The sequence below is a fragment of the Symphalangus syndactylus genome, chromosome 3, assembly GCF_028878055.3.
Source record: "Symphalangus syndactylus isolate Jambi chromosome 3, NHGRI_mSymSyn1-v2.1_pri, whole genome shotgun sequence".
Classification (NCBI taxonomy): domain Eukaryota; kingdom Metazoa; phylum Chordata; class Mammalia; order Primates; family Hylobatidae; genus Symphalangus; species Symphalangus syndactylus.
The window spans coordinates 70,452,763-70,524,851 of record NC_072425.2 but is presented as its reverse complement, the minus strand read 5'-3'; the positions used below and the strand labels follow the sequence as shown (position 1 = coordinate 70,524,851).

At 35.4% G+C, this 72,089-nt stretch overlaps 1 long non-coding RNA gene across 1 annotated transcript; it reads left to right on the top strand.

Annotated features, from left to right (window-relative positions):
* The first annotated feature begins 15,072 nt into the window (after positions 1–15,072).
* LOC129479317 (uncharacterized) lies at positions 15,073–70,020 on the top strand. The gene is made up of 4 exons (XR_008656641.2): positions 15,073–15,155; positions 27,828–28,003; positions 58,891–59,084; positions 69,954–70,020. It is a non-coding gene; the product is annotated as an uncharacterized lncRNA (long non-coding RNA).
* Positions 70,021–72,089: the final 2,069 nt, after the last annotated feature.

Here is a 72,089-nt window from a genome sequence, read left to right as displayed (position 1 = left end):
GTGCTAGGAGAACTGGCTAGCCCTATATAGAAAGGTGAAACTGGATTCCTTCCTTACACCTTATACAAAAATTAATTCAAGATGGATTAAAGACTTACATGTTAGACCTAAAACCATAAAAACCCTAGAAGAAAACCTAGGCAATACCATTCAGGACATAGGCATGGGCAAGGACTTCATGTCTCAAACACCAAAAGCAATGGCAACAGAAGCCAAAATTGACAAATGGGATCTAATTAAACTAAAGAGCTTCTGCATAGCAAAAGAAACTACCATCAGAGTGAACAGGCAACCTAAAGAATGGGAGAAAATTTTTGCAATGTACTCATCTGACAAAGGGCTAATATCCAGAATCTACAATGAACTCAAACAAATTTACAAGAAAAAAACAAAAAACCACATCAAAAAGTAGGTGAAGGACATGAACAGACACTTCTCAAAAGAAGACATTTATGCAGCCAAAAAACACACGAAAAAATGCTCATCATCACTGGCTATCAGAGAAATGCAAATCAAAACCACAATGAGATACCATCTCACACCAGTTAGAATGGCCATCATTAAAAAGTCAGGAAACAACAGGTGCTGGAGAGGATGTGGAGAAATAGGAACACTTTTACACTGTTGGTGGGACTGTAAACTAGTTCAGCCATTGTGGCAGTCAGTGTGGCGATTCCTCAGGGATCTAGAACTAGAAATACCATTTGACCCAGCCATCCCATTACTGGGTATATACCCAAAGGACTCTAAATCATGCTGCTATAAAGACACATGCACACATATGTTTATTGCAGCACTATTCACAATAGCAAACACTTGGAACCAACCCAAATGTCCAACAATGATAGACTGGATTAAGAAAATGTGGCACATATACACCATGGAATACTATGCAGCCATAAAAATGATGAGTTCATGTCCTTTGTAGGGACATGGATGAAACTGGAAAACATCATTCTCAGTAAACTATCGCAAGGACAAAAAACCAAACACCGCGTGTTCTCACGCATAGGTGGGAATTGAACAATGAGAACTCATGGACACAGGAAGGGGAACATCACACTCCGGGGACTGTTGTGGGGTGGGGGAAGGGGGGAGGGACAGCATTAGGAGATATACCTAATGCTAAATGACGAGTTAATGGGTGCAGCAAACCAACACGGCACATGGATACGTATGTAACAAACCTGCACATTGTGCACATGTACCCTAAAACCTAAAGTATAAAAAAAAAAAAAGAAGACTGTGGTTTTCAAAATCTCAGAAGCCAAGCGGTCTAATAGAAATTAATTAATAGTTTCTGGAAAACCCTAATTCAAAGGTATTCCATTGCTGAACCAGTCTGTTTTATTATTTCTGATGCAGCAGATCTCTTCAAACAAGATTGTTACACAGCACTAAAGTGGAAAGTAATCATCCCCAAAAAACACAAAGTTTTGTCCAGTATAAAAACATAATTCAATAAAATTATTCATAATATTAACAATAAAGGAAGAAATCACTTAAAAGGACTGGTCTCATTAAAATGTTCTTTGTGTTAGTTTACAAATCAACATATAAAGTGAATTATTTTACTTTATTTTGTTCTTTTAGATCATAATTAATATTACTTAATTGTTCTAAATTATCTTTATAATGTTTCTTAAAAAGCATATAAATGAGGGCTCAGTTATTTCTTATAGCAGAGAATTCATCTGTGAGGTCATTTATTTGTCCATTTTAATCCCAATGAGCCTTACATCTCATGAGCTTTGCTTGATATTCTGCCAATGTTTAAATGTATTCTGTAGTCAAATAAGCTTAGGAAATAATTCCCCACAGCAAGAAGCCTGAGGGGTGGTAATAGGCTTTTGGCTACATGTTGGTCACCACAAAACAGCACTGGAGGAATTCAGGTTATAGAATTTTGTTAGTATTAAGTGCTCGATTTTTAAAATATTTTTTAAAAAATCAGACATATTGTTGCACTTACATAACGCAGGCAGGTGGGTGAATAAAGATCAAACCAGGGAATTAATAAATATCAAATTATTTTAATAGTACAAGACTATTCAGGGAATGTAGGCAACAGTAAATTTTTAATTGGAAAGAAAAATAGAATTTGTAGTTGTGATAAATCTAGATCTAGAGAAAAACTAAGATTTACTGAAGGTTAGAAACAGAATATATGTATTTAGTTTCTTTGTAAAAAATATAATTCCGGGCCAGGTACAGTGGTTTACTTAAGCCTGTAATCCCAGCACTTTGGGAGGCCGAGGCAGGTGGATCACCTGAGGTCAGGAGTTTCAGACCATCCTGGCCAACATGGCGAAACCCTGTCTCTACTAAAAATACAAAAAAAAAAAACAAAAAACAGCTAGGCATGATGGCACACACTTGTAGTACCAGCTACTTGGAAGGTTGAGGCAAGAGAATCACTTGAATCCGGGCATTGAAGGTTGCAGTGAGCCAAGATCACGCCACTGCACTCCAGCCTGGGTGACAGAGTGAGACTCCATCTCAAATAATAATAATAACAGTAATCGTTCTGGACCTGTTAATTCTTAGTCACTAGGCCAGTTACCAGGGATTCCGAGATGAGTCTTCACAAAGAAGATGACCTAGGTCAATGGTTCTCAGTGTGTAGTTCCCAGACCAGCAACATCAGCATTGTCTGGGAACCTGTGAGAAATGCAAACTTTTAACACCCCGATTTACTGAATCAGAAATTCTGAGGTTGGTAACCTATAATCTGTGTTGTAATGAACCTTCCAGGTGGCTCTGATGTATGCTAGAGCATGAAAACCTCCAACCGAGCTAATCATTCTGATCTAATAGGTGAGGAAATTCAGACCCAGATTATTTGGGAATAATATGATTTGGGAATATGGATTAAAATTTAGGAATTTTCTAGTCTCCACTGCATCAATAATTCTGCTTAGAACACTTGAGAACACATTAGTTTGCCTACTCAGCATCCATTTGGTTGTTTTTATTTCTATTAGAATAATGGTTCTGTTAAAGGACTTCTTACTCTACATTTTTAGGTTCCAAAGGAAAATGGCCTTATTCTCAGATCATACTTTTCTAAGCAAATCAGAGTGGTAGCAATGTTTGTGTTATTTATTCATATAGGAAAGAGTATGTGACCCAATTATTGCCAGTGAGAAAAAAGGGAAACTTTTGGGAGATATTTTCTCACTTCTGAGAGGAAATTATGAGAAGATGAAATACCTCTTCTTCCTATGACATTGCCATTTTTGGGTAGAATGCCTGGGACTCCTACAGCCCTTTTGTTACTAAATGAGTGGTTCTAAGGGCAAATCCAAACTTCTGAGAACATTACGATATTTACACGTAAAGAAATTATAATACCCATGATATGACTGAGCTACTAAAACAACCTGAAACAGCCAACTATATAAAGTGCCTTTCCTGATATCCATCCTCCCCTGGGATTTTGAATTACTGACATAATAAAGGCCTTTACGGTTTAAGCCAGTATGAGTCAAAGTTTCTGCTACTTATATTTGAAAACATCTTGGACATAGGAATTTTAACACTATCTTATTGGGACTCCTTAATATCTGGTTCACAACTCATATTTATAAATCATAACAGAAATAAATGCACCATGTTAAAAAAGATAAAGAAATAAAATATTTTGCATCCCTCACCCTCCTTCTTCCTCTATTCTTGAAATGTAAACATTTTTAACCCTTTCTGTTTTGTTTAATAGTCTTTATCATAATTATAAATAATATTTCTAACATTTACTGACTAGTAAATTTAAAATATATATTTTTTCTGATATGAAATATAATTATTATCCTTCTTATACAACTTCAATTTCCCTTTCTCTCACCTATCTCCAGATTTTAATTTATTATATTATTATTTTAGTTCTGTTAGCAGTTACCTTTATAATTTTAACTAGGAAAATTTATTCTCTAGTTTTGATCCAACAAAATTAAGTAGTACATGTTGATTACCCAGTACATTAGATGAAGAAATAATAATACTTCTCTGGTACCACTTCTCTCCTTTCTTTCCATATCTGCAAACTCTTTTATCAATGTTCAAAACAGGTACATTATTCTTCTGGAATATTTCTTTTCTTTTCCTTTTTTTTTTTTTTTTTTTTTTTGAGACAGGGTCTTTCTCTGTCACCCAGACTAGAGTGCAGTGGTGTGATCTCGGCTCACTGCAACCTCCAACTCCCGGGTTCCAGCAATTATCCTGCCTCAGCTGCCCGAGTAGCTAGGATTCCAGGTGCCCGCCACCGTGCCCGGCTAATTTTTGTATTTTTAGTAGACATGGGGTTTCACCATCTTGGCTTTTTTCTAAGCAAATCAGAGTAGTGAACTCCTGACCTTGTGGTCTACCCGCCTCGGCTTCCCAAAGTGCTGGGATCACAGGCATGAGCCACCATACCCGGCCTCTTCTGGAATATTTCTAAATTTGAAAACATCAAAAATCATTATTCCTTTACATTTGAATGATCCAAATGTTGTTCCCCAAAGAATTGAATAGGACTGGACTCAGAAACTGAGGTGTAATTCTAGCCCCATAAATCTATGCCACTTAACATGGAATTTCAAGGCATTAAGATCAAATAGATTCCTTTCCATTTCATCACGTCACATCTTAGTTTGTTTCATATTTGAATCATGACGTTCTTGTTTCTCTTTTCCTAGAAGATCCAATCACTTTTTCATTACCTTCTGGAAATAAGAGAACTACAGGTTCATCTTATTATTAAGGCTTCTAACTCTCTCAATTTTTTTCTTCCATAAGTACAAAATGGCATCTTTTAAAAAGCTCTTTTTACTTCTTTGGTCTAAACTGGACAGATAAAAGTCTATGACAGCTACACAGATGTCTTTCCGAGATTGTTTTTCAAATAAAATTGTGGGTTACTTTTACTGCTTGTATCTAATATTTTCTTTTTTGTTGGGTTTCTCTTTTATTGTTTTACTGGATCATGATGTTAAGTAAGTCTTGTAAAGATTTGTATAAAACTAAATATTCTGTCTTCTCATATCTCAAAAATATGCTTCTTTTGCTCTCATATCTGATTTATACTATTCAGATTCAAATTCTGAGTATTTGCTTTGCTTCATTAGTTTCTAGCATTTAATAACACTCTTAAAAGTCTGATACCAAGGTGAAAATTTTGTGTTTCTAGATATTCTCATTTCTTCTCCAGAGAACTGAATTTTCTCTTTATATTTGAAGGTCTGAAATTTCAGAATAACATATCTAATTGTATATTTTTCTTCATATATTCATGTATTCCCTTCTTCATGTATTCTGTAATGGACGCCAGTGTCTATTATATCAGTCAGATTTTCTACTGATTTTTTATGTATTTTGACAATCATATTTTTAATTATCAAGAATTACTTATTTTTGTTCTACATTTTCTCCTTTTTCATAGTAGCCTTGTTTTGTACTATAAATATGATATTCTCTCACCTTTCTCTAAGAATCTTAATTGTAATTGGTAATACATTTCTGTTAGGTTCATTGACTTCCCGTAGTTCCTCCAGTCAATTGTTTTGTTTATTTTTTAGATCTATCATCTCTTCCTACTCTTTACCCAAAATAACTTTCCCTCCAATGGGAGGCATAAGACAGGGCCATGGGACAAGAATGATTTTCACTGAGACCTGGGCTTTCTCTTATGGAGCATGGGGAAGCATGAGAGAAGACAGGACACCAGCCCAGGGCTCACATAATTTCCAAAGTTAAGATGAACTTCACTCCAAGGGGAGCAGTTTTGCTGTACTTTAGCCCTCAGTGGAGCTATGGACCTGCCTTTATTGGTTTACTTTTCTATGCTGAATCCTGCTAGTCCTCTTTCCAAGCCCAATAGCCACATCATATGTCTTCCACGGTCTTTAGCAAGTAGCTTTCTTGTGTCTTAACGCAGGTCAGGCCAAGTGCTGCAGCCAGAGCTCTGTAAACTCGGGTGGTGGAGAGGGAAATTGGGAGGATTTACCTTCTTGGTATTTTCTGTATGATACAGACAGCCCTCTGATTAGCTCTGCTGATGGCTGCCCTCTAGACAACTCCACTGGGAGGATTAGGACCTGCTCACTCTGAACTTAATGCAGTTTCAGAACCTATGGCTCCTATCTCTGCTTACAGCTGTCTCACCTGGAAGTTTAATCTGTGGTTTCCTCTGTCCCATATATCCATTAATAAAATCTTGCCTTTTCTGCCTTTCAAGAATTCTCCAAAATATGTTATCTACTGTGGCACCCACTAGGGTTTTCACGACTGATATGAATTATTTCATTGCAAACAAAAATTTTTATAGTTATATCACTGGTGTATTGAGAGAACCTGTAGATAGATATGTGCTTTCAATACATTATTTTGAGCTGAATGCACACATACACCCACACATATACACATATCGATATGCTCACATATATATCTGATAGAACACATGAAGTAATTTATGCAAAATTTCCTTAGATAATGATAGCATTGGACTGAAATAAGGACAAAATTATTCTGATTGAACAATTACCTCAAGGAAAAAATTTTTAATCCTTGTGAGGCACAGTCACTTATTTTATGTATCACTTTAAACAAGGGAACATGCAAATCAAGGTGATGGGATCAAAGTGATGACAAAATATAAATAAACTATGACAGAAAATAGCATGAAAACAGTAACATTAACAGACATATCCTAAGTAATCCTGTAAAATTTGAGCAAAAAAAAAAAAAAACAAGCTGTAGAAAGATCATGTTATTCCCTACACATAAAGTTCAATCCCCAGAAATATCAAGGTCTTTCTTATATTTTATTTTTCTTGTTTAGCAAGAGAAAACCAGTAGTTACTGATCTGGGTAAGGTTGCACAGAAATTTGCATTCATTTTTTTAGTATCACTGGTTGCTATGCACTTTGTCATAAAAGTTTATTTAATATACTGACTGGGAGCAAATAAGAAATTGCAGGCAGCCAATACCATTCCTTCCTCATCTAAAGACTAAAAGCTAGACTAAGCCATCCAATAAAACTCAGAGATGTTCCTTTAGTTTTCTCATGAGTCCCTTCAGGTGACTTAAATAAATGGATGTATTTGCACATGATGTAAAGTTAGATTGCACATACATTAGGCCAGTTACAGTGGCTCACACCTATCCTCTCAACATTTTGGGAGACCAAGATGGGAAGATTACTTGAGCACAGGAGTTCAAGAGCAGCCTGGGCAACATAGTGAGACCCCACCTCTGCAAAAAATAAAAATTAGCTGGGCATGGTGGCACATGTCTGTAATTTCAGTTACTCCAGAGGCTGAGATGGGAGCATTGCTTGAGCACAGGAGGTCGAGGCTATGGTGAGTTGTATTCCTACCATTGTACTCCAGCAACAGAGCAAGAATCTGTCTCAAAACAAAAAACGAACAAATAGAAAAACCCTACATTAATCAGTACCTATTCTAAAGCAATTTTCAATTTCACATACTGTTATTATATACCTTAAGTTACATTATATTTATTTTGTATTCTTATAAAATGAAATATACTGCCTAAAAATAGACTTAAGTAAAAATATCTAGTAAAATAAAACACAAAATAGTTGGTGGGGCAGTAGTATCCCATAATTTAAACTGGCACATAGAAATAGTTTAGGATTTATTTTTCTAAACTATTTCCTGGCTGGGCACAGTGGCTCACGCCTGTAATCCTAACACTTTGGGAGGCCGAGGCGGGTGGATCACCTGAGCCCAGGAGTTCGAGACCAGCATGACCAATATATGAAACTGTCTCTACTAAAAATACAAAAATTAGCCGAGTGTGGTGACAGGCACCTGTAATCCTGGCTACTTGGGAGGCTGAAACAGGAGAATTGCTTGAACCCAGGAGGTGGAGGTTGCAGTGAACAGAGATCACACCACTGCACTCCAGCCTGGGCAACACAGTGAGACTCCATCTCAAAAAGAAATAAAATAATAAAATAAAATACTGCCTGTTTAATTGTTGTATTATTTAAATTGTATGTGAAGTGGGCACACCAAGAGCTAGGTTTCATAGTACGCCAAAGGCACATTCCTCAGCTCTTCATGATCTTATATAGCCTATTCATTATAGGCAAGATGAGATTTATAAGAACTGGGAGAATCCTATTCCCACATTCATTCCTTGACCTATGAAATAAGAACTTTGCCAATTCTGCCATCGTGTTAGGCAAGTACTGGAGAGGAAGCTTCCGCCATTTTCTCCATCCTACGTACTTACTCCACCCCACAGGAAGATGGGTGACTTTTAGAATTAGCACCCTGGGGCAAAGGCTACAGCTTGCAGGTGATCCACATTCTTGGCTTCAGTTTTCTCTTTTTCACTTTCCTTATCATCAGTGTGCCCACCAGGGATGTGTGTTCACTCTCACCACTCCTGCACTTATGCAGGAAGTCTGCATGAATTAGAATAAGGCAACATTCTCTCAGCCCTGGCTTGCTGAATTCTAGAGTGGATGAAAGGTTATTCTCTATGTGGTTCAACAGGTAAATCTCTGCTCAAACTCCTAATGAGAGGTGACAGCGTGCTGGCAGTCCTCACAGCCCTCGCTCGCTCTCAGAGCCTCCTCTGCCTGGGCTCCCACTTTGGCGGCACTTGAGGAGCCCTTCAGCCCACCGCTGCACTGTGGGAGCACCTTTCTGGGCTGGCCAAGGCGGGTGCCGGCTCCCTCAGCTTGCAGGGAGATGTGGAGGGAGAGGCCCGAGTGGGAACCGGGGCTGTGCGTGGCACTTGCGTGCCAGCTGGACTTCCGGGTGGGCGTGGGCTTGGCAGGCCCCGCACTGGGAGCAGCCGGCCAGCCCTGCCGGTCCCCGGCAATGGGGGACTTAGCACCTGGGCCAGCAGCTGCGGAGGGTGTACTGAGTCCCCCAGCAGTGCCAGCCCACCCACGCTGCGCTGGATTTCTCACCAGACCTTAGCTGCCTTCCCACGGGGCAGGGCTGGGGACCTGCAGCCCGCCATGCCTGAGCCTCCCACCCCCTCCATGGGCTCCTGTGCGGCCCGAGCCTCCCCGACAAGTGCCACACCCTGCTCCACCGCACCCAGTCCCATCGACCACCCAAGGGCTGAGGAGTGTGAGCGCATGGTGTGGGACTGGCAGGTAGCTCCACCTGCAGCCTTGGTGCAGGATCCACTGGGTGAAGCCAGCTGGGCTCCTGAGTCTGGTGGAGATGTGGAGAACCTTTATGTCTAGCTCAGGGATTGTAAATACACCAATCAGCACCCTGTGTCTAGCTCAGGGTCTGTGAATGCACCAATCGACACTCTGTATCTAGCTACTCTGGTGGGGCCTTGGAAAACCTTTATGTCTAGCTCAGGGATTGTAAATACACCAATCGGCACTCTGTATCTAGCTCAAGGTTTGTAAACACACCAATCAGCACCCTGTGTCTAGCACGAGGTTTGTGAGTGCACCAATTGACACTCTGTATCTAGGTGCTCTGGTGGGGCCTTGGAGAACCTTTGTGTCCATACTCTGTATCTAACTGATCTGATGGGGACGTGGAGAACCTTTATGTCTACCTCAGGGATTATAAATGCACCAATCAGCGCCCTGTCAAAACAGACCACTGGGCTCTACCAATCAGCAAGACGTGGGTGGAGCCAGATAAGAGAATAAAAGCAGGCTGCCCCAGCCAGCAGTGGCAACCCGCTGGGGTCCCCTTCCACACTGTGGAAGCTTTGTTCTTTTGCTCTTTGCAATAAATCTTGCTACTGCTCACTCTTTGGATCCACACTGCTTTTATGAGCTGTAACACTCAGCACGAAGGTCTGCAGCTTCACTCCTGAAGCCAGCAAGACCATGAGCCCACGGGGAGGAACGAACAACTCCAGACGCATGGCCTTAAGAGCTGTAACACTCACCACCAAGGTCTGCAGCTTCACTCCTGAGCCAGCGAGACCACGAACCCACCAGAAGGAAGAAACTCCAAACACATCCGAACATCAGAAGGAACAAACTCCAGACACGCCACCTTAAGAGCTGTAACACTCACCGCAAGGGTCCGCGGCTTCATTCTTGAAGTCAGTGAGACCAAGAACCCACCAATTCCGGACACACTAACACTGCTCAACACTCCCAGCAAAAAGGCTCCAAGGTCAAGTTGGGAAAGGTAGATGAAATAGGAAGTCTTACTTTGCTGTCAAAGCCCAAACGTTTTCACCTAATATAATACTAACAATATTTAGAATGTATTTTAACATTTAATATTTAAATTCTTACCTCATTTTTTGTAGTTGTTCTCAATTTGGTTAGAGCTCAGAAGACAGGAGTGGAATAAATATTAGCACTTCACCAATCCTTAATAAAAAATAAGAAAAAACATTTTTAAAAATCTGCTATAACAAAGATATTATGCAAACTCACAAAGGGAATAAAAGTCCTACTCATATAACTAAAAGTGTGTCCTAACTACAAGCCCATACAATTAAAAAAAAATAGTCACACAGCCCCACTGGATTTTAATTTTCAGAATATAGTAAAAAAAATAAAGTTGTTTATGTTTCAAAGCATCATTCTGTGGCAGAATTGTCTCTTACTTGGATTAGTACGAGCAAAACAAGATCGTGATCCTTTTGTAGATTTGTTATAGGCAAAAACTACTTGGTTTAGAAGTACAATTATTTTTCCCCTTTGGCGAATCAAAGACTCTGCCTATAAACACTTTGAGGGTTAAAGCTCCAATGCTCATTTTGCTTTGCAAGCTTCGTCTTTTGCAGACCTTCTGCCCATAGGCCAGTATTTGATAGAAACCTTGTGCTTTAGGGAGTTTTAAATGCGTCCAGTAACTTTCTGCAATTATCCCTTGTTGAATTAGCGGAATCAATAGGGCACCCAAAGAGGCCCTTGTTAATCTCTGCTTGATACCTTGGGTTTTTTTTTTAAGTTTCTTAAACCTTCCAGACTTGCTTAATCCTGCGATTTTAAAGCTAAAATGGCTGTTGTGTGTAATACATTGTTGTACAAAGCTTTCAAGGTCTCTGATAACTAACTTTCCGCAATGTCCTTTGTTTTATTAACCAGACCACTGGGGCTATCCCATATCATGCCTGTATTTGCTGTGCTTTCCCTGTAGGCTCAAAGGCAGCCATTTAAGTCACCCTTAAATGTTTCAATTATATACAAGATCCACTTTAGCTCTGCGATTGTAGAGGATTGTAGAGCCATCAGCCTTTCCAAGAGTTGACGTACCTAGAGACCAACTGGGAAGTTGCAGGAGGTAATAGTCATGGGTCTGCTAATTCAGTGAGAAACAAATGTGCAAAACTGAGAGGTATTTTCATTGTATGCTGCTCACCTTTTCTTACTGCCCTGAATTGTATTTTCCTTCTTACCTAATCATGCTTAGTGTAGTGTCCTACCTCAGTTTTCTAAGCATTAGCTTGTAACTTAGTAAACCCCAGGAACCCAAAAATAATCTTAGACCTAATATTTTCACAAAAATGTTCTTCTAGTTTGTAAGAAAAACTTTGAAGCTTCATTTTAAATGTCCATCCTATTAAACCTGTAGATATTTTTGGCTTTCCAGAAAAGTATAGAAAATTCTGATAATTACAAAGTGTGAAGTAAGACCTGAAGCAGAGGCTAATGAGAGAATACATTAATAGCATACATTTCTTCCTGGTGTATTTTATTTTTTCTGACCCTAAGAAGCTGCACCTATGAGTTGGAGGGGCCAAAGAGGGAAATTATTACTTAGATTTTGCTTTCATAAATGATTTTCTATAGATAAAATACTATGGAAAGCAACTTCCATGATACTTTATACTTATATCTTATGTCAGAAGAGTATATTTGAATCATTATTTGTTAGAAAAAATATATTAAGGAGGAAAAACTATAGTCCCTTTAGCTCTGTGCACCCATGACAATCTACTGCTTTTTCCAAAAATTATTTACAAACTTTATGAAAAGAAATGTTGTAATTATTTATATAATTTACATAAATTTTAACTTGCATATTAGTGTAGAGAAATAAATTCTGGAATACAACTGTCATATTTTATATTTTTCATACCCTTTGAGAACTTTGGGACTCACTGAATCAACGTGTAAAGTATGTGCACATATTCAGAGTAAGACTGAGTAGCTTTGCTATTCTAAGTGATTATGGATGCTTCTGGTTGATATAAATTTGCAATATGTACTAATCTGTTTTCATACTGCTAATAAAGACATACGTGAGACTGGGTAATTTATAAAGGAAAGAGGTTTAATGGACTCAGAGGCCTCATTATCATGGCAGAAGAGAAATGAGGAGCAAAGTCACATCTTACATGGCAGCAGGCAAGAGAGCTTGTGTAGGGGAACTCCCCTTTATAAAACCATCAGATCTCATGAGACTTATTCACTATCATGAAAACAGCATGGGAAAGACCAGCCTCTATGATTCAATTACTTCCACCAGGTCTCTCCCATGACACATGGGAATTATGGAAGCTACAATTCAAGATGAGATTTGGGTGGGGACACAGCCAAACCATATCGGCATCTATGGCATTTTCTTTTTCTTGGTATTACCCCTGACTGATTGTATGTGTGTGTGTGTTGATGTCCTGGTCTGAAGTAAATCTGGCAATAGGACATGAGATCAAGTTTATAATTATCCTAATTATTTTGAAATATTCATAAATAAATTATGGGGGGAAAATATTTTTGGAGCGGAAATGATTTTTAATATAAACTTATGTTTTCTAGGGTAATTTTCTCAGGTTTCTTTGCATAAAATGAGCTAATCACTAGAACCAAATCACCATCTGCAAAGTTTTACAATGTGCAAAATCCCAAGTACTATATTAGTTTCTATGGAATATCTTAAACATGCCCTGGGACCACTATCATAATAATATATATGCCAATTATAAGCAAATCTACCCAGCCAACACAGCAATTTTTCCTACACTTGTTAGCACTTTTTGTTACTTTGCATTATAATTATCTTTTTACATACCTGTCTTCTCCATTAGACTCAGAAGTCAGATGTAAAAAGGTTTAGCACATAACATGCACTCAATGGTTTCTTTGTTTAATGAATAAATAAAATATCAAATGAATGTATCATTTTATTTTTATTGAAATAAAACTTGTATTTATTTTCAAATTGTACTTATTTCATGTTGAAATGTAATTTGTATTTTTTCTCCAGCAACTCATGGAACGAAGGGAAACATAACCTATTTTCAGAGATGATAAGATTATTTGGCAAATCTTTGCCACAGATGTTTCACCCAATCCTTGACTTTTCACTCTTCCCCTAATTCATCTTTATTATTCATCTCGGCATCTGATCACACATTTGCCTTTTGCTCTAAAACTTACTCCACAATTCTAAAGTGGTTTTAGAGAGCCTTTTCTGGTTCATGTATTTCACAAGTAACAACTCAATGATTTACTTGTGAAATACATGAACTCAATGATTACACCTAAAAAAAATCCAAGACAAAAAATCTTTGTCCCATTTCAGCAAATTCTTCCTTGCTTCCTAGGTTTGTATGTATGCCATATAGAGTTTGGATTTAAATTTCAAAACTCACCATTTTTAGTTAAAATATTAATAGTCTTTAGTATCCATTTCTTCAGTAATTTTCCAATACCTCTTTCTAACATCATGAGGAAACCACTAAATTTTTATACAGAATAGTATAACTTTGCTGTCCTAAATGATATATCTGTAACTATGAACATAATCAATGTCTTTAGCACAGAGAAAATAAGACAAATGCATTTCTAAGGACCAGTTTATATACTGTTAATGTTACTTGTTAATATTATATAAATGTTAATTCTTCATAAATATTTTTCTACACTCTCAAGATTAGGAATTTGATGTATTTTCTTTCATAGAAATTTAGAAAAATGTAGATGATAAGCTTCAGTAACTATTTTCTTGATTATTAGTCATTATTTTAAGATGTATTAGAAACAGGAAATGCAAATAAATTATTTTTAATTATATTATCCAGCCTATCATAGATATTAAGCCTCGTATGAAATTTTCCTTGTACAATCACAAGTTTTCATTCTGACAGAAAGCTTTACAGTTCAAACCTGGTTTCAGTTTGTTAATCATCATTAATTGATTTTGAAAATAAATTATAATTTCTTTTAATTGAAATATTATTTTTATTCAATAGTTTAAAAAATCCAGATACTTGTACTGGTGAGATATAGGCACACCTATTTTAGTTTTTAAACAACTAAACAACACAATTACAATAGCAAGTTTGAACTACAGAAATTTTTTCTACAGATGAAGAAGAGCTGCATTCTCGTGTACCTCCCAGTGAAGATTTCAACCTGCGGAAGCAAATAATTATAACCCTCCCCAAACAAACACATATATCAATCACTTATTGGCAATGTAATTTATAAGTTGATTGGGATAATGTATGCCTATAAACACTAAAACAAAAATTGTTTGGGATGTGAACTTTTTATTTTGTAATTTAACTTTCTCTGCTGTTACTTGTTCCTCTATGAAATCCATATTGTAAACAATTTCAGAAAAATATATGCCAAGAAGATGACAAGAATGTTACAGCTCTCTCCTGCATGAGATTATTTAACCTAAACCACCTCAACTGTGAAAACTGGGGATGCAACTTTGAGAAAACATTTTGAATGTGACAGCAAAATTACTTTCTGATGTTTATACATTTTTCATAATGCTGTTCCCAGTAGAACTGATTTCTATATTTCTTACAGCAATAGTATGAAGAATCAGCCTTTTAAAGGGGTTGGGATTTGCTGACACTGCTGATAGAGTGCCTTGTTAGCTGAGAGACAATGATGTGGTTAAATGCAGCAAAGTAATAACTTTGAGAAATTAGGAGGTATCAAGAAAGGGAGTTGTACGGCCCTATGTGTCTGCATTTGTGTGAGAGAAAAAAGAGAGGAAAACAGTGAGATAGACAGAAATGAAATAAGACAGTCAGAGCAGAGGATTCAGACAATGTGCCACTGAGGTCAATAAATCTATACTTATTTTTTACATCCTGCAAGGTCATAGATGACGCTGACATTGGTCTCCTAGCAACCAACTCTACTAACCTACTTTTGTTCCGATCACTGGAGAATGGGTTTGGTACTTTGAGCTGTGTTTCTACATAAAAAAGAAGGAATCAAAGTGATGCTGGGTAACTACTGATGGGTAAAATTTTTAAAAAGGATGCACATATATAGAAACATAAACACTTCTGGTCTCTTTCTTTTCTAAGTTTACAAAGTTCAGAGTGGTCTTTCTACATATTTCTTAGAATTGAGAATAAATGTCCAATTATCACAAAATTTTTGCATTTTTAAATATCTAAAATACATGAGGTAGCACACGTGATACTTTAATACATCTAAATTCAAGATATAAAAAGTAAAATATGCATCAATTTAGCTAGTGACCAGGATCTAATGAGAAAAATAAATTAAGCAAAAGAAACTAAATTCTAATATAGCTGTTACTTTTAAGTTTTATTATGTAAACATAATTGTAAAAGCAAAGTTTTCTAAATATAATTATAAATTCCCAATATATCATGTTTTATCGTCGAGTTCAGAAGCAATATTCTCAGAATTAGTTTTCTGTGACTCTAAATTTTAAGAACTCTGTTAACTCCTAAGTTTTCATTTTTTTCTTTTTTTTAGTTTTATTTATATATAAATTTTTGGTTCTATTATTTCAGGTCTTCATGTCAATTTCTTATCTCTACAATTCTATTGTTATCTTCTCTTGAGGGTCTCCTTAGTCTTTATTCTCATAGAGCAGACAATGAAATTATTGTAACCCATTTTGCCCATATAATTCTTAAGAAGGTAAATAATAATGACACAGATTCATATTTCCTAGTGAGAGGTGATCCAGTACATGGTCTTAACTTCAGGAATCTCTTCTCCAAAGTCATAAAACCCTTGACTATTTGCACATCGGGGGACAGCTTAATTATGTGTGATTCATGTATGGCCTTATGTGTCTGCATTTGTGTGAGAGAAAAAAGAGAGGAAAACAGATTTTTTTGTAGTTACCATTTTAATTACACAAAACATCTTAGTGTTATAGCATTCTATTTTAACTGAATTACGAACAATTTAAATCGCATATAAAAACTCTACTTCTTTATAGTTCCACATCCCCAATTTATATTACTAAGGTCACTAATTACTTTTTTATATATTATATACTCATTAATATAGTTTAATTGTTTATAATTTTTCTTGTCATTTAAATTCCATGCACCAAATTATTATGGTATAATTTATTATATTTGTCTGCGTATTTGCCTTTATTGAAGAGCACTGTATGTTCATATTGCTTTGTGTTGCTACCTATCATCCTTTTCCTTCTATTTTAAAAGGTCCCTTTAGCATTTCTTGTATAGAAGATACAGTGGTGAAGAATATCCACAGTACATTTTTCATATTTATTAGTTATTTTTATTTCAACTTAATATTGTGTATTCGTTATTTTTAAAATATTTTTCATTTGCTCTTTACATAGGAAGTGTATTACATTTTGATGTATGATTTCTGCCTTTAGTATTGGAGTTGTATGATATGGATTCTAGACACCCCAGTTTTCTTTATGCCCTCTTACCTTCAACTCTTAAAAAGTCACTCAAGAGTATTTTCTACAGTATTTCATGGTACACCTTAAAACACAAGTCTCAGAACTGAATGAAATACCCCAAATTGTATACATTATCATCTCCTTGATCAATGCATTACCAATCCACAATCGCCATTATTTCCTTTAGAAATAACCAAACACCATTATAGTAAACAAATATGTGATTGATTTTCCCAGAATTTCACTAATCAGTCACCCCCAATTATATAACACATTAGTGCAAAAATTGAGCAAATATTTTGGGCCTTCAGGGAAATTGTATTATCCCTTATCTTAAACTGATTTTTTTCACATCTTGGATTATAGTTTCAACTTTTTTAGATACGTTTTTAACCTTGATTTAGTCATAGAATCAGTATCTCCTAGTTTTTTCTTTGGTCATGTGAAAATGCTATGTCTGCCATTAAATACTCTTTCAAAAGATTTATAAGCTCTATTAAGATGAACTTTAGTTTCAAGATGGTGTACTGAACACATCTATTAGCCGTCCCTGATTTCCAAAACCTAAGTAACATTTCCAAAATAATATTATTTAGGAAAAAAATCTATATAAATATGTTTAAATAAGGAAGGATATTATTGTTAAGAAAACAATTAAACAAAAGAGGCAAACTGATGGATATCAGGAACTAGTGTTCTTACATTAATGCAACTGCTTCCTGAGTAGAGTGGGAAAGTAAACTACAAACTCATTATTTGGGAAAATAATTTAAAATTGTAATAACTCAGGTGCAATATATACAAAGCGTTTTTTGTTTTGTTTTGTTTTGTTTTTTTGAGACGGAGTTTCACTCTTGTTGCCCAGGCTGAAGTGCAATGGCACGATCTCAGCCCACCGCAACCTCTGCCTCCTGGGTTCCAGTGATTCTCCTGCCTCAGCCTCCTAAATAGCTGGGATTACAGGCATGCACCACCACGCCCAGCTAATTTTGTATTTTTAGTAGAGGCGGGGTTTCTCCATGTTGGCCAGGCTGGTCTCAAACTCTCGACCTCAGTTGATCCACCCACCTTGGCCTTCTAAAGTGCTGGAATTACAGGCGTGAGCCACCACACCAGGCCCTTTTTTTTTTTTTTGACAGAGTCTCGCTCAGTCGGCAGGCTAGAGTGCAGTGGCGTGATCTCGGCTTACTGCAATCTCCTCCTCCCAGGTTCAAGTGATTCCCCTGCCTCAGCCACCGGAGTAGCTGGGACTACAGGCGTGCACCACCACGCCCAGGTAACTTTTTGTATTTTAGTGGAGACGGGGTTTCACCATGTAGGCCAGGATGGTCTGGATCTCCTGACCTCGTGATCTGCTGGTCTTGGCCTCCCAAAGTGCTGGGATTACAGGTGTGAGCCACCATGCCCGGCCTAATATATACAGAGTATTACATCAAAATGTAATACACTTCCTATGTAAAGAGCAAATGAAAAATATTTTAAAAATTAACATTCCACTAGAAGACAGGCAAAAGACATGAATACACAATATTAAATTGAAATAAAAATAACTAATAAATATGAAAAATGTACTGTGGATATTCTTCGCCACTGTATCTTCTATACAAGAAATGCTAAAGGGACTTTTTAAATTAGAAGGAAAAGGATGGTAGGTAGCAACACAAAGCAATATGAACATACAGTGCTCTTCAATAAAGGCAAATATGCAGACAAATATAATAAATTATACCATAATAATTTGGTGCATAGAATTTAAATGACAAGAACAATTATAAACAATTAAACTATATTAATGAGTATATAATATATAAAAAAGTAATTAGTGACCTTAGTAATATAAATTAGGGATGTGGAACTATAAAGTAGTAGAGTTTTTATATGTGATTAAAATTAAGTTTGTAATTCAGTTAAAATAGAATGCTATAACACTAAGATGTTTTGTGTAATTAAAATGGTAACTACAAAAAATCTGTAGAATGTACTCAAAAAGGAATGAGAAGAGAATTAAAGTACATCATGTTAAAAATCAATAAAATGAGAAGGAAGTCAATGAGAAGAAATGAAGAGCAAAAAATATATAATCCATTAGAAAATAATATTCAAAATGGCAATAAAACCTGTACTTTTTATCAGTAATTACTTTAAATATAGATGGATTGAATTCCCAAATTAAAAGTCATAGATTGTCTGAATGGATTAAAAAGGGGAATCCACACCTGAGGTGAGGAGTTTAAGACCAGCCTGGGCAACATGGTGAAACCCTGTCTCTACTAAAAATACAAAAATTAACCAGGCGTGGTGGCACATGCCTGTAATTCCAGCTACTTGGGAGGCTGAGGCAGGAGAATCACTTGAACCTGGGAGGTGGAGGTCATGGTGAGCCAAGGTCTTGCCACTGCACTCCAGCCTGGACAACAAGAGTGAAACTTCGTCCCCAAAAATAAAGAAAGGAGGAGGGATCCATATCTAGATTGTCTACAAGAGCCTCATGATAGATCTAAGGACACACACAGGTGGAAAGCAAAAGACTGAAAATGGCATTTCTTGCAAGTGGTAAAAAAAAAAGAGAGAGAGAGAGACAGACAGCGGGATGGCTATACTCATATAATCCCAGTACTTTGGGAGGCCGAGATGGGCAGATCACCTGAGGTCAGGAGTTCGAGACCAGCCTGGCCAATTTTTAGTACCCTGTCTGTACTAAAAATTAGCCAGGCATGGTGGTATGCTCCTGTAATCTCAGCTACTTGAGAGGCTGAGGCAGGAGAATCACTTTAACCCGGGAGGTGGAGGTTGCAGTGAGCCGTGATCGTACCACTGCACTCCAGCCTGGGCAAGAGAGTGAGACTCTGCCTGAAAAAACAAAAAATGTACTTAATGAAAACCCATTATAAGCACCAAATAAGAGCAATTAATTAATGATAAAATGATCAATTCATTAATAAGATGTAAAAATTACAAATCTTTATTCTCCAATACTTAGAGCTCCTAAAGACAAGAAGTAAACTTTGACAGAATGGAAGTGAGGAACAGACAACACAGTAATAGTAGGAGACTTCAAAACTCCTCTTTTAATAATGAACAAGTAGATAGAAAATCATTACGGCAATAGACAACTTGAACAACACTCTACACCACTTGGACCTAACAGACATATAGAGAATACTTCACTCAACAACAGCAGAATATACATTACTCTGGAGTGTACAAGGAATGTTCTTCAGGATAAAACACACATTAGGACACATAAGTCAACAAATTCAAGAAGATTCAAGTCATACAGATAGTCTTTTTAATCACAATGAAGTGAAACCAGAAATCAATAGCACATAGAAAATTGGAAAATCCACAAATATGTGAAATTAAATGACACATCTTTAAACAATGAATGGTCATAAGAAAAATGAGAATGTATCTGGGGATAAACATAAATAAAAATAAAACATACCAAAATTTATGGCACAGCAATGGTGGTGCTAAGAAAGAAGCTTATAGCTGTAACTACACATATTAAAAAAGAAGAAAGACCTCAAATCAACAGTCTAACTTTACATTTCAAGAAATCAGATAAAAGAATCACAAATTAAACCCAAAGCTAGCAGAAAGAAGGAAATAATAAAAATTAGAGCAGAGATAAATAAGACAGAGACCATAAAAACCATAGAAAAAAATCAAACTAAGAAATGGTTTTCTTGAAACGATTAACAAATTGACAAACCCTTATCTAGATTAACCAATAAATAAGAGGCTACTCAAATAACTAAAATCAGCAATAAATAAGAAGATATTATAAACAACACCATAGAAAATAAAAAAGCATTACAGAAGAATACTATGAACAATTGTAGGTCAAACGATTGCATAGTCTAGAAGAAATGGATACATTACTATAAATACAAAACCTACCAATACTGAATCATAACAAAGAAGAAAATCTGAACAGATCAAATACAAGTAAGAAGATTTAATTGGTAATCAAAAACCTCCAAAGAAAATGGTAGGACTAGATGTATTTTACCAAGCATTTAAAGAATTAACTCCCATCTTCCTGAAACTTTTCTGAAATATTGAAGAGAAGGGAACATTTCTAGGAAACGTCTATGAAGCCAGCATCATCCTGATGCCAAAACCAGGCAAAGACACTCCAAGGTAGCTACAGAACAATATCTCTGAAAAGTATTAATGCAAAAATTCTCAACATAATACTAGAAAACCAAATTCGACATTAAAAGGATCATACACCATGAACAGGAGGAATTTAATCCTGAAATGCAAGGATGGCTTAACATAACAAAATCAATTAATATGATGGATCATATTAACATAATGAGGGCTAAAAACCACCTCAATTAATGCAAATAAAGCATTTGACAAGATGCAACATTATTTTATGGTTAAGGAAAACACTCAGCAAATTAGGAATAGAAGGAAAATAACTCAATATAGTAAAGACCATTTATAAAAATACCCACAGCTGACATTATACTTAATGGTGAAAGGCTGAAGGCTTTTTCTTTAAGATTAGGAACAAGACTAGGATACCCAGTCTTGCCACTTTTATTTTTTTTTTTCTTTTTTTTTTTTTTTTTTTTACTTTTTTTTTTTTTTTTTATTATACTTTAGGGTTTTAGGGTACATGTGCACAATGTGCAGGTTTGTTACATATGTATCCATGTGCCATGTTGATTTCCTGCACCCATTAACTCGTCATTTAGCATTAGGTGTATCTCCTAATGCTGTCCCTCCCCCCTCCCCCCACCCCACAACAGTCCCCAGAGCGTGATGTTCCCCTTCCTGTGTCCATGAGTTCTCATTGTTCAATTCCCACCTATGAGTGATACCATTTGACCCAGCCATCCCATTACTGGGTATATACCCAAAGGACTATAAATCATGCTGCTATAAAGACACATGCACACGTATGTTTATTGCGGCACTATTCACAATAGCAAAGAGTTGGAACCAACCCAAATGTCCAACAACGATAGACTGGATTAAGAAAATGTGGCACATATACACCATGGAATACTATGCAGCCATAAAAAATGATGAGTTTGTGTCCTTTGTAGGGACATGGATGAAACTGGAAAACATCATTCTCAGTAAACTATCGCAAGGACAAAAGCCACTTTTATTTAACATAGTATTGGAAGTGCTAGCAAGAACAATTAGGCAACAGAGAGAAAATAAATTAAAAGTTATCCAGTTTGGAAAGAAAGAAGTAAAATTACCTCTCTTTATAGATGACATGATCTCATATGTAGAAAACCCTAACAATTCTGCACACACAGACAAAAATTGTTAGCATCAATAAACTAATTTAGCAAAGTTGCATGATTCAAAATTGATTTAAAAAATCAGTAGCATTTTTATACACAATGAAACAATAAAAATTCTGAAAGTTAAGAAAACTTTCATTTGCAGTAGCATCAAATAAAATATTTAGGAATAAACCTAACCAAGATGTGAAAGACTTTTATACTGAAAACTACAAAACATTGCTAAATAAATTAAAACACAAATAAATGAAAAGATACCTCATGTTCATGGATTGAAAGTGTTAATATTATTAATATGTACATACTACCCAAAGTGATCTACAAATTCAACAAAGTCCCTATCAAAATCCCAATGGTATTTTTTGCAGACATAGAAAAATTCATCTTAAGATTCACATGGAATCTCAAAAGATGCCAAACAGCCAAAACAATCCAGGGAAAGATATGAAAAAAGCTGTAGAATCACCTTTCTAATTTCAAAACATATCACAAAGCTGTGGTAACTAAAACACAGTGGTTCCTGTGTAAAGACAGACTAACAGGTCAATGTAATAAAAGACAATCCGAAGATAAACCTTTAAGTCTATGGCCAAATGATCATATAAAAAAGTGCCAAGACCACTCCCTCAATGTAGAAAGGACAGTCTCTTCAACAAAGAGTTCTGGGAAATCTTGAGACCTATATGCAAAAGAATAAAGTTCGACCAGTACCATATATCATATATAAAAATTAACTAAAAAGAAAGACCTAAACATAATACCTAAAACTATAATACTTCTAGAAGAAAATATAGGGGAAATGCTTTATGGCATTGAACTAGACAATGATTTCTTGGATGTCATACCAGAAAAAAATACTGTGTGATATCACTTATGTGAGATATCTAAATTAGTCAAGTTCATAGAAACAGAAGCAGAATAGTGGTTACCAGGGGCTGGAGGCAAGGGTAAAGGATAATTGTTTTTTAATGGGTACAGGGTTTCATATGTGCAAGATGAAACATTTCTGGAGATCTCTTTCACAGCAATGTAAATATGTTTAACACTGAAAAACTGTACACTTAAAAATGGATAAAAAGGTAAAAAAAAGAGATGAAATCTACATTTGATATTGTTACTCTGAAGCCCATATTTAAGATAAAGCAAAGTGAGACATGATTGTGTTGACGTCTTTGAAGACTGCATTTAAAGCTTTCAATTTTGACTTTATGTTTTCAGTCCTCTATCAACAAACATCTTTACCCTGACACTGTCATCGCCCCTTATTTTTCAGTACAATTCATCCTCCAGCTTTCCATCCTCTTCTCCTCTTAATGAAGAAAGAATTGTTAATCCATTCATCTGCAACTTATTTGTATTACATACTAACCTACCTTCCATGTGTACTTTAAGCCTTGTTTCTCTGATAAAGATAATTTATTTCCTCTTAAATTAATAAATCGCATGTCTTAGGGAACCTATAGAAAATGCTTACTCATTGATGATAACTTTCATCTTCCACCTAAAAATCACAGTTCTGATTTTTTTCCTTTTTTTAATTGTACTGTAAGTTTTAGGGTACATGTGCACAGCGTGCAGGTTTGTTACATATGTATACATGTGCCATGTTGGTGTGCTGCACCCATTAACTCATCATTTAACATTAGGTGTACCTGGTTTTCTATAAGCAAAACCATTTGATACATAGTAGCTCATTGCTTTGATACTTGTTTAAAAAATAAATACCTTGCAGTTGTGATATATTTTTGCCCTCCTCTAGTTTAAACTTTTCTTTATTTGTTTTTATTTATTCAAATGTATGTGTTGAATGACAGCCATTGGCCTTAAAAGCACCCAGGTTTCAGAGGTTAACACTCATTCTCAAGCTCTCTTCTTGCTCTTTCTCTTTGCATCCTCACTGGTCATGACTTGAGTATTTCTAGCATCTGCCCAAAACTGAACATAGTAATTATTCTGCTATTACCATGGGGAGTCTATATTCTCATTAAACAGAGTTTCTAGGCTATGACCAATATTGATTTACTTACAGATTATAATAAGAGGCAAAAACTAATGTTCAAATATTCTGTAGGAAAATATGCGCTTGTTTTCACCTGAGGGGTTTGAACTAGAGACATGGAAGAGACCAACTGAAGGAAGACCACACAGATGGTCAGTGGAAATGATAGAGCAGAGAAATGGAAGTATGGATATAAAAATTTAAAAGTTAGTGCAAAGTAATAGCAATGTTGGCAGGCAAAGTCAGAATCTCCGACTTGTTTTTTTTGTTGTTGTTGTTTTGTTTTGCTTTTTTTTGAGATGGAGTCTCACTCTGTTGCCAAGCTAAAGTGCAGTGGCACACTCTCTGATCACTGCAACCCCAACCTCCTGGGTTCAAGATTCTCCCACCTCAGCCTCCAGAGTAGCTTGGATTACAGGTGCCTGCCACCATGCCTGACTAATTTTTGTATTTTTAGTAGAGATGGGGTTTTGCCATGTTGGCCAGGCTGGTCTTGAACTCCTGACCTCAGGTAATCCACCTGCCTGGGCCTCCCACAGTGCTGGGATTACAGGAATGAGCTACTGTGCCCAGCCTAGAATCTCTGACTTCTAACGTAATGTCAGTATGGGTCTGTGATGGTGACAATGGTGCTGTTTCTGCTGCTGCTGAGGACAATCATAATGATGATGATAAAAGAGTCAATAATATTAAAAGAAACATTCCATGGTAATATCAGCTTGTGTCTATAGACCTGATCAGTGGAGAAATAAAAACAAATGAGTCATGTAAAGGTCATTATAATAATATAGTCATTAATATTTCAGCTTTATAGTTGGTCAGATGGATTTGCATTCTATTCCATCCCTTACTAGTTGTATAAATTTAGCAAATTACTTAATTTTGCTAAACCAAATTTTTTTCACCTATAAAACAGATATATATTAAACAGACATTGATGAAAGAAACGGAAGATTAACTATGGACACAGGAAGGGGAACATCACGCTCCGGGGACTGTTGTGGGGTGGGGGGAGGGGGGAGGGACAGCATTAGGAGATACACCTAATGCTAAATGACGAATTAATGGGTGCAGGAAATCAACATGGCACATGGATACATATGTAACAAACCTGCACATTGTGCACATGTACCCTAAAACCCTAAAGTATAATAAAAAAAAAAAAACTAAAAAAAAAAAAAGGGGAAAAATATACTATATTCATGGATTAAAATAATTAATATTGTTAAAATGTCCATAGTGCCCAAAGCAATCTATAGATTTCAATGCAAATTCTATCAAAATTACATGAAATGTTTAAAATTACATGAAGTTTATTTTTAAATCCTAAAATTTGTGTGGAACCACGGAAGTCCTTGAATAGTCAAAGAAATCTTGAACAAAAAGAAAAAAGCATTGGATGTATCATACTACCTGATTTCAAAATTCATTGCAAAGCTATGGTAATCAAAACAACAAGCTACTGGCATAAAAACAGACACTTGTACCAATGGGATGGAATAGAAACCTCAGAAATAAACCTACATATTTATGGCCAATTAATTTTTCAAAAAGTTGCCAAAAACACACAACGGGGAAATGAGAGGTTCTATAATAAAAAGTGTTGGGAAAACTGGATATCCACTTGTAGTAGAACAAAATTGAACCCTTATCTCACATCATATGGAAAAATGAACTCAAAATGGATTAAAAACTTAAATTTGATACCTGAAATTGTAAGCGTACTAGAAGAAAACATAAGGGGAAACTCCATTACATTGGTTTGGTCAATGATTTTTCTGTATAAACAAAAAAAGATGAATGTGATTGTATCAAATTTAAAACTTTTTGCACAGCAAAGGAAACAATGAACAGAGTGAACAGACAATCAACAGATTGGGAGAAAATATTTGCAAACCACACATATGATAAGGGGCTAGTATCTAAAATATATTTTAAAAAATTGGCAACTTAATAGAAGGAAACAACCCAATTTTAAAAATGGGCAAAGGACCTGACTACATATTTCTTAAAAAAAGACAAACAGCCAGTAGATATATGAAAAAATGCTCAACATTAATTAAGGAAATGCAAATTAAAACCACAATGAAATATCATCTCACACTTGTTAAAATTGGTATTTCAGAAAGATAAAATATAACAAACGTTGGGGAGGATGTGGAGAAAAGGGAACCCTTACACACTGTTGGTGGCAATTTAAATTAGTCATTATGAAAAACAGTATGTAAGGTCCTCAAAAAGTAAAAATAGAATTACCACGATCCAGCAATTCCACTTCTGGGTATAAAAGGAGACTAATTTTTCTCTCTATCCATTCAAGAACAAGGTTGAGAAATCTCTTAATTATCCAAAAAAAAAAAAAAAAAAAAGGGCGGGGGGTGGGCATTGCAGGCCAAGCATGGGGGAATTGTGATGGTTCCTGCCTGTAAATCCCAGCACTTTGCAAGGCTAAGGTGGGAGGATGGCTTGAGCCCAGGAGTAAGGCTGGGCTTAATGGAATTAAAATCAGTATGTCAAGGAAATATCTGCACTGCCCTGTTTACTGTAGTAATATTAACAATAGCCAAGACAGGAAAGCAATGTGAGTGTTCATCAGTAGACAAATGGATAAAGAAAATATTGGGTGTGTGTTGCATATATGGAATGCAATGGTACACTATTCAGCTTTTAAAAAGGAGGAAATCATACCATCTGTGACAACATGGATGAATCTGAAGAACACTGTGCTAAGTGAAATAAGCCAGGCACAGAAAGATCAATACTATATGATCTCACTTATATGTAGAATCTAAAAAAAGTCAAATTCATAGGAGCAGAGAGTACAGTGGTGATTTTCAGGGGCTGTAGGGTTTGGAGGAGGAAAAAGATGTTGATAAAAAGGCACGAAGTTTTAATCAGACAGGAGAAATAGGTTTTAGTGATATATTACATAGCATCGTTACTATAAATAGTAATCATATATTGAATATATCAATACTGCTACAAGATTAGATTTAAATGTTCACATCTTTAAAAAATAAGTAGGTGATGTCATGAATGTTAATTAGCTTGATTTACTCTTTCCACAATGTATACATATAACAAAGCATCATATTGTAATCCACAAATATATATAATTATTATGTTTCTATTAAAAATAAAATAATACATAAACAGATGTTATAAATTTACCTAGCTGACAGTGTTATGAGACTTACACAGAAGATATTTGGAGCAGATTAAATGTTTAATAAGAATTAGTTATTGTTGTTAACTAATAAATCACAAACAAATGCTTGACCATTTAGGGTGTTTACTTAATGTTCTGTTGTTATATTCTATTATAAATATAAAAGAATGAGATGAAACATGTGAAGTTGCTTTGTAAAATATAATTGTGCCCCAACATTTTTGTGTGTGTGTGACAGAGTATTGCTCTGTCATCCAGACTGGAGTGTAGTGGCGTGATCACAGCTGACTGCTGCCTCAATGTCCCAGGCTCCAGTGATCCTCCCACCTCAGCCCAGTGAGTGATCCCAGATCTCTCATGCTTAAGAGACCTTCTACCTTAGCCTTCTGAGTAGTTGGGACTACAGGTGCAGGTGCATGCCACCACTCTCTGCTATCTTTTTATTTTTGAAAAATGTGGTTTCACCATGTTGCCAAGGCTGATCTTGAATTCTTGGACTCAAGCAATCCTACTTTGGCTTCTCAAAGTTCTGGGCTTTACAGGCGTGCACCACCAGGCCCCACAGCCTGTAATGCCATTTTTTATTGCACTTTCTATTGGCTAATTAAGAGATTTCCCAACCTGGTCCTTGAATGGATGGAGAGAAAAATTAGCCTCCTTTGCAACTACCGAAGAGTTCGTGAGCTTACAAGATGCTATGGAAATCTACTTATGGCTTCTGAAAAAGTTTTTTCTTTTTTCTACCTCTCCCCCAATATAACACAAAAATAAAGTTCTTTCTGCCTTTCTCTCCCTTGCTCTCTGTAGTGTGACAATATAACATTTGAAGCTGCTCCAAACAACTTTGACTGTAAGAAAAAGGCCAAAAGAATACAAGAGGCTCTGACCAAGGACTCTGACTTCACTAAGCCACTGAAACACTCCTGGGACTACCTACCTCCTGCCTTTTCATTATGGGAGGAAATCCTATTGGTTAGGTCACTGTGAGTATTAATGGCCACTATTAATGGCAACCAAAACCCTTCCTAACAGATATAACATTTTAATTATGAATATAATTGCCTTCATAGCTTACAATTTATATAGGTGTTCTTGGAAATTAATTATGCATTGTTTTAACATTGTAATTATTATTACTCTGGATTATTCTCTACTGGTTCCGGCAGTAAAACATGTCACCTCTGAGAAAATGGGAAGAGATCAGATGATATTAGAAAGAGAATTATTTAGTAACCATACAGATTTAAAATGTAAACCCAATCTGCTATTGATTGGTTCTGTGATAGTCTGCCATATTACCTAAGCTTCATTTTCCCAGTAACAATGTAGGCAACATAATATATATCTTACAGGGTAGTAGCTAGAATTAAATGAGATAATTATAAAGCTGTTTGACAAAGTACATAGGACAAAGTAAACGCCCTAGAAGTTCATTGCTTTCTGGACTGATAATGGCCCTTAGGAACTCATGTAGCAGTGTCCACCCCTTTGCTGTCTGGAAATATAGCTAGTTGGTGAATTATTTGCTCTCTTACCTTATGTATATCTGGTAGCAAGAGACGTAAATGTGACATTATCATCATTTACAACGTGTGGCTGAAATTCTAGTAGTTTTACTGTATAGGGTTTTACTATCATCATTTACAACATGTGGCTGAAATTCTAGTAGTTTTACTGTATAATATTGATTTTGAATAAAATGATTGGCAGGTATTAATGTTTTTTATATGAGCTATATTAGACTTTCTCATATTCTATAAAATGATTATAATAATACCCACCTTAGGTAAAGATTAAATTAGAGGAGGTAAATAGAATATTCCTCATGGTACTTTGAACCCTTATTATTGTTAATTTTACTATAGTTAGTCATGCATCTATATCATCTACCTGAATAGACTATAATGCAGTGTTTCCCAACCTCAGTGATACTGATGTTTTGGACTAGATAAATTCTTGTTGGAGAAGGGGGGTGTCCTGCACTTTCTAATATGTAGTAATATCCCATGTTATGCCCACTAGATGCCATTAGCACTTCCATTCCCAGTTGTAACAACCAAAAAAATCTCTAGACATTGCCAAATGTACCCTTGAGGATGAAATTGTTCCCCTAGATGAGAACCACTGCTGGTGAGAAACACAATACCTTGCATAGATACTTAGTGTCTATGAGGATTATAGGAAAAAAAAATTTAGTTGAATTGATTTGAATATGTGTACCGATAAGCAATTACATCTATATTAGTGATTCCATTAACACTATTTTCTTTTTTGGCACCTTTAGCAAGTTCTTATTGATTCATAGATCTCAGAATTGAATAATGAAGTTTTGAACATAAAAATATAATTAGACATTAAAATGATAAGCACATACAGGAATGTTTAATTGACATTGAAAGCTGAAGATGTAATTTTTTTTTTTTTGAGACGGAGTCTTGCTCTTTCTCCCAGGCCAGAGAAGATGTAATATTTAAGTAGCGTAACTAAAATAGAATAGAACTATCTTAGAAATGATTGTATACTATTCTATAATATGGAGTAAGCAGCTATAGGACAATTTTATGTAAGCTCTATATCTAGTATCTGATTTTGGGGTAGCCGAAAATTTTAAATATCCTTGTAAGTGGGAACACCCACTGCATAATTTGAAAAATTTTAATTTAGCCTTTATTTAGCCTGAAAGCAAAAATAGAAGATCTCTGATAAAAGAGTGTGCAGTTTTACTGAATTGATGTAGATCCATGTCAGAAGTCACATGTGAACATTCTAAAATGAGATGGCTATTGAACATACCTCTAAATGAGACAAATGTGCAATTGATTTAAGCATAGTTTAATTGCTGCATCTAGAAAATATCTTTTTATATTCTCATATAAAGAAGTTATTCTTTTTCTTTCTGATGTGCTATTTTTATCTGTATAGGGTTTAAAACACGTCCTTTAAAATTGCAGAGGAAGAAAAGGTTTGGAGGTGATAAGGGAATAAATAAGTTTATTCCCTGGATTATGGTGATGGTTTCATAGGCATATGCATATGTCCAAACTCATCAACTTGTATACATCAAATATGTGCAGTTTACTGTATATCCACCTTATCTTAATAAAACTGTTTAAATAATAATAAAATAACATTACAAAGGGAAAAATCTACTTTGGTAACTTTTTCAAATAAACACATTTATCTTTCTCTGGCCTGGCCAGACACATTACACATTTAGATGATCTCCTATTTGTAAATAAATATATATTTGTATGGAGCGTGTGTGTTTGCTTGTGTGTGTGTGTGTGTGTGTGTGTGTGTGTGTGTGTGTTCCCTTTTATGTCCAATCGGTAATTTAGCCTCTTTGAGTCAGTAATTCCATTTTATGACTTAAGAACTAAAAATCTCGTTAAAATAAAAAACTTCTCTTCTAAAAGATATAAACTTCCATATGTGTGGTAAGGAACACAGTGTTCTGCACCAAAAAATAAATTAAGTTAATCTTTTTTTTTCTCTAATGTGGGAAAAGTTGACAAACATAAAAAAAGAGTTTTTTGAGGAATTAGACATATTGGGAATAGAAAGCTTGGGCAAATCAACTAATGACAGATTTTTTAACCAAATGTTTGAAGTCCTATAGAAGAAAAACAAAAGTAACAGGGTGCTCTTGAAAACCTATTCTTGTACAGTGATGTGTTGCTTAAACATGGGTTTGTCCTAAGAAATGCATTATTAGGCAATTTCCTCATGACGCAAATATCGCAGAGTGTACTTACACAAACCTAGATGGTATAGCCAATGACAAACCTAGGCTATATGGGACAGCCTATTTCCCCTAAGCATCAGACCTGTATAGTATGTTGCTGTACTGAATACTGTAGGCAATTTTAACACAATGGTAAGTATCTGTGTATCTAAATGTATCTAAGTATAAAAAGGTACAGTAAAAATACACTGTTAAAGATTAAAATAATGCTCCACCTGTGCAGGGCAGGAACCATGAATGGAGCTTCAGGACTGGAAGTTACTTGGGGTGAGTCACTGAATGAGTGGGGAGTGAATGTAAAGGCCTAGGACATTACTGTACGGTATTGTAGACATTATAAACACTATGTGCTTAGGCTACGCTAAATTTATAAAACATATTTTAACTTTAATAATAAATTAACTTTAGTTTGCTGAATGACCGCCTTCATATATGCAGTCCATCACTGACCGAAATGCCACTATGTGGTACCTGACTGTAATTCCTAATTTAGCTAAAGGAAGAAGAAAATGAAACAACATTTAATGAATGTCTAACATGAATGAATTATGCAGTGTAAACCTTCCTGCAACCTAGTTGTTGATAAACTTTTTGATTCTACAACTAAGGAAACCATAATTTCAATTTCAGATAATTTGAGCAAGGTCATAAACTATCCTATTTATACCATAGCATGGCAGTTAAGAATCCTCTGTAAAGACCTCAACGTAGCTCTTTTGGGATGGTGGAAGATTTTCTAAAATGTATTCATAAACTTTTATTTTAGTTGTGGATTTGTTGCTAGATAAATGTGTAGCATTTTTCATCATAATAATAATGTTCAGAACTCTGAGAATTTGCCTAATTAAGTTGTTCAATAATGTATTAATTTATTAATTAAATAAAAATCACAAAAATACTGGTTAGGTAAGCCCTCTTTGACTCTAATTTGCTTATGAATCACTGAAGATGGTGTATTACTATTAACTTTGGGACCAAATAATAGTTGTTTTTGTAAGCAAAATGTCTGATAATTTACAGTGTGTTTTCACTTATACCTGCTCATTTACATCTTATTTACGTATAACACCTATAAGAGTAAATCAAACATACTTGTTAATGTAATGATTGATAATATGTCATAATTCCAAAAAGTATTTAGAGGGACTTATAAAAATATATATGATATAACATGGAGACCAGGATTATTTCAAGCATAAAGTCAAGGGAATAATAAAGAAACTATATACTAATAACAGGTAAATTTAATAACTGAAATCCATATCAGAAAGCACAAAACACCTAGTAAAAATTAGGCACAAATTTTAGAAAAAATTTTTTTTAAATAAAGAGGAGGTAAACACAATTAATATATGATTAAGAGAATATAAGAGAAAATAGCAAACCAATTATTCAAGATAAATTCATTAGTTTTGAAAACAAAAAAGAAAAAAATATTCTCCATACCTTCTCAAATAGGAGATCAAGTAAAGAAGTAAACAACAATCTCAAAAGATACAATTCATTAGATCCAAATTGGGTTTCTTAGAGCTATTTCTCATAATGCTCCTCCATGTAAGAAGATTCTGTATCCCTAGTGTATATTTTAGAGGAATCAAGTGCTATAGATGGCAAAAGTCAACTTTAATGTTGTCAATATTTAAATTTGGCTAAAGCTAGACAGACAGTAAGTGGCAATATACAGAAATCAAACTTTATTTTTTAACCCAATTACAAAATATTTCTATATATGCTACCCTGTCTCTGTTTAGAATGAATATATTATCAATGATAGTGCAATAGCATTTATATCACTCACTCGCATATGCTGAGCACCCACTGAGTGCTGTACCCTGGAGATACGGAGAATATTTTACCCATTACTAAGGATCTCATCATCAGTGAGGCAAAACAAACACAGTGGTATAAAAAATGAATCTGGCTGGGCATGGTGGCTCACACCTGTAATCCCAGCACTTTGGGAAGCCGAGGCGGGCAGATCACGAGGTCAGGAGATTGAGACCATCCTGGCTAACACAGTGAAACCCTGTCTCTACTAAAAATACAAAAAAATTAGCCGGGTGTGGTGGTGGGCGCCTGTAGTCCCAGCTGCTCAGGAGGCTGAGGCAGGAGAATGGCGTGAACCCGAGAGGTGGAGCTTGCAGTGAGCCGAGACGGTGCCACTGCACTCCAGCCTGGGTGACACAGTAAGACTCCATCTCAAAAAAAAAAAAAAAAATCTGAGTGTATGAAGGAAGAGGGAAGACTATCATTTATTTTTCTTATAGAGGGAAACAGATAAGCCTTCACAAAAATGAAAATATTTGGGTAGAATTTTGAAGGTTGAAAAGAATATATCTAATTTTCAACAGAAGGGCCTCATAGACAGAGGAAACATTAAGAAAAGCAATTGTTGAAAAAATATACCATATTTGTGGAGTCTAAAATGTTCTGAGGCGATCCAGATTCAGGTTATATAGAAAAGTGAAAGTAAATGATGTTGAACAGATAGACTGGACACAGTTGATGAAAGAAATTGAATGTCATGCGGAAGAGCTTGAATTTTATTCTGCAAGAAATGAAAGGCAATATAGATTTTAATTAGTGATTGCAATCATATGCAAGATATCATCTACTGATGAAAGACCAGTTAAAAATTAAAAAAAAAAATAGATGATATTTTGAGCTTTTGCAACTTGTACATGACTTGTACAACTTGTACATAACTGGTTATGTTTGCAAGTCTATTAAAAACTGTGATCCACAAAAAATAGACTCCCAAATTGATCATACTCTTGGTAACATTGCTGTTGTTACCACACCTCCCAAACCAACAAACAAATAAGAATACCCCAGTCGTCATATGTGGAGTGAGGGGATATGGTTAGCCAGAAATACAGATATTTGTGAATTTAAGTCAAAATAGGAATATCAGGGACAAAAATTCAAATGCGTCTCCAGGTGTTAGAGCTTCATTGTTGGAAGCCAGTTTCTAATCAAGTAGAAGCCAGAGGGGCAGTAAATATGACCGGATCAGCAAGCAGATAATGAGGGAGCTATGAGCTACTTTGGCCCAGACTTGCGACACATTGACCTTTAAATGGTCAAAAGAGAATTCAATAATTTGAAGGACTGAAATGACCTGGGGATAGTCACCATATCCCAGGGGCAAAAGCAGTCTAATTCCCTTTTCAAAATTTCCCCGAGTTAGGCCACAAAACTGCTGCTGATTAAAATCATGCATAAACACACACACAAACACACGCACATACACAGCATCACCAACATGAGGAGAAGGCAACTAGCAGAAGTCAAAATAGACTAACAGGATACTGTTCAAACCTCTAAAGATTTTCCAACATTGTTATTATCAGATACAGAAAACATAAATGTATGAAATGTTAAAATAATGAAAGAAACATAAAGATGGTGAGAATATTAACGATCAAAATATTTTAAAAACTTGAAAACATGCATTTTTATAATTACAAATATAATTGTTGAAATAAAAAAAAAATCCCAGTTGGTTAGTTAAGGAGAGAATTAGTGACCTGGCAGATAAAGCCAAACAATTTAACAAGAAAGAAGTAAAAACATTGAAAAAAAAATTGGTAAGTTAAAAGAAATGGAACATAAAATAAGGCTTATTACCCACTTTTTGGAATACATAAATAACTTATGGGTCCAAGAAGAAATACAGAGAAGTTTAAAATATTTTAAACTGAATGAACATAAAAACATGACACAAATTTTTTGAATGCAGATAAAGCAACGCTTAGAAATTTACGATATTAAATCTTCACATCAGATAAGAAAGGTCTCAAATAAATTATGTAAGCTTTCATCTCAAGAATCTGTAAATAAGAGCAAATTAAACACAATTAAAGTAGAACAAAGGAAATAATAAAGGCAAACAGAAGTCAAGGAAATTATAAGGCCAAAAAACAATAAAGTGGATTAAACCAAAAGCTATTTCTCTGAAAGAATCAATATAATTGATTAATCTCAAAACAGACTAACAAAAAAAGAAAATTCAAATTACTAATACCAAGAATTAAAAAGGAGAAAATAATTTTGAATTCTATAGACTTTCCAAAGACTAAATGGAGCATATAAAGAAAATATATGCCTAGTAATTCAAAACGTACATGAAATAAATTATTTTTTAAAAAAATACAAACTACCAAACTCACTCAACATAAAATAGAAAACCTGAATAGTACTATAGGTGTTAAAGAAATTGCATTTAAAGTTGCTGGGTTTGAGTTTCCTGTATTTCTACATATTTTGGAATAAAGCGCTATTTACACTCTTTTCTGCATAATTTCTGAAGGATGTTTGCACAGCAAATAGCTTTGAAAGATAGAGACAGAGACTGTATCTCTCTCCAGACCACTATAAGAATTTGTTTTTAAACTCAGAATTTTTCTCCTGTATTCTCAGAACTGGTTTTTTCTAGATCTCTTTGTGTCACTCTGTGGAAACTAGGGCTCAAGAAACTGAAGTGAAAATGTTGATAATCTAGCTACTGCTATTGCTATGAGAAATAAAGAATGCCATCCATGAGCCAACATTCTCAAGTATTCTACCAGCATCTACGAAACTGGCAGCATAATTTACTAACCTGCAAGTGGGGTAAAATTTGATACTTTTCACAAGTCTTGTAACTCAAAATCTAGATAACTTCACTCTTGAATTTGCAAAATATTTAAGGAATAATACTGTCAATTCTACACAAAGTTGTACTACAAATAGAAAAGGAGAGATCACTACTGATGTTATTTTCTGAGGCCAGCATTATCCTGATGTCAAAATCAGTACTAGTAAGGAAAACTACAGACAAATATTCTTCATAAATATAGACACAAAAGTTACCAGCAAAATATAAACAAACAAAATTCAGCAATATATAAAACATCCAGACCAAGAAAAAATCATCTTTGGAATGCAATGCTAGTTTGACATTCAGAAATAATACTATTCTCCATTAACGGACAGATTAAAGGAAACCAAATATATTATCTCAATAGCTGCAATAACATCCTTTGACAAAATTCAGTATTCATTCAGGATAAACAGTTTAGAAAACTAGAAGTAAATTCCTCAATCTGATAAAAAAACTATAAAAAACCCATCAGCTAACATTATGCCCAATGGCAAAAGACTGAATGTTTTTCTTCTAAGGTGGATAATAAGGTCATAATATTTACTCATTGTACTTTGTATTTGAGGACTTATTCAGTACAATAACCAAGAAAAAGAAATAAAAGCCATATATATGCTGAAAAGAAAGAAATATAACTTTCATTACTTGCAGATGACTCATCATTTATGTAAGGAATCTACAAAAAAACTACTGGATCTAATTTAGCAAAAAGATAAAAGTTTCATATATAAAAACTATATATATTAACAATAAGTAATTAAAAATGTAAATAAAAATACATACCATTCATAATAACACCGTTAGTTATAAATCTAGCAAAATACATGTACGATCTATATTCTGAAAAGTTTAAAACACTAATGCAACAAAATACATACATAAATTTAAAAATATACTATGTTCATTGATTCAAAGAATCAACATTATTAATATTGTCCCCAATTTGATTTATAAATTCAATGAAATTCTATGCAAAATCCCAGCAGAATTTTGTATATGTGTACAAATAGATATACTAACTGTAGAATTTATATGGAAAGTCAGAAGAACCAGAATAGTCAGATCAACTTTAAAAAGAAAAAAATTATAAGACACACTACCTGACAAGACTTGCTACAGAAGTATAATAATCAAGACAGTGTTGTATTCACAAAATATAGAGATGTGAGTAAATGGAATAGAATAGAGGAACCTGGAATCAATTCACTATTACAAAGGCAATTCAAAGAAAAAAATGATATAATCATTCAAAAATGGTGTTGAAAGAATTATAAATCCATACATAAAGAAAAAAACTAAAATAATTACTCATGGCATGTAAAATTACCTCTAAATGGATGAGAAACCTACATGCAAAGCCAGAAACTATAAAAATTCTAAAAAAAAACTAAGAGAAAATCTATGTGAACTTATAATAGACAAGAATTTCTTAATAGACACCAAAACATGATACATTTTTTAAAATTAACAATTTGGAATCCATCTAAACTAACCACTCTTTGAAAAACACTGAAAGGAGAAAAAAGGTAAGAGGACTTACGGTTTCAGTTGTGACATGTAAAGAGCTTGGAAGTTATCATTCTCATGTTTAAAACAAACAAACAAAAAAGGTTGAACAAACTGATAAACCATGACTTTTTTTAGATTCATCAGGTAATCAAGGATAAAGTTACCCCCAAACTGCAGAGATAGGGAAATGCAAAGAAACACAACTGAGATTAGCTTACCAGATGCAGAAGCAGCTGAAGTCACTGATTAAAAGAAGCCCTTAAATGGTAATTGATAAATTGCTTAAAGCTGAAGGCGTATCAGCATGAAAGTTAAAAACACCTGGGTAGTGGCAGTCCTAGGGGAATCCCTATACTCTTGAAGGTTTTACCTCCGTATAATTCATCAGCTTCTCAGGGTGAGGGCTGGAGAAAAATCCCCTTTTGTATCAGGCAGGGAGAGAGAAAAAGAAATCATTTTTAAACAAGCCCAGATGAAAGTAATCGTAACAATGTTCTGCCTTCCATGGTAAATTATTATGTTACATGAATTTATCTTACTAGGGACTTATTTGACCTGGGGGGAAAGGCAATTAGAAAAGTTCATTCCACTCTAGCCTTTATGCTCTCGTGTAAGGAGAAAAAAAAAAAAAGTAAAGTCACAGCCTTAAGACTCAACCATTAAAACAAAGTGATATTTAATCATAAGATTATAGAATGCATTCTTTCTCCAACACCTTACAGCACATAAACAGAGTCCTATTATTGTTACAGTGGATTACAACTGAGAGGGCTGCAGTGCACAAACTCTTATTTAAGAAGGAGTATTTAGGGAAACACAAAACAGCGTGGGAGGAAATAAAATAAAAAAGGAAACTAGAGAAAACAGAAGCCTCTTTGACCTATAGCAACAGGAAACATTAAATATGAAAGAAAGTTCCTAATCAGATTAATATAAAACCTTTCACTAAAAGCCTGATTATCTTAGGCCTTATTACCAACTCTATCATAACAACAACAAGAAAAAAATTACAAGGCATACTAAAAGCCAAGAAAAACATAGTCTAAGGAGACTTAGGGCTGGGCGTGGTGGCTCACGCCTATAATCCCAGCACTTTGGGAGGCCAAGGCAGATGGATCACCTGAGGTCAGGAGTTCGAGACCAGCCTAGCCAACATGGTGATCTCTCATCTCTACTAAAAATACAAACATTAGCCAGGCATGAAGGTGGGCACCCGTAATCTCAGCTACTTGGGATGCTGAGGCAGGAGAATTGCTAGAACCTGGGAGGCGGAGGTTACAGTTTTCTTTTTCCTTTTTTTTTTTTTTTTTTTTTTTTTTTGAGACAGAGTTTTGCTCTTGTCACCGGGGCTGAAGTGCAATGGTGTGATCTCGGCTCACCGCAACCTCTGCCTCCCAGGTTCAAGTGATTCTCTCACCTCAGCCTCCCAAGTAGCTGGGACTACAGATGTGTGCCACCACGCCCAGCTAATTTTGTATTTTTGTTTTAGTAGAGACAGGGTTTCTCCATGTTGGTCAGGCTGGTCTCAAACTCCCAGTCTTAGGTGATCTGCCCATCTCCGACTCCCAAAGTGCTGGCATTACAGGCATGAGCCACCGCGCCCGGCCGAGGGTAAATTAATTCTTTAAGAAGGCACAACAATGTGTAATGTGTATTACTTAACAACTGACATTAAATTACATGAGGTAAAATGAATAGAATTATAAGAAGAAACAGATGCATCTAGCATTTTAGCTGGAAACTTCAGCACACATCTATCAGTAATTGACAGATCCAGCAGGCAGAAATTCAGTAGAGATATAGTAGATTGGAATAACACCATCAATCAACTTTATCTAATGTACATTTATATATTTTTATACGTCAGAAGAATACACATTCTTCACTGAATTACATGGAACGTTCGCCAAAATAAACAACATTCTGAGCCAGTAAACACACTTTAACAAATTTAAAGCAATAGAAATCATTCAAAATATGTTCTCAGACTAATAGAATTAAAGTAGAAGTCAATAAGAGAAAGATGACTGAGAAATCCAAACTTTGTACATTAAACAACATGTTTTAAAATATTGCATGGGTCAAAAGAAGACTCTCAAGAAAAAATTTTAAAAATTTTGAACTCATCTGACAAAGGGCTAATATCCAGAATCTACAATGAACTCAAACAAATTTACAAGAAAAAAACAAACAACCCCATCAAAAAGTGGGCAGAGGACATGAACAGACACTTCTCAAAAGAAGACATTTATGCAGCCAAAAAACACATGAAGAAATGCTCCTCATCACTGGCCATCAGAGAAATGCAAATCAAAACCACAGTGAGATACCATCTCACACCAGTTAGAATGGCCATCATTAAAAAATCAGGAAACAACAGGTGCTGGAGAGGATGTGGAGAAATAGGAACACTTTTACACTGTTGGTGGGACTGTAAACTAGTTCAACCGTTGTGGAAGTCAGTGTGGCGATTCCTCAGGGATTTAGAACTAGAAATACCATTTCACCCAGCCATCCCATTACTGGGTATATACCCAAAGGACTATAAATCATGCTGCTATAAAGACACATGCACACGTATGTTTATTGCGGCACTATTCACAATAGCAAAGACTTGGAACCAACCCAAATGTCCAACAACGATAGACTGGATTAAGAAAATGTGGCACATATACACCATGGAATACTATGCAGCCATAAAAAATGATGAGTTCGTGTCCTTTGTAGGGACATGGATGAAACTGGAAAACATCATTCTCAGTAAACTATCGCAAGGACAAAAAACCAAACACCGCATGTTCTCACTCATAGGTGGGAATTGAACAAGGAGAACTCATGGACACAGGAAGGGGAACATCACGCTCAGGGGACTGTTGTGGGGTGGGGGAAGGGGGGAGGGACAGCATTAGGAGATACACCTAATGCTAAATGACGAGTTAATGGGTGCAGGAAATCAACATGGCACATGGATACATATGTAACAAACCTGCACATTGTGCACATGTACCCTAAAACCCTAAAGTATAATAAAAAAAATAAATAAATAAATAAATAAAAATAATAAAATAAAATGAGAAAATGAAAAAAAAAATTTTGAACTAAAATCACATTAAAATAGAAATCAAAACTTTTGTAATGCAATGAAAGTTCTTAAAGGGAGATTTGTGGCATTTAATGAATATGTCAGAAGATAAGAAAAATCTAAACTCAATAACCTAAGCTTCTACCTTAGGAAACTAGAGAATAAAAGAGCAATTTGAAACCAAACCAAACAGAATGAAAGAAATAATAAAATTAGCATGTAAATAAATGAAATTGAAAACAAAATCAATTTAAAAACCAATGAAGCAAAAAAGTTTGCTTCCTGAAGGGGTCAATAAAAGTTTTAAACCTCTAGCATGGCTAAAGAAAAGAAAAAGAGAGAAGATACAAATTACTGATGTCAGAAACGAAAGCATATTCATGACTACTGTTTCCACGTATATCAAAATGGTAATAATGGAATATCATGAATGATTATATGCACAGAAATTTGATAATTTAGATAAAGTAAAACAATTTCATTAGCAATCTCTAATGATCACATAACTGAATAATAATTATGTAACTAATGAAATAATTAGTTCTAAATCCAACAAAATATATGAAAGAGCTGTATAAGGAAAAATACCATTTTCTGATTATAGATATCAAAAAAATATATAGACAGAGAAATGTTCCATGTTCCTGGATAGAAAGACTCAATATTGTTAAGATATCAGTTCCCCCCATCTTGATCCGTAGATTAAAAGAAATCCTGTCAAAATCCCACAAATTTTGTGGTTATCAACACACTTATTCTAAAATTTATATGGCATGATAAAATCTCAGAACAGTGAATTAAATACTAGAAAAGAACAAAATTAGATAACTAACAGTAGCCAACTTCAAGACTTGCTTGCTATAAAGCTCTAGTAATCAAGATAGCATGGTATTGGTTAAAAAATAGAAAAATAGATCAGTGAAACAGGATAGACAGACAGAAGCAGACCCATAGAAATATAACCAACTGATTTTTGACAAAGAAGCAGAGTCTACTCTATGAACATAGGATAGCCTTTTCTCACAAAATTCTGTATGTGAATATGTATATCAGCTTTATTCAAAATAAAGGTTTGCTGAACAAACACCCAACTATGAGCAACACGTTGTAGTTTATAAAAAGAGCCAGAAGGCAGTGGGGCATGAGGTTGGGCATCTTCCAACTCCCATTACCCACAGCCTTAGATATTGATTTTGCTTTTCAGAACAGTTAAAGAATTGGAGGAGTAGGAATGAGCACCATTCTCAGTCAATAATTTGGGAGAAAAGTGGTGTGGTAGATGGATAGATTACCTTACACGTAAGGTATTAATGCTACACTAGATTCTCACCATTCACCACCTCCTTTTTCTGTTTTAGTCTTATTCAGAACACATTTCAATACCTGATATTATATTAATTATCAATCTCACAAATAATGAACATTCAAATATAGGGTGATTGGATCCCCTCTATGAGGAGGAGAAGGCTTAAGTCTTAGCCTTTCTGAAAGACAGAATATAACTAGAATCAGACTTCCTTATTTGGTACTTTCTTACTTCCAGGTACAGCACACATTTTGTTTGTAATTATCTATTGTTTTAAAAAGTGAAAACACAAGCATTTATTTTTTGGTTGAAATGGCCCATTCAACAAATATTCCCAAAAGAACAAATTCAACAAATATCCCCAAAAAGAAATTTTAATGGACACATGTTCCTAAAATTTTGTAACAACATAACTTCTACTTTCCACTTCAATTAAGTGGGCATCAAAAATGTGCAAGCTGTTAACAGATAATTTTCCACAAAAGAGATAAAATCATAACTGTCATACAGTGCAGTGGAGGTAAGTACATTCATACTGTTGAGCAAACATCACCATTATTTATCTCTAGAATTCTTTTCAACTTACAAAACTGAAACTTTATATTCACTAAACAATAACTCCCCAATGCCCCTTCCTTCTAGTCACTGGCAACCATCACTTTACTTTCTGTCTCTATGATTTAATAATTAGTCTATTCTATATCATTAAAATAAGCAAAGACTTTTCACTTTTAATTAGCATTTTGTTCAATTATTTATTTATTTTCAATTTTTTAATTTTAGATTTGGAGGTACATGTGCAGGTTTGTTACACAAGTGTACTGCGTGATGCTGATGTTTGGGAAATAATAGATTCCCTCACCCAGTTAGTGAGCAGAGTACAAAATAATTTTTCCAACCTCGCTCCCCTCACTATCTTCCCCTTGTAGTAGACTCACTCTCTATTGTTGTCCTCTTTATATTCGTGAGTACCCAGTGATTAGTTCCCACTTATAGGTGAGAACATTCAATATTTGGTTTTCTATTCCTGCATTAACTGCATTCCCGTTTCTCTGCAGCCTTACCAGCACCTGTTGTTTTTTAATAGCCGTTCTGACTGGTGTGAGATGGTATCTCATTGTGGTTTAGGTTTTCATTTCTCTGATGATTAGTGATGTGGAACTTTTTTTATGTTTGTCAGTAACCTGTATGTCCTGTTTTGAGAAATGTATGTTCATGTCCTTTGCCCATTTATTAATGGAGTTATTTGGTTTTTGTTTGTTCAATTGTTTAAGTTCCTATAGAATCTAGATATTAGACCTTTGTGGAATGTGTAGTTTGTGAATATTTTCTCCCATTCGGTAGGTTGTGTGTTTACCCTATTGATAGTTTCTTTTGCTCTGAAGTAGCTCCTTAGTTTAAGTAAATCCCATTTGTCAGTTTTTATTTTTGTGGCAATTGCTTTTGAGAACTTAATCATAAATTGTTTCTCCAGGTTGATATCTAGAATGGTGTTTCTTAGGTTTTCTTCTAGGATTCTTACAGTTTGAGGTCTTATACTTAAATCTTTAATCCATCTTGAGTTATTGTTTGCATATGGTAAAATGCAGGAGTCAAGTTTTATTCTTCTGCATATGGCTAGCCAGCTATCTCAGCTCCATTTACTGAGGAGGGAATCCTTTCCCCATTGCTTATTTTTGTTGACTTTGTTGAAGATCAGATGGCTGTAGTTGTGTGACTTTGCTTCTGGGTTCTCTTTTTGTTTCATTGGTCTATGCGTTTGCTTTTGTACCAGTACCAAGCTGTTTTGGTTAGCATAACCTAGCGTAACCTTAACGTAAAGTTAGATATTGGGTAGTGTAATGCCTCCAGTTTTGTTCTTACTGCTTAGAATTGCTTTGGCTATTTGGACTCTTTGGGTTCCACATAAATTTTAGAATATTTTTTGCTAATTCTGTGAAAAATGATGTTGGTAGTTTGATAAGCATAACACTGATTCTGTAGATTTCTTTAGGCAGCATGGCAATTTTAATGATATTGATTCTTCTAATCTATGAGCATGGACTGTATTACAGGGAAAGAAAGAAATAAAAATAAAAAATCCTACCACATGAAAATAGTTACAAAAATTAGAAGTGCCAGCATATCCAGCTGAAAAGGAACCAGTGCAATAATTGTGGCACCATGAAAAATCTGAATGTTGTGATACTACCAGGGGATTACACTAGCTCTTCAGCAATGGCCCTTAACCAAAATGAAAGCTCCAAAATGACAGATAAAAAATTCAAAGTATAGATTGCAAAGAACCTCAATGAGATCCAAGACAAGGTTGAAAATGAACAGAGAAACTTTTAAAGCAATCCAGAAAATGAAGGAAAAAGAAAGACATATTAAAAGAAAATCAAGGCTGGGTGTGGTGGCTCATGCCTGTAATCCCAGCACTTTAGGAGACCAAGACAGGAGGATCACTTGAGGTCAGGAGTTCGAGAACACCCTGACCAACATGGTGAAACCTCATCTCTCCTAAAAATACAAAAATTAGCCAGGCATGGTGGCACACGCCTGTAATCCCAGCTACTTGGGAGGCTGAGACAAGAGAATCACTTGAATCCGGGAGGCGGAGGTTGCAGTGAGCCAAGATCACACCACTGCATTCCAGCCTGAGCAACAAGAGTGAGACTCTGTCTCAAAGAAAAAAAAAATAAATAAATAAAATCAATAAGAGCTTCTGGATTTGGAAAAAACTCATTTAATAAATTTCAAAATATAATTGAAAGCTTTATCAATAGACTGGACCAAACAGAAAAAAGAATTTCCAAGTTTGAGGACTAATATTTTGAATTAACCTAGACAAAAATAAAGAAAAAAATACTTAAAAAATAAAGTCTTCAATAAATATGGAATCATGTAAAATGACCAAACTTATGAAATACTAGCATTCCTGAGAGAGAAGGAGAAAAAAGAAATAACCTGGAAAACATATTTGAGGGAATAATTCAAGAAAATTTCCCTAATCTTGGTAGAGAGGTAGACATCCAGATACAAGAAATCCAGAGAAGACCTGTGAGGTACTATACATAAAATGAACAGAACCAAGGCATGTTGTCACAAGGCTGTCCAATATCACTGCTAAGGAAAAAATTCTTAAAGGCAACTGGAGAAAGGGGTCAGATCATGTACAGAGGAAACTTCATCAAGCTAACAGTAGACTTCTCAAAATAATCCTTACAAGCAAGGAGAGAGTGGGCACCAATTTTCAACATCCTTAAAGAAAAGAAATTCCAACCAAGAATTTCATATTCTGCCAAACTAAGCTTCAGAAACAAAGGAGAAATTAAGTTATTTCCAGACAGCCAATAACTAATGAAATTTATTATCACTAGACCAACTTTATAAGAGATCCTTAAGGCAGTTCCTTACATGGAAACATAAGAACATATCTGCTACCACAGAAACATACTTACATACATTATCTCTAGACCCTATATAGCAACCGCATCATAGAAACTATAAAGCAACCAGTTAACAACTTTATGATAGCATAAAAACTTTACATACCAATATTAAACTTTAAACAGTCTAAACTACCCATTTAAATGGCACACAGTTGCTAGTTGGATTAAATAAAAGACCCATAATTATGCTGTGTTCAAAAGACCCATCTCATATGTAATGACACCCCTAGTCTCAAAGTAAAGGGTTAGAGAAAGAGCTGTCATGCAAATAAAAAGTAAGAAAGAGCAGAGGTTGCTATTCTTATATCATATAAAACACTTTAAACCAACAACAGTAAAAAATGACAAAGGAAGACATTACATAGTGATGAAAGGTTCAATTCAACAAGGAGACTTAACTATCATAAATATTTACACACTGTATTAGCCCATTCTCATGCTGCTATAAAGAACTGCCTGAGACTGGGTAATTTATAAAGGAAAGAGGTTTAATTGACTGACAGTCCAGCATGGCTGGGGAGACCTCAGGGAACTTAGAATCATGGTGGAAGGCATCTCTTCCCAGGACAGCAAGAGAGGGAATGAGAGAGTTGATTGAAGGGGAAAGCCCCTTATAAAACCATGTTATCTCGTGAGAACTTACTATCACAAGAACAGCATGTGAGAAGCTGCTTCCGTGATGCAGTTATCTCCCACTGAGTACCTCCCACTTAGTCCCTCCCACCACATGTGGGGATTATAAAAACTACAATTTAAGATGAGATTTGGGTGGAGACACAGCCAAACCATATCACACACCCAACACTGGAGCATCCAAATTCATAAAAAAAGTACTTCTAGACCTAGGAAAAGACTTACATAGGCACACGATAATAGTGGTGGACACCAACACCCCACTAACAACATGAGACAGATCATTGAAGCAGAAAACTAAGAAAGAAATTCTGGACTTAAATTCAACACCTGACCAACTGAACCAATTATAATAGCTACAGAATACTCCACCCATCACCCATGGGATATACATTCTTATCATCTGCAGCAGAACATGCTTTAAGATTTACCACAAGCTTGGCAATACAGCAAGTCTCAATAAATTCAACAGCATAGAAAACATAACAATCATGCTCTTGGACCACAATGGAACGAAAACAGAAATCAATACCAAAAAGATCTCTCAAAACCACAAAATTACATGAAAATTTAGAAACTTGCTCCTGAATGACTTTTGGGTAAAGAGCAAAATTGAGGCAAAAATCAAAATATTCTTTGAAATAAATAACAGAGACATATCAAAATCTCTGGGATGCACCACAAGCAGTATTAAGAGGAAGGTTTTTAGTGCTAAAACTGACCTCAAAAAGTTAAAAAGATCTTAATTTAACAATCTAACATCCTACCTAGAGGAACTAGAAAAACAAGAACAAACTAACCCCAAAGCTAGCAGAAGAAAAGAGATTACTAAAATCAGAGCAGAACTGAACATAATTGAGACCCCAAAACTCATAAACGGAATCAACACAACCAAAAAGTTGGTTGTTTGAAAGGATAGACAAGATCGATAGACCAATAGGTAGATTAAGAAATAAAAAGAGAGAAAAGTCAAATACGCACAATCAGAAATGACAAAGCTGACATTACATCCTACCCCACAGAAATCCAAAAGATCCTCAAAGACTATTATGAACACCTTTATGCATACAAACTAGAATGTCTAGAGGAAATGGATACATTCCTGGAATCAGACAACCTCCCAAGACTGAATGAGGAAGAAATTGAAATCCTGAACAGATCAATGTTGAGTTATGAAATTGAATTAGTAATAGAAGACCTACCAACCAAGAAAAACCCAAGACCCAATGGATTCACACCAAATCCTACCAGACATACAAAGAAAAGCTTCTAACAATTCTACTGAAAGTATTCCAAAAAATTGAGGGGGAGGGACTCCTCCTTAAATCGTTCTATAAAGCCAGCATCACCCTGATACCAAAACCTGACAAAGACACAACAAAAAAAGAAAACTACAGGGCAATATCCCTGATGAACATAGACACAGAAATTCTCAACAAAATACTAGCAAACTGATTCCAGCAGCACATCAAAAAGTTAATTTACCACAATCAAGTGGGCTTCATTCCTGAGATGCAAGGTTATTTCTACATATGCAAATCAATATATGTGATCCACCACATAAACACAATTAAAGGCAAAAACTAGATGAACATCTTTAAAGGTGCAACAAAAAATAGCCTTCAAGAAAATCCAATATCCTTCATGATAAAAACCCTCAACAAATGAGGCATCAAGGAACATGCATCAAAATAGTAAGAATCATCTACAACAAACTCACAGCCAACATCATACTGAACAGGCAAAAGCTGAAAGCATTCCCCTTGAGAACTGGAACAAGACAAGGATGTCCACTGATACCACTCCTATTGAACACAGTACTGGAAGTTCTACCAAGAGCAATCAAGGAGAAGAAATAAATAAAAGGCATCTAAACAGGAAAGAAGCCAATCTTTCTCCCTTTGCTGTAAGATTCTATACCTAGAAAACCCTAAATACACTCACAGAAAGTTCCGGGAACTGATAAACGACCTTGGTAAACTTCAGTATACAAAATCAATGTACAAAAATCAGTAGCATTTCTGTACAACAGTAATGTTCAAGCTTAGATCCAAATCAAGAATACAATCCCATTTCCAACAGCCACAAAAACAATAAAGCACTTAAGGAATACAACTAACCAAGGAGGTGAAAGATCTCTCCAAGAAGAACTACAAAACACTGCTGAGAGAAATCAGACGTCATGTTCTTTAATTTTCTATAGAATAACTGGAGTAAGAACAAAATAAAAGTATTTTTCCTACACCTTGTAATATGATAGTACTGTAATTTATGTAATTGAGTATTTTTGATGCTTACTGCATCATGGTTTGGTTTTAATGTCTACCATGTGTTTGCTTGTTTGGCTTTCTCCTCACTGGTGTGTAAGCTTCATGGAAAAAGACTTTTCTTTGACATGCTTATTCCTAGCACCTGAAAAATGTCTTAAGAAATATTTGCTAAATGAATGAGTGAATGAATGGGACGTTTTTCAATATCAAATTTTGGCTGACACATTTTTAGTGAGGAGAGCTTATTTCTGTGCATTGAAGCTTTTGTATAATACAGGTGTCCAGGACTCCCTGCATATACCAAAATCTGCACATAGTCAAGTCTCACAGTTGGCCCTGAGGAGCCTGTGGATATGAGAAGTTGACCCTCTGTATATGTGAGTTTCATATACCAAGGATACCATGTTTTCCATCTATATTTGGTTGAAGAAAAGTCCACGTATACAGGGACTCATGCTGATCAAAGTCAAATTCATGCTGATCAAGGGACAATGATAATTCTTTAATACTTGTTTTCTGTAAGACAGCCATTATAAGAATTGTATCTCCCTTTCCTTAATTGTCATCTCTGCCTCGTTATACAAGACATGATGTTGCATACAGATTTTTTTGGGGGGGGTTACACAATGTCATAAAAGCTTCTTGATAGATGGGAGACATTTAAAATTCAGAATATGTTACCTGAAAATGCAGATTACCAACTTCTGTTGAACAATCTGATATTCGACACAGGACCTACAATCGTGCATGAGAGCCATCAGCTATATCTGATGATCTTCTCTTCCTATAGAATGGGTATATAATTCTAGCTTGCTTATCTCACGTATGTCACCTGCTTGTCCCTTGTAGCCAATTGACTTTTTGACCCCTTCTGTACATCATTTTTGGAAGTTGTAGCTTTCGTTTTTATCTGAGTTGCATTTTTATCAAAATGCATGCAGAAATAAGAAGAAATAAGTATTCCCATGTGGAAATACGTATGAATAACAAGCAATCAGGGTCGTGTGACTACTGATTGAAAACGCAAATGAGTCCCTGTTAGTGCATTCCTATTAAGTCCAAGGGATCTCTGGGAAGGCACTTAGCATAAATTTAAGTTAATATTATGTAAAGTCATATCATAGCCCTTCCACCTTGGAAAAACTTGAATCTTCATTTTTACCTACAGTATTGGAGTCATAATGATAAGAGGTGAATAGAAATAAGATATTTTTAAATGTATGTATTATGGTATGGAATGAGACTCCTGAATCATCTGCATTTTTATGCTTTACATTTGAAGGATGCATCCATTTTGCATCACATGTGTGTGAAAGTTCTGAAACATATTTCAATTACAGATTTGCTGTATTTTTTAATTCAGTTAATTTAGTGGTAAGAGCTGTTATATAGACCTCATCAATAATTACACAGAAGGGTCTGTTAGACTAACAGATGCTTTAACAGTATAAACAAAATGTTTTGTTTAGAGTTCTGTTTAACTTTACATATTTGATTTTAATAATATTTTAGCTGAGTTGTAGTTTATAGCACTGTAAATTTAGTTTTAAACACACACAGCATGAAATTTTTATAGTTATAAAATGTATAAGATTTTAGGGCACAGTTATCCATGAATTGATTAGCTGGGGGACAAAAAAATTCCTACAGTTGGAGCACAATCTAAAATATCAGATAAATATAAAGGCAAATTAGATGTTGAATGATCTAATTTTATAAAGCTGTATCTATATCAGTGAGACAAAATTGTTAGAACCCAAATCATCGTGACAATGCATTTTATTTTAAAGGAACTTTCTTTCCAAATTGTAAAGCTTACTGTTTCAAAATAATAATAATTTCTTTTATTTGTGTAGCTATTTAAAGTTTTCAAGCCACTTACATCTGGGTTACTGCCTTCTATCAGCATTAAAGAAAAGGTCATTCTCTCAACCCAGTTACATCTCAGATTTGTTTTTTAGTACTCTATGCCATTCTGCATGAAAAACCCATACCATCTTTGGACACTAATTAGAACTAATAGGCCATTTGCTTGAAAATTCTCTGAAGCAAAGTTTACAAACTATGTCCTGTGGGCTATATTTAGTCCTAAACATTTTATCTTTCATTAACACATTATTTTAAAATTTATTTGAAACATTTGTTGATACTTTAAGATTTAGAGATTTCTCAACTTTTTGGATTTCTGTCTTCTTTCAAAATAATGTGAAGATCACTACAAGGTCTGCCTACCCCCACAGAAATAATCAGCCAGAACAAAGAATGGTTCCTTACCCCCAGGAGTACTCTACAGTTAGCTTCACTCTTACAGAGCAGTTCTGTCACTTACATTCCCTGGGTTAGACCTTCTTGTGTTGTCCTTTTGAGTAGCTTTTAAACTTGGTGCACGTGATAAACATGTGAGGTTAAAAAGTGTTGATTCCCTTTATACATCATGACCAATTAAGTCATATACTCTGAGGAAGCAGCCTGGGGATAGGTCTTATGCTTCCCAGGTGATTCTAATGTGCATCCAGCTTCGAGAACCACAATTCTAAAGGTTTCTTTCCATATTTTAATTCACTGGTACTCAAAGTGTGGTTGCTCTCAGCATCTGTACCTCTTAGGATATTGTTAAAAATGCAAATCCCATGGCCCATTCCAGATCTACAGAATCAAACTCTCTGGATGGGAGGCCTAGGAAACTGTTTAAAAACCTTTCTAGGGAAATACTTCTCTAATTCACTACAGCCAATGCATAATTAAGGAAGAATTGCATGTAAAAGAATCTCATCTCTGACCTTTCCTCTGCTCTTCACAATCTTTCCTCAGTGACATTTGCTGCTCTGTGATGTTCTGCTATCTCTCAACGTAAGGCTAAGCTTGTTTTCTACTCTAGTTCTGTATGGTCCCATTTAACCTTTACCACTTCTGACCTTAGGCCATTGAAGTGCCACTTCCTACAAAGTTGTCATAGGAAGAAAGCAGTCTGATATTAATTTCATGATTATGATTCCCACCTAGGTTATACTTGCAGAGGGTTTGAATCTTCAAAGAGGAGTTGTTAATATAGCTAAATCTCAAATTTCAGGAATTTCAGCTATTTTAGCAAAAGTTTGTTGGGGTTAGGCAGGAGGTACAACTCATTTTCCCTTCAAGACTAATTGTCTAGTACCTTACTTAACTCTATATTATAAATTTGCACTCAAATACAACTGAAATTCCCTGGACATCAAGACTTCCTAGTCCTGATTCTCTATGCTTTGGGGCCATATTTTTCTTCTTCTTGGGCCATTTTCTCTGAGCCTCATTTTACATATCTATAAAATAAGAAGATTAGGCAGAAAGTATGTTTCTTTCCCTTTTTTAAGGAAAGACTTGTCTTTTTAAAAATCACATATGAAATTTCATTAAACAAAACATCTGAAAGAAATATTAAGAAACCTAATATGAGGACACAGAGCACCATTAGTTCACTGGTATCGCTCCTTCTACCAAACAGGTAGGGGAAAAAAGAAAAAGGAAAAAAAAAGATTATTTTCAGAGAATAGACCCCTTGAATTATCTTCTACATATATATAGAATTGATAAAATTTAACTGTGTGTTTATTTTCATAAACCCTTTGTGTTTTAGCAGCTAGAGCAATTAGATTAATAGTATAGGATGAACAATTTGTGTAATTGAAACAGGTATAATTTTTTTCTAACATATTAAAATATAACATTTACTGAAACCATAGGATTGCAGGAACAGTGCTACATGCTTAAAGTGGATTGTTAAAAATTATAAAAACACTGCAATGTAGTTATTACTACCTGAATTACATAATTTTCCTGAGGTCATACGACTTCCAAAAGGCAAAGCCAGTCTCCCAACCGATGTTCATCCTGGTGCAAAGATTATGTTTCATCTATTGCTCCATGATATTGCTCATCAGTAAACACAAAATGCTTCTGGCAAACATTTCAAGATTATTTTGTGTGGTGTTTCTAGTTCAGGGAGGAATTTGGAGTGTGTCTTACTGCTATTGGGATATAGTATACTAAAATAGGCAAGACTCCTCATTGGAGTCAGACCACTATCTGTACTTCCATTTTTTCACTTGCAAAACAGGGGTACAATCCCATACTTACATCATTGTTTGAAGAAGAAAATACATTTGTAAGTAAAAAGAATACATGGCATACTTAAAAATGTGTTTAAGTATATTCGTTCTTAAAGATGTAAGTCTGTATATTTTCCACTGGCCTGGTACCTTAAGAATATGTAACAATTAAGCATTTTATTGGAATTTCAAAGTTTTTAAATGTGGAGAGGTTTAATACAAATATTATATGCCTAATAGAATTACAGAAGCCTTGTTAACTTCACAAAATTATTTCCAGAACTGACACAGATATAACCTAAAATAAGAAGAGGGTGTTTCTTTGTTTTAAGTTATTTGTTGGGTAGTCCATATGATTTAAATGAGAAATAATTTATAAAATATAATGAAATACTTGTCAAATATAAAAAGATTAATTAATACTGATGTTACTTAATGGTACATCTCTATGAATAAATTTACCCTAAAAGTGGAGCTCAGTGTTTGTGTCTCTGTGTTTTTCAGTTTTCATATTAATTCTTCCCACAGACTGAGCATGCAAGCTCAAAAATGTAGCTTTCCGTGTGTTTAAAGAAAACAGGACTAAATATAAACAAGTATATTAGTATTTGAATAACAAATACTCTATGAAAACTTTTTAAAAGTCTTTATTATTCTTAATTGAATTCATAATTTTTCAGAGAGATTATGGTGGTTGTACAATATTATATGTTCCCTATGTGGCTATAATATACTTGAAAATATCTGTGTTCTACTCTCAAAGCACACGATTGAGTGTTACTCTTCAAAGGATTACTTCTTCAAATATAAATGTGAAGGAATATTTTCCAAATACAAAAAACAAACAGCATCATTTAAAAATGTAATAGTGATGGACTTGACATTTACCTAATTTAATATTTGTTCATGCAAAACAAAACAAATTAAATTTATTTATTAAAATAAATCATTAGCATATTCATAATAAAATTCTATGTAACTTAAAATCATAAGGTTTTAAAGCTTACAGATTGACGATGATATCCTAATTTCAAATTTTCCCTTTCTACTGAAAATTTTACAATAGGAAGCCCTTTTATTAAAAGAATTTTCCTGGCACCTGTTGGGCTCCTATACACATTAAAGCTATTGCTAACCACATAATCAAGCAGATTAGCATATTTGTTAGAGATGCTGTGTGAAAAAATGTACATTGACAACACCAAATGCTGGCAAGGATGCAGAACAACAGTAACTTTTATTTTTTGCTGTTGCATATGCAAAATATTACCACCAAGTATTAGTCAGTGTTCTCCAGAGAAGCAGCAGAACTATTTTATATATACATATAATATTTATATATATATATAATAGTTATATATACATATAATATTTATATATATATAATAGTTATATATACATATAATATTTATATATATAATAGTTATATATACATATAATATTTATATATAATAGTTATATATATATAATAGTTATATATATAATAGTTATATATATAATAGTTATATATATATAATAGTTATATATATAATAGTTATATATATAATAGTTATATATATATATATAATAGTTATATATATAATAGTTTTATATATATATATATATATATATATATAATAGTTATCACGGGACCTCTCAGTTTTTATAATTGCATGTACCAATTCCTAATAATCTCTTTCTGTGTGTGTGTAAACATTTTGTAACATTTTGCACAGCACCTCTTACAAATATGCTAATCTGCTTGATTATGTGGTTAGCAATAGCTTTAATATTTATAGGAGCCCAACAAGAGCCAGGAAAATTCTTGCAATAAGAGGGCTTCCTATTGCAAAATTCTCAGTAGAAAGGGAAAATTTGAATTTAGGATATCATTATCAATCTATAGTATAAAATGTTATAGATTGATGATTATATCCTATGTATTATATATACACATAATGTATATATATATATGCACATTTTGTGTGTGTGTATATATACATTTTGTTTATGTTCACACACAGAGATAGAGAAAGAGTGAGACAGAGAGGACAGAAAGAGAGAGAGACAGAGAGGATAGAGAGATTATGAGGAATTGGCTCATGCAATTATAAAATCTGAGAAGTCCCATGATCTGCCATCTGCCATCTGGAGCCCCAAGAAAGCCAGTGGTGTAACTGAGTTCATGTCTGAAAGTCTGAGAACCAGAGGAGCTGATGGTGCAACTCCCATCATGAGATGAGATGTCCCAGCTCAAGTAGGCAGGAAAGAATCAAAAAGGGCAAATTATTCTTTCTTCTGCCTTTTGTTCTATCCAGGCTCTCAATCGATTGAAAGGCATTCCTCTCCCCACCATATTAGGGAGGACAATCTACTTTACTATGTCGACTAACTTAAACATTTATCTCATCAAAACACACCCTCACAGACACTCAGAGATAATGTTTAATCTGGGCACCTCATGGCCAGTCAAGTTGACACATAAAATTAACCTATCACAGTCATTTTGGCTGTTTCTCACAAAACTAAACATAATTTTTCCACATGACCCAACAATCATGCTTCTTTGTATTTACCCAATGGACATGAAAATTTATGTTCACACAAAATCTTACACATAAATGTTTACAGAAACTTTATTCATAATTGCCAAAATTGGGAAGCAGCCAAGATGTCCTTTAGTGGGTGACTGGATAAATAAGTGTAGTACATAAAGAAAATAGAATATTTTTCAGTGCTAAAAGGAAATGAGGTATCAAGCCATGAAAGGTCATAAAGGAAACGTACAGACATATTACAAGGTGAAAGAAACCAATCTGAAAGGCTACATGCTGTATAATTCAGCTACGGTATATGACTTTCTGGAAAGCAAAACTATGGAGATAGTAAAATGATCAGTGGTTGCCAGGGGCCAAAGGGGAAGGAGAGATGAACAGGAAGAACATAGAAAATCTTTAGAAAACTGAAACTCTTCTGTATGATACCACAATGGTAGATGTATGTCATTATGTAGTTGCCAAAACCACAAAATGTGCAATACTCTAATTTACAATAGTTTACAGGAGTGAACCCTAATGTAAACTATGGTCTTTGGGTGATGATGATGTGTCAATGTGGGCTCACAGATTATAACAAATGTACCACTCTGATATGTGGTGTTGATCTTGGGGGAGGACATGTACGTGTGAGGTGGGGTGGACAATGGCTAATTTTGTGTGTCAATTTGACTGGGCTAAATAATGCCCATATAGCTGGTAAACATTATTTCTGAGTGTGTCTGTGACGCTGGGTTTCCAGAAGAAATTAACATTTGATTGGTAGACTGAGTGAAGAAGAGTGCTCTCACCCATTCAGTTGGGCATCGTCCAATCCATTTAGGCCCTAAATAGAACAAAAAGGCAGAGGAAGAGCAAATTTGCTCTTTTCTTGAACTAAGGAATTCATTTTCTCCTGCTCTTGGTCATTGGTGTACCTGATTCTTGGACCTCTGAAATCAGACTGGGACTCACACCACCAGCTCCCCAGGTTCTCAGGCCTTCAGGTCTGGACTGGAACTTCACTACTGGCTTTCCTGGGCCTCCAGCTTGCAAATGGAAATTGTGGGACTTCTCAGACTCCATAATCACATGAGTCAATCTTTTATATTAAATCTCTTTATATGTATATATTTATACACACACACACACATATACACACTATTGGCTCTAGAGAAACTTGACTAGTATAGGTTTTGGTACTGAAAGTGGTTGTAGAGAAGCAGAATTTTAAGTATGAAATTTCTGTTGATTCTGAGGTTTCTGGAATTGGCTCTGTAATCTCATTAGATTTAAAGATGCTAATGGCTGTTTCCAGTAGTAAGGAAAGCACATACCTTTCACTAATACTGTGAAACATAAATTTGTGAAGGGATCTCCAGCATTCTTGAAGAGCTCTGTGATTGCTCTTCTCTGTAGGCCAGACCCCGTACTGAAAACAGCAGTCACTGAATTGGGAAATCTAAATGCAATGGGAGAAATCGGATTCTAGGGTGCCAAGGACCACGGGGCAGCATTCACCCACTAATGGCAAGACAGGTACGGCTGCCTTTGTGGACAGCAAAGTCAAAGCTGATATCAGGACAGCATGACTCACAAAGACCTATGGTGCTGGCTGGTTAACCCTAATGTTCCTAAAAGTGAAATAGATAGGAAGCCTATTGAATTCTTATTTGATATGTGTAAGCAGATAAGTTTTGGGTCCAGTTAACAAAAGCCTAACTCAGATTATAAAACCAGCCATTTATGGCCCCTCAGTCAATCCCCAGATCTGAGCCAGTTTGCAAACCAGAACCCCTCAAATCGAAAAGAGGCTGGGTTCTCCTGAGGAAACACGCTGGTACACTGCCACAAATTTACACTGTTAATCTTTCTTCCGGCCTTATGCCAAAGACATCTTTTTACCAGAGTGACTGTCTGTACACTGAGGAGAGGAAATCATCAGACCTTTCAGGGACTACTTGACACTATCTCTGAACTGACACTAATTTCAGTAGACCAAAAACATCACTGTAGCCAGTCAGAGAAAGGACGTACAGAGATCATGTGATCAATGGAGTTTTACTTCAAATCCATTTCCCAGTGGGTCCTGTGGGTCTCTGAACCGATCCTGTGGTTATTTCCCCAGTACCAGATGCAAAATTAGAATAAACATAGCAGCTGGCAGAATCTCCACATTGGAGCCCTGATTTGTGAAGTGAAGGCCATTGTGGTGGGAAAAGCCAAGTGGAAGCCATTAGAACTTCCATGACTTAGGAAAATAGTAAATCAAAAGCAATACCACATTCCTGGAGAGATTATAGAGATAAGGCCATCATCAAAGACTTGAAAGATGCACAGGTAGTTATTCCTACCACATCCCCAATAAATTTTCCTTTTAAAAAAGGCATACTGCAGAAAATTTATGGATCCTGGAAAATGACAGTGGATTATCATAGGCTTTACTAGGTGGTGACTCCAATTCCAACTGCTGTACCAGATGGGATTTCATTGCTTGGGCAAATTAAAACATCCCTTGGTGCCTGGTTTACAGCTATTAATCTGGCAAATGCTTTTTTCTCCATCCCTGCACCTAAGACCTACCAGAAGCAGTTTGTTTTCAGCTGGCAAGGCTGGTAATATACATTCACTGTCATACCCCAGGGGTATATCAACTTTCCAGCCTTATGTCATAATTTAGTATTCAAGCATCTTGATTGCCTTTCCCTTCCACAAGACATCACACTGGTCCATTATATTGATGGCACTGTGCTGACTGGACCTTGTGAGTAAGATGTAGCAACTACTCCAGAATTACTGGTAATATACATGCATATCAGAGGGTGGGAAATGAATTTGACTAAAACTCACAGGTCTAGAAAGTAAATTTCTAGGGTTCGAGTGGGGGATATGTCAAGATATCTTTTCTAAAGTGAAGAATAAGTTGTTACAGCTGCCCCTCCTGCAAGAAAGAGGCCCAATGCCTAGCAGGCCTCTTTGGATTTTAGAGGCAACATATATTTCAGTAGGGTGTGTTACTTCAGCACATTTACCAAGTGGCTTAAAACCTGCTAGTTTTGAGTGGGGCTCAGAACAAGAGAAGGCTCTGTAGCAGGTTTAGGCTTTTGTTCAAGCTTCTTTGTCCCTTGGGTCATATGATCCAGCAGACTCGATGGTGCTTAAAGTGTCAGTAGCAGATAAGGATGCTATTCGGAGTCTTTGGTAGGCACCTATAGGTGAAGCATAGCCCATTTGGATTTTGAAGAAAGGCTCTGCCCTCATCTGCAGATAACTACTCCCTTTTTGAGAAAGAGTTCATGGCTTGATAATGGGATTTAGCAGAGACTGAGTGCTTGACCATGAACCACCAACCTACTGTGCAACGTGAGCTTCCCATCATAAACTGAGGGGTATCTGGCTCTAAAGCTCTAAATTTGGGCACACACAACAACAGTCCATCAGCAATTGTAAGTGGTATATACATGATCATGCCTGAGCTGGTCTTGAACACCCAAGTAAGTTACACAAAGAAGTAGACCCAAATGCCCACTTCTTTAAGGAAAGGAATGAGTCCTATTGCTGTTGAAGTGCCTTCTCTCTCCCAGACTGTATCTATGGCTTCATGGGGAGTTCCTTATAATCAGTTGACACAGGAAGAAGAGATGCAGGCCTAGTTTGCAGAGACTACAGTCAATAGTGTGGCTGGATGATCAGTGTTTTGGAAGAAGCAAATCATGATTGGCAAATTAGTGACAAAGAAATTTGGGAAAGAGGCATGTAGATAGACCTCTCTGAATACTCAAAAAGCCATAAAGATATCTGTGTCCTATGTGAATGTTTACCAAAGAGTGACTGTAGCAGAGGAAGATTTTAATAATCAAGCAGAGAGAATGATTTGTTCTCTGAATACCAGACAGTCTCTTTCTCCAGCAACCCCTGTCGTTGCCCAATAGGATCATGAGCAAAATGGCCCTGGTGACCAGGCAGAGGTTATGCATGGGCTCAGCAACATGAATTTCCACCCATCAAGATTGACTTGGATATAGTCATTACTGACTTCCCAGAGACCAGTACTGCGCTCCCCATTTGGCACTATCATCTAGGGTGATCAGCCAGCTAATATAGTGGCAGTTTGATTGCGTTGTATCACTTCTATCATGAAGGGGGCAGAGTTTTTCCTTACTAGAATAGACACTTACTCTGGATACAGAATTGCATACAATATTTCTACCAAAACCACCCTGCACAGAATGCCTTATCCATCATTATGGTTGTCTACATACCATTGCTTCTGATCAAGGAATTCATTTCACAGCAAAAGAAGTACAATAATGGGCCCATATTTATGGAATTCATTGATCTTGCTACGTTTCTCACTATTCTGAAGCAACTGGCTTGATAGAATAGTGAAATAGCCTTTTGAAGTCTCATCTACAGCACCAGCTAGGTGACAATACTTTGCAAGACTCAGGCAAGGTTTTCCAGAAGACTGTATATGGATTGAAGCAGCATTGAACATATGGTGTTTTTTCTTCCAGAGCTAAGATTTACAGATCTATAAATCAAGGGCTGGGAAATGAAAGTGGTACCACTAAATATTACCCCTGGTGACCTAATAGCAAAATTTTTGTTTCTTGTTCCCAAGACCTTCCCTTCTGCTGGCTTACAGGTCTAGTTTTATAAGGAGGAATGTTTCCACCAGGAGATACAATGATGCTATTGAAACGGAAGTGAAGACTGCCATTCATCTACTTTGGACCCTTTATGTCAATGAATCATGCAGCAATGAAGGGAGCTACAGTGTTGGCTGGGATAATTGGTGTTTAATACCAAGGGAAAATGGTCTATTACTACACAATGGAGGTAAGGACAAATATATCTGAAACACATGTAATGCTTTAGTGTCTCTTAGCATGAGCCTTGATTAAGGTCCAGTGATTAAGGTCAATGAAAAACCACAACCAAATCCACACAGTAGCATGAACGACCCAGATCCTTTAGGAATAGGAGTTTGGATCACTCTACCAGGAAAAGAAATACAACTAGATGAGGTTATTGCTAAGGCAAAGGGAATATATAATGCGTAATAAAATAATATCAACTATGACTATGTTACCAGTTACAGAGACAAGGTTTGTAATTATGAGTAGTTCCTTTTTATTTTGTTGTGAATACATGTGTGTGTATACATATGTATTAAACAAATATCTTTGCTCTCTTTCGTCTTTTTTCTCTTATGTACATAACATATATTGACTTTATGTCATTATCTAAATATTACTGATTTTACATAAAAGTACTTAAAAGATATGAGAAGAGTAAACAGCACTCAAGGACTTTACCATTTCTTCTTAGAAAGGGACTAGTTCAATTTTAGCTGCACGTGGGATACAGTTGTATCATGTTAGGTGGACTTGTGACCTTGTTATTGTCTTTACTGAGGATCAAGTATGGTTTAAGGAGATATATGTCTGGGTGCCAAGTTGACAAGTTGGTTGACAAGTTGACAAGTTGTGGAATTGGAATGGTTAATTTTATGTCAACTTGATTGGGCTAAGGAATGCCCAGATAGCTGTTCAACATTGTTTCTGTAGTGGTACGTTTCCAGAAGAGACTCACATTTGATTGGTAGACTGAGTAAGAAGGTTACTCTCACCAATGCAGGTGGTATCATTATTGATATGGTTTGGATTTGTGTCCCCACCCAAATCTCATGTTGAGTTAGAGGAGGGGTCTGGTGGAAGATAATTGGATCATGAGGACAGTTTTCCTCCTTGCTGTTCTCATGATATCTCATGGTTTAAAAGTGTGTGACACTTCCCCCTTCACTCTCTCTCTCTCTCCTACCATCATGTGAAGAAGGTGTCTGCTTCCTCTTCATTTTCTACCATGATTGTAAGTTTCCTGAGGCCTCTAAGTCATGCTTCCTGTTAAGCCTGTGGAACTGTGAGTCAATTAAACCTCTTTTCTTCATAAATTACTCAATCTCAGGTAGTTTTTTGTAGCTGTGTGAGAATGGACTAATACAGAAAATTGGTATCAAGAGTGGGGTACTGCTATAAAGATACCTGAAAATGTGGAAGTGACTTTGCAACTGGATAACTCTCTGAGGTTAGAAAAGTTTGGAGGGCTCAGAAGAAGACAGGAAGATGTGGGAGTTTTGAACTTCTTAGACGCTTGTTGAATAGTTTTGACCAAAATGCTGAGAGAGATATGTAGAATGAAGTCCAGACTGAGGTGATCTCAGATGGGGATGACAAACTTATTGGGAACTGGAGTAAAGGTCACTCTTGCTATACCTTAGCAAAAAGACTGGCAGATTTTTGCCCCTAGCCCAGAGATCTCTGAAACTTTGAGCTTGAGAGAGATGATTTAGGGTATCTGGCTGAACAAATTTCTAAGCGGCAAAGCATTCAAGATTTGACTTTGCTGTTTCTCAAAGCGTACACTCATTTGCAAGAACAAAGAGATTATCTGAAAATGAAACATATTTATAAGGGAAGCAGAGCATAAAAGTTAGGAAAATTTGCATCCCAGCCATGCAATAGAAAAGAAAAACCCATTTTCTGGGAGAAATTCAAGCCTACTGCAGAAATCTGCATAAGTAAAAAATAAAAGTGGAATGTTAATAGACAAGACAATGGGAAAAATGTCTCCAGAGCATTTCAGAGAACTTTCCGCCAGCTCCTCAAACCACAGGCCCAGAGACCTAGGAGAAAAAAATGATTTTGTGGGCCAGATCCAGGGCCCCCTGCTCTATTCAGTCTTGGGACATGGCAGCTTGCATCCCAGCTGCTCCAGCTCCACCTGTGGCTAGAAGGGGCCAAGGTACAACTTGGGCCATGGCTTCAGAGGGTTTAAGCCCCAAGCTTTAGCAGCTTCCATGTGTTTATGGGTCTGCCGCTGTGCAGAAGGCAAGGATTGAGGTTTTTAAGCCTCTGCCTAAATTTCAGAGGATGCATGGAAATGTCTTGGTGTCCAGGCAAAAGTCTGCTACAGGGGAGGAGCCCTCACAGAGAACCCTTACTAGGGCAGTGCAAAGGGAAAATGTGGTGTTGGAACCCCCACAGAGTTCCAAATGGGGCAGTGCCTAGTGGAGCTGTGAGAAGTGGGCCACCATCCTCCAGACCCCAGAATGGTAGATTCATTGACAGCTTGCCATGGTGCAGCTGGGTAAGCCACAGGCACTCAACACCAGCTTGTGAAAGCAGCCGTGGGAGCTGTACCCTGCAGAGCCACAGGGGATGAAGCTGTCCAAGGCCTTTGAAGCCCACCTGTTGCATCAGCATGCCCTAGATTTGAGACATAGAGTCAAAGGAGATTTTTTTGGAGCTTTAGGCTGCAATGTCTGCCCTGCTGGATTCTGGACTTGCATGGGACCTGTAGGACCTTTGTTTAGGCTAATTTTTCCCTTTTGGAATGGGAGCATTTACCTAACCCCTGTACTTCCATTGCACTTTGGAATTAACTAACTTGTTTTTGATTTCACAGGTTCATGGGTGGAAGGCACTTACCTTGTCTCAGATATGACTTCGGAATGTGGACTTTTAAGTTAATGCTGAAATCAGTTAAAACTGGGGAACTGTTGAGAAAAGTCAATTGTATTTTTCAATGTGAGAAAGACAAAGGATTTGGGAGGAGCCAGGGACAGGATGATATCATTTGGATTTGTGTCCCTGCTCAAATCTTACGTCAAATTGAAGGAGGGGCCTGATGAGAAGTGATTGGATTATGGGTGCAGTTTTCCCCCTTGCTATTCTCATAATAGTGAATAAGTTCTCATGAGATATGATGGTTTAAAAGTGTGTGGTACTTATCCATGATTTTAAGTTTCCTGAGGCCTCCCAGTCATGCTTCCTATTAAGCTTGCAGAACTGTGGGTCAGTTAAACCTCTTTTTTTCATAAATCTTCTAGTCTAAGGTAGTTGTGTTTTTGTTTTTGTTTTTTTTTTTTGAGATGGAGTCTTGCGCTGTCTCTCAGGCTAGAGTGCAATGGCACAATCTCTACTCATTGTAACCTCCGCCTCCCAGGTTCAAGTGATTCTCTTGCCTCAGCCTCCTGAGTAGCTGGGATTACAGGCATGTACCACCATGCCCCACTAATTTTTGTATTTTTAGTAGAGATGGGGTTTCACCATGTTGGCCAGGCTGGTCATAAAATGCCTGACCTTGGATGATCCACCCTCCTTGGCCTCCCAAAGTTCCGGGATTACAGGCGTGAGCCACCACACCCAGTCTAAGGTAGATCTTTATAGCTGTGTGAGAATGGACTAATACAATCATCCGATTTGTTAAGGCCCTGAGTAGAATGAAAAGAAAGAGGAAAAATAAATTTACTCTTTTCTAAAGCTGCAACATTCATTTCCTCCTGCCTTTGGAAATTGGTATTTATTGTTTTGTGCCTTAAGACTCAGACTGAAACTCCATTCGTTAGCTTCCTGGTTCTTGGGCCTTCAGGTTTGGTTTGGAACTACACCACTCGTTTACTGGGCTTTCAGCTTGCAGACAGCAATTGTGAATCTTCTCAGCCTCCACAGTCACATAAGCCAATCCCTCACTATATACAAATATGTGTGTGTGTATGTATACACATATATATGTATATACTATATATATATAGTGTACATGTACATACACACATACACAAATGCTCCTTGACTTACAATGAGGTTATGTTTTGATAAACTCATCATAAGATAAAAAACATGTCAGTCTAAAATGCATTTAATACCCCCAATAAATCCATTGTAATATCAAAAAATTGTAAATTGAACCATCATAAGTTGAGGACTGTCTGTTTGCATGGATGTATGCAAGTGTGTGCATGTGTGTGTGTGTGTGTGTGTGGTATTGCTTCTCTTTCTTTGGAGAGCCTTAGTAATACAGGGGACAGAAAATATATGAGAGCTGCTTGTACCTTCTACTCGATTTTGATGTGAACCTAAAACTGTTCTGAAAAATAAAATTTATTAATTTAAAAAAATGCTGTTTGCAAAATTTTCCCAGCCACCTATCTCCATTGTTTGGTAGGAATGAAAGACTAAAGGAACTAACACAGAAATCCAGGTGCTAAAACACAGAAATCCAGGTGCTTAAAAAAATAATGCCAGTTAGTATTGAATTTGGCCCTAGGCTCTTCCTTACTACACAAATATCCTTTCCGATGGCTGGTTTAGGAAAATTCATTTATTTTCAGAAAGAATTAAAGGAAGAGTAAAGGACAGGAGGAGAAGGAGGAAGAGATATTAAAAGTAATTTCCTAGTAAAGAACTCTCACAGGCAAATATCGTCACGAAGTAGAGGAAACTTACTACAAATTAAAATAATAATAATAACCTCTAGGGAGCAACAGCAGAAAGAACATATGTAACAGTCAAAATAACTTAGGAAACAGATTGAAGACTGTGTAATGATATAAACTTTAGGAGATGGAGATCTTGGGAAATGATTTTTAATACTGAAATTTCATAGTTGTAGGTTAAATTAAGGAAAGCAAAAAGATAGTGCTAATAACCCAATGAATGACCCAGAAAACAATTTAAAAAAAGACTTGGAACCAACCCAAATGTCCAACAACGATAGACTGGATTAAGAAAATGTGGCACATATACACCATGGAATACTACGCAGCCATAAAAAAGGATGAGTTCATGTCCTTTGTAGGGACATGGACGAAACTGGAAAACATCATTCTCAGTAAACTATCGCAAGGACAAAAAACCAAACACCGCATGTTCTCACTCATAGGTGGGAACTGAACAAGGAGAACTCATGGACACAGGAAGGGGAACATCACACTCCGGGGACTGTTGTGGGGTGGGGGCAGGGGGGAGGGACAGCATTAGGAGATATACCTAATGCTAAATGACGAGTTAATGGGTGCAGCAAACCAACATGGCACATGGATACATATGTAACAAACCTGCACATTGTGCTCATGTACCCTAAAACCTAAAGTATCATAATAAAAAATAAATAAAAATAAAAATGAAATGAAAATAGAGTTTAGAAATGAAAGAACATGAGTAGGTATGGAAGATGCCAAAGGAGATTTCCAAATGTATAATTAGAATCCATGCTGAAAAAATGGAAACCACAGAAAAGAACAAATATTTAAAATGTAATTCAAGAAAACTGTCTTTAAAAGAAGAATTGATTATATAATGAAAGATTAATCACCATGACCCTGGAAAGATTTATCCAGAATGACCACATGAATATATAGCATAATAAATTTGCCATACTTCAAAATAATCTTTTATATTTTAAAGATTTTAAATATAATAACGCCAAAGCAGTTATAAGAGAAAAAATAGCCTGACCTCTTACTTTTCCACAGCGACATTAAAATCAAGAAGTCAGTGAAGCAATATATGCAATTTTAAAGAACAAAAAACTCATTTCTGCTTGGCCAAATCCTCATTAAAATACAAAAGCAACAAACACACTTGAGAGAAGAGAGAACTTGCTGGAACTGAGGAAACGATATTCCCATGAACTATTCTTAAGAGAGAGAATAGAGCCAACCACGAAGTAACTCAAAACATGGAGTAAATGTTAGTGAACATCTGTTTACATGTAGGACTAACAAAAAGATAAATTATAGTAAGGAATATTAAAATTAAGAAATTTTGGAGCTAAAGGAAGAGAAAACATAGAAGTGGTGACAATATGCTGGCAAAAGTCAAAATAGAATCCACAAACCTAAGAATTAATTAATAAAAGTATAATTTTATATAATAACGTGAAGTTAAACATTACAACACTGTGAAAGAAACTACCTAACAAGAAATGAATGGTAGAGGAGAAAAAGAAGGTAAGAAGGAAGAAATACACAAACTTTACATTGTTTCTAGTGGAAAAATAAAAGCACAAAATTATATACATATATATGTATACATATGTTGTACATAAAATATCTATATAATATTTATACATACGTATGGTGTGTGTGTGTATTCTTAAGGATATAATATAAAGTTAACCATTAGAAGAAAATAAAAACCTTCTAAGTATCAGGAAAAAACAAAATAAAACATAGTGACCACACGTTGAACAATATTTAAAATTTATTTACAAAAACAAGTCTTTTAACTCTGTAGGTCATTTTTTAAATATGCTCTAAACTCCCTAAACTCTATGCTTTATGGAAGAAAAATATGTAAATCCCAGGGCCTAGAAATGAAAGATGGCCAAAGAATACTAGGATATAAAAGCAAAAAAAAAAAAAAAAAAACATGATTTGTTAGAATCCTAATTGAGTTTAAAATTATGCAAGTAACCATTGAGTGAGACAAAAAAAAGATATAAAATACTGATGCTACAATTAATTATGAAGATACAGCAGTTATTAAGACTTATATGCCAGATAATTTAGCATCAACCTTTGCAAAATAAAAACTATGAGATTCAAATAGAAACCGTCAGAAATACACATCCGTCGACAAAGACTCAAGCCCACCAGCACGTGACAAATCAAGTGAGCAAAAATCAGTATGATTACGAAAAATAATTCAATCAATATTGCCTTGGTTTCACTACAATACCAGCTTTCTCAATCCCACTGACTTAAAACAGTAGCTATTTATTCTTGTGTTCACCACATGTTCGTCAAGAGTTGGAAGGGGCCCCTACTCAGCGTAATCACTCAGGGACCCAGAATGGCAGATCAGCCATGCTCTCTAACATTGCCAGTCACTTCTAACTAATAGGAAAAAAAGCACCCTGGAGAAACTCATATAAGCAATTAAATAACACACATCATTTTGGCTTACAATTCATTACACTGCACCCTCCCAATCACAAAGTGAGGACAGAAAGATGCAATTCTACCCTAGGTCCAGAGGTGGGGCAAGCCAGAACTATTTTGTAAACCAAAATAAAAATTATAATATAATTAGTAAGATGTTTTCATTTGAGTAATAGACACAGATACGCTGTACATATAAATTGATCTTGATTGGGCCATAAAATAAGTACTAAAAATTACTAATGACATTATGTGAACACAATCCAGACATTAGAAAATTTAAAAGACTAGAAAATTTTTTGACTCTACTATCAAAAATTTTTTTAAAAAAAATTTAAACTACTTATGTAAAAAATAGCTATGATTAGCCAAGCACGGTGGATCATGCCTGTAATCCTAGCACTTTGGGAGGCCGAGGTGGGCGGATCACAAGGTCAAGAGATGGAGACCATCCTGACTAACACGGTGAAACCCCGTCTCTACTAAAAATACAAAAAAATTAGCCGGGCATGGTGGCGGGTGCCTGTGGTCCCAGCTACTCGGGAAGCTGAGGCAGGAGAATGGCATGAACCTGGGAAGCGGAGCTTGCAGTGAGCCAAGATCGCACCACTGCACTCAGCCTGGGCGACAGAGCAAGACTCTGTCTCAAAAAAAAAAAAAAAAAAACAACTATGATTAAAACTCATGGACTGGACATAAGGCAGTGCTGAGTTAAAATTCAGTGTTAAACATCTGCTATTAATTATTAAAAATAAGAGTAAGTTGTATAAACATTTAACTTGAAAAGAAAAAAATGCAGAGAGACAATTTAATAACAAAAAACTACTGAAATGGCAAAAAAAAATGTTGAAGTAACAATCTAAAAGATGATTCTTTAAAAATTGTTTTTCAATTATACTTGACCTTATTAAGTAACCAATCAGAGAGTGAGGGGTGGTGAGAGGGAGAAAGAACTAATAAGAAATACTAAAACAGGAAATAACTATAGAAACTGAGAAAATTAAAATAGTCTAGAAGGAAATTATTAACTCTATACATATAAATTTGAAAATCTATATAAAATTACTTTCTTTCTTGCAATTCAAAATGCACCAAACAGATTCTAGAAATAGTGAAAGATCTAAACAAGCCAATTAACCTAAGAAGTGGCAGTGGTAAAGAGGAAATAGTTTTTAAATAATAAATCACAAATCAACAGCTCCAGATAGTTTCACCACATAATTTTACTAAATCATCAAATAAAAGGTAATCACAATGTTTTAAACTGTTTCAGATAATAGAAACTGGAGACTTTCTCCTAAAAGATTCTTATGTATTAAATGCAATATATTACTGAAGGTCAGAAAAAATTACAAAAATCAGATATGCTAACTAATATCACTCATGGAAATCAATAAAAATTTAAACAAAATGAAATATTGGCAAAGAGATTTCAGAGCACATATTAATAATTAACTGTAATTCATTGAATTATATTTTGTAAGTTAGATCTAGTCACACTTTAATTTATATTAACTGTATGTAGAATAGATCTAACTTACAAAAAATTAATTTGTAAGTTAGATCTATTCACACTTTAATTTATATTAACTGTAATTCAAGGAATTGTGATTCAAAGAATAAACTTTAATTCAATGAATTACAGTTAATATAAATTAAAGTGTGAATAGATCTAACTTACAAAATATATCCATTGTTGTTAAATAATTATTTGATGAAAAGATTTTCCACACCTTTTTTATTAAACAATAGGTTCTTAAAAAAACAGAAATGGGTGGATAGTTCTTTTTAATCTGTTAAACTTCTAAGACCAGGATCATTCTTTAAATGAAATGGGAAAATACTAGAATTATATCCATTTTGGCATTTTTGTTTTTTTGTTTTTGTTTTTGTTTGTGTTTTTTTGTTTTTTGACAGAGTCTTGCTCTGTCACCCAGACTGGAGTACAGTGGCATGATCTCAGCTCACTGCAACCTCCACCTCCCAGGTTCAAGCAATTCTCTTGCTTTAGCCTCCCAAGTAGCTGGGATTACAGCCATGCACCACCATGCTTGGATAATTTCTATATTCTTAGTAGAGATGGGGTTTCGCCACGTTTGCCAGGCAGGTCTTGAACTCCTGGCCTCATGTGATCTGCCTGCCTGGGCCTCCCAAAGGGCTGGGATTACAGGCATGAGCCACTATGCCTGACCCAAATTATATCTATTAAATGTAAGAATAATGCAAAATCACTAAAATCACTACTGTTTAATGTTGCTCCAAATGTTCTAACCAATGCAATTAGAGAAGGCAAAAATATAGTAAGTAAACTCAGTTGCAAAGAAAGAGAAAAATTAGTTGCTTGCAAATAACCTTTCTGCTACCTAGGAAACTCAAGAAAGCTAGCTTAAAAATTATCGTAAACAAAAAGGTAACTCAATAGAGTTTGCTGCATACAAAATTATTGCACAGAAAATAATAAACTTCCTATATACACAATTGGTGATAGTAATAATAACATTAGTAGTGACCTCATTTATAAGACAAAAACAATTATAAATAAAATTCTTAAGAATAAATTTTAAGAAAACTACGTAAGTAGAAAGAGGAAGGAAGGAAGGAAGGAAGGAAGGAAGGAAGGAAGGAAGGAAGGAAGGAAAAGATTCTAAGAGATAAAAGAAACCTTGAAGAAACTGAAAGTCATATCATGTTCCTAAACATAAAACCAAAAAATCATAAAGATGTCAATTCTCCATACTTAAATCAATACATTCAACATGATCCTAATAAAATAATCTATGACAATTGTTTTAAAACTGCAAAAGATAATTATTCAGATAATGCAAAAATAGCCAGAAGAATGGGAGGGAGGGAGAGATGAGAGAATTTCACCTATTTATCAAAATATATTTTAAAGCTCCAATAGTTAAAGTGTCTAAAGTTTAATTGCCTTAAATACTGTGATTGTTATGCTTATGATGAAGGTAATGTCAATGCAGTGGGGGAAAAAATTTTCAATTACTGGTACGTGGAAAAATAAATAGCTCTATGGGTAAGGAAATTTAATTCATAGTTCATACTTACATCAAGAAGAATTCTACATGTTAAATATTTGAATATCACAAAGGAAAATAAAAGAAACCATAATGGTACTAAAAGAATATCTACAGGAATTTAAAAATTAATCTTGGCATGTAGAAAGCCTTTCTTACTATGGCATAAATCCCGAAGTTTTTTTTTAAAAAAAAGATTGACTAATTTTACTACAATTTTTTAAGTTTGAATTAAAAAAAGTCTTTATAAACAAAGCCAAAAGACAAATAGAACACCAGAAATAATTACTTACAAATCACATCACAATTAGCTCATTTTATAAATATAAACAAAACACTTTTTAAAGCTTATCAGAAAAATACAATGAAACATTAGAAAAAGAATAATAATAATTTTTCTAATAATAAACAATTTGCTTAATGGAAAACATAACGAGATGATCTAAACATTGAAAAGATAGTCTCACTCAAAATAAGACAGACACAAATTAAAACTCTGGCCAGTTCTCACCTGATTGTCAAAGAACAAAAAGTTTGATCTGTGGCAGCAAATACTTAAAGAATCAGATAATCTCCTTCTCTGTGATAACTGGGTTAATTGGAATATCAACCTTAAGGAAATTTAACAAAAAGCACCCATATTATAAATGCAGTTATCATTTTCTGCTTAGATTCTACATCTATAAATTATCTCATAATTATGTTTACATTCCTGTGAGATGATATCTGCTGGGCTGATATTGAATAGTAGATTTAGTTGCAGCCAAACTTTTGTTTACAGCTGACATCTGCTTAATTGGTCTGTTCTCTGTCTGTCCTCATTGGTTTCTACCCATGCCATATTGGCAGTTGTTAAATATTTTGAGTATTACCCCTGATATTACTTATTGCTAAGTATTGTATATAGAAGCTAGAGAATGGAAATGACACTATTTCATTATTTATTATTAGAAAAATGGAAAATAAAACTCCATTGAAATGCCACTACACATCTAATAGAATAAAGAAAAAGAAAGAAAAAAAGAAAGAAAAGAGAGAAAGAAAGAAAGAAAGAAAGAAAGAAAGAAAGAAAGAAAGAAAGAAAGAAAGAAAGAAAGGAGAGAGAGAGAGAAAGAGAAAGAAAGAAAAATTCCAAGTTCTGAAGAGATACAGAACAACTAGAACTCGCATAGACTGCTGGAATATGAAACTGGTGGAATATAAAACAAGCTGCTTTGGAAAACAGCTTGGCACCTCATAGTTTCTTACAAAATTAAACATACACTTACCATACAAACCAGGCATGCCAGTCCAAGAGAAATTACTCTTATGTTCACACAAAATCTGCATGCAAATGTTGATTGTGACATTATTCATAATTGCCCAAAGGGAACATCCCAAAGGCCCCTCAATTGTGGTACATCTAAGCAATGGAATATTATTCAATTAAAAACCTATGTATATACACATAATATATATTTTAGGCCGGGCGCAGTGGCTCACGCCTGTAATCCCAGCACTTTGGGAGGCTGAGGCGGGTGGATCACGAGGTCAGGAGATCGAGACCATCCTGGCTAACATGGTGAAACCCCGTCTTTACCAAAAATACAAAAAATTAGCCGGGCGTGATGGCGGGCGCCTGTAGTCCCAGCTACTCGGGACGCTGAGGCAGGAGAATGACGTCAACCCGGGAGGCGGAGCTTGCTGTGAGCCGAGATCGCGCCACTGCACTCCAGCCTGGGTGACAGAGCAAGACTCCGTCTCAAAAAAAAAAAAAAAAAAAAAAAAAGAAAAATTTAAATATTTTATTTGTTTTCTCATTAAAGAAACTTAGAGACAGACCAGGCTCACAGCACAACACAGTGCTATGGCCCACCATGCTACTGACAGGTATGATTTCTTTTATTTTTTTTTCTCTCACTACATTTGGCGTGCTCTCTACACTTAGCATGTAGCTTTTCCTAACATGGTTGCACTAAAGATCCTGCACTTCCAGGTTTCTCTACTGCGTTTCAGCTCAGAGAAAATAGAGTTCAGGAAGCCTTTTCTTTGTTTTTCTTAATCATCCTCTTTCAGGTGTAATTTACATACCATAAAAGTCACCCATATTCGTTGTACAATTCAGTATTTCTGGTGAACTTGCCAGAGATATTGTGCAATCATCACCACAATTATTTTAGAACATTTCTTCACTCCAGAAAGCTCCCTCATGCTCTTTTTCAATCAATTCTATCACCAACCTCAGCCCCAGATAATCACCAATATGATACTTTCTGTATCTACAGATTTGCCTTTTCTGGACACTTCAAATATATAGAATTATGCAATTATATAGTCTACTGCTTTTCACTTATTTCACTTAGCATAATGTTTTGAGTTTCATCCATGTTATAACATGTATCACAAAAACAGACAGAACCCAGAGGTCGATTTAAAGATTAAGAAAAACCTGGTGAGCAGAATGAGTAAGACAACAAAGGGTGGGAGTTAACAAAAAATGAAATTGGGGCACTGAGCACAGTGCAGTTCTGATAAAGCCAGACATTGAAGGCAAATATATTGAATTCTGAGATCTGCTAGAGATTACCTATTATATAGAACAAACACTTCTTGTAACAAGGGCAGCTACATAAAGCAGATCACCATGTCACACGGAAATTCTATGCCTTTCTGTGGTGACTGAGTGAGTGCAGACTGGGTTTATTCACATACAAACAAAATAAAGCAAGAGCTTAGTTACAGAGCCTCCCTGTTTATTTCACTTGATAACCTAAAATAATGTGATAATTAATAACAACCCCCTGAATACATGCAAACACCTAGAAATGACAGCAAAATACAACAAAATTCCCTTTTGCATGCCTAGTTGAACATATTACAAAATTCCGAGGTGCCAGATAATAAAAGGAAAATGACAACCAGAATTGATAAAAGCCTGAATATTCATAGTAAAGAAACATAATTCCTGAAATGGATAAATAAAACTAATACAATGGAGATGCATTGCAGTATTTGGCTGTGACACATTCTGGACTAAAGAAAGAAATCTTAAAAAGCAATTAGAAAAATAAACAGACAATTTATCCAAAAAATCAATTAAATAAATCT